The sequence below is a fragment of the Sorex fumeus genome, unplaced genomic scaffold (genome assembly GCF_029834395.1).
Source record: "Sorex fumeus unplaced genomic scaffold, SorFum_2.1 ptg000008l, whole genome shotgun sequence".
Lineage (NCBI taxonomy): Eukaryota > Metazoa > Chordata > Mammalia > Eulipotyphla > Soricidae > Sorex > Sorex fumeus.
Genome location: NW_026606065.1, coordinates 80,591,089 through 80,662,477, shown reverse-complemented (window position 1 = coordinate 80,662,477; position 71,389 = coordinate 80,591,089). Strand labels below are relative to the sequence as shown.

Below are 71,389 nucleotides of genomic sequence, written 5' to 3'. Positions count from 1 at the left end.
GTTATGAATAATCCGCTATAAAATGATCCCAAAGAAACTTCCCTAGAGGAAAGTGTGTGAAGAGTGTTGTATTTCACCCAGGAACCTTTAAGACCCTGTTTAAGAGATAAGGAACATGTTCTTAAAGGCTGAGCCTTGCGTAAAGCCTGTTAACTCCAATCCTAGATGGATATGCTAATAGTTAATTCTGTGGAGACCCGGGACATTTAACAAAGAATTGATAGAAGTAGCCATTACACTGTTGCTTCAACCACTTAAAATCCCTAGCTGAATTCCGGCTTAAGAAAGAGAAGATGCACAAGGAAAGGCTTTGTCCCTCCCTGTCGTGGTTGGCTGTGGCTCAGCGACCGTGCCTTCGCCCGTCCTGCAGAGGGCGCCGGCGCCCGCAGTGCACCTCCAGGCGCGCGCGGGGGCGCTCTGACAGGGCCTCTCTTCCCCGCCGCCTCGGTGACCTTCCCTTCCGCCGCCGGAGCCCGCCTCGCCCTGCGCCAGTGGCCAGGATGGCGGCGTCTTCGAGCGGCGAGAAGGAGAAGGAGCGGCCGGCCGGCGGAGCCTCGGGAGCGGCGGGCGGGAACAGCACGCGGGAGCGGCTGCTGTCAGCGCTGGAAGACCTGGAGGTCTTGTCGAGGTAATGTCCGAGGGGCTAGCCGGACCCTCTGCTGCGGACACGCCGGCCTTGCGTGGGCTCCGCTCGGCGCGGCGGGCCGCGTTCCCACGGGCGCCCGCAGCTCGCGGCGGCCCACGCGGCATAAAAATGTTCTCCTGGGGAGTGGAGAACATGTTTAATAGGGACAGGGACCTGAGGGAGCCGAGGACCGTAGGTCTCCCTTCCTCCACCGGCTCTCGATGAATCGGGAACGCCCCCTTGGGTCCCCGGTACTGGGAGAACTGTCGTGAAGGGGAGTCGCTGCCCAGCTGGAGGAGCCCCGGGGAGGGCAGACGCGGGAGCTGGGACGGCGGCGCGGCGTCTGCTGGAGCCCGGGGTGGCCCGGGCGCCTGCCCCTGCTCTCGGACACATGTCGGGGTGCCTGGGAATAGGAGCTGATCGTCAGCCTTCCTTAGGCGGCTGCTAGGCGGAAGGGGCACATGCAGAGCTCTGTGCCACGTGAGGTCTCACCACCCGTAGGTGAAAGATCGTGCGGGTTTGGGAGGGCTGGAAATGCAGGGGCGGGGGGAGGGCTTTCACGGGCCCGTCTGTCAAATCGGAACCGCCCTTAGCTCCCTGGAGTGCCACTCTGGCGTTGGATCCCACCAAACGGTGCTCGGATTTGACTCCCTGTACCCATTTCGCACTGCACCGGTGAGAAGACAGTCGGCCTTCCTTCGTGCCTCTGCATGTACATCATTTCACATGAACCAGGAACAGGGCCGTCTTTTCAAAAGCTTCTTATCATTTTCCCGGCTTCGAAATATTTGGGAGGGGTCCACTTGCCCGCTGAGATCGTGTGTTAACTCAGCTTCTTACTGCCTGACAAGTACGGCCCAGTGAAACTTGTCTGCCAGGTAGCCGTCTCAAAAGTCTCAAAGTTCCAATGAATGAAAGCGCTTTTGGGGGGGGGGGGTGTCTTTTTTTGATTTTGTGGTTTGTATTGGAGAGCTGCTCTGTTTCCTTTTGCTAATCCTGTGAACCAGTTTGTTCTTAGTCTAAAGAAAGCTGGTTGGACTGAAGTGCAACTTGCAAAGTTAGGTTTGATGAGGAACAACACTGTGAATGGTTTGAGCACAGCAGGTCTGTCTTGAACGCGTCCCTCGGCTTTGGGTGGGATCCTGAAACCTAAGTGAAGAGATGCTGAGATGCTGTAGGGCACTATTCCGGAGCACTCACATGCTATACGTTCCATGAGCCCCCAGGACAGGTAGAAACAGGTTGAGAGAGCTCAGTTGTGTTTGCTTTGCAATGGTTTCTTTTTCCCTTCCTTTTTCTAGAGAACTTATTGAAATGCTGGCAATATCAAGAAACCAAAAGTTGTTACAGCCTGGAGAAGAAAACCAAGTAAGTAGTTTCTGTGTTAATTAAAATTAAGCATAACTAATGCAGCTTTCTTGTTTATTTTGTATGACATCTGGATGATTAAGATTCTTTCAAGTTAACAATGGAAACTGTAGGGAGGAGGGAGCTCCCCAATGGTTCTCATTATGCTGAGGAATCTAACTGATGGTCCTTGTCCAACCTAGCTCAAAGTCCCCAAGGATGTGGTGCTGTTTGGATCCTTTCAGTTGTCTGTTTTGATTATTATTTGACAGGTGCTAGAGTTGTTAATTCATAGAGATGGTGAATTTCAAGAGCTGATGAAATTGGCACTTAATCAAGGGAAAATCCATCATGAAATGCAAGTTTTAGAAAAAGAAGTAGAGAAGAGAGACAATGATATTCAGCAGTTGCAAAAGCAGCTAAAGGAAGCAGAACAGATACTGGTACGTTGACAGGTTGGTTTTCAAGGTTTTAAGAAAAGGATATTGTTTAATATATTTATGAAAAAAAATCTATTCAAGTGGTTGATATGTTGGGAAACTTTCCAGATCCAAAAGTGAATCAATTTGATTCCTAAAATGTCATGCTCAGGGGCTAGAGCAATAGCACAGTGGGTAGGGCTTGCACCCGGCCAACCCGGGTTCGATTCCTGGTATCCCATATGGTCCCCTGAGTACCGCCAGGGGTAACTCCTGAGTGCAGAGCCAGGAATAACCCCTGTGCATGTCCAGGTGTGACCCCCAAAAAGCAAAAAAAAAAAAAAGAGAGAGAGAGAGAAATGTCATGCTCATTCTGTCTTTATAGTTTGTATTACTTTGAAACTGCATTTTCAGTAAAACATTCACATGAAAGCATTCGCATGATTGAATTATAGAAATGGGAAGTTTCAGTTTTCTTCTGTCCTGATACATTTTAGTTGTTAATAGTCTGAATCTTTCATTTAGATACTTGGCCTTCATAGGTTTGACTGCAGATTCACTTGTACTTGGAATTTCTTTTAAACATGGCATAAGCTTGGTAAATGCCAAAAAAGGCATTATAGATGTATTTCTCTTAACCTTTTGTTGAAAACACTTTTCTTCGGTTTTATTGTACCAATACAGTATATGGTACATGTAATATCCAGCAAATGTTACATTCTTTTGTTATAGTTCTTTTCAGTTTGACATTTAACCAGCCATAGGCTATTAAAGTTTTAGGGGGAGTCAGAAGTTACAAGTGGGTTTCAGCAGCACAGAAATGAGTGCCCCTCTTCCTGCATTAATCAAGGTTCCACTGTATTAAAATATTTCATATTTAAAATAATAAAATAGTTAATATTTAAATTAAAACCCTGAGCAGTATAGTATTTAACCCCTCCTGCTGAAAAAAATTACAAATGCTTTCTTCCACAAAAATTACTCATACAATTTATTTTGACTACTAAAGTAATGGGTTGGAGCAATAGCACAGCAGGTAGGGCGTTTGCTTTGCACATGGCCGACCTGGGTTCGATTCCTCCGTCCCTTTTAGAGAGCCCGGCAAACTACTGAGAGTATTCTGCCCGCACAGCAAAGCCTGGCAAGCTCCCCTTGGCATGTTCAATATGCCACAAACAGTAACAACAAGTCTTGTAATGGAGATGTTACTGGTGCCTGCTCGAGCAAATCTATGAACAGTGAGCAAATCGATGAACGGGAGGACAGTGCTACAGTGTTACTAAAGTAATACTTATTTGTCAGAATATATTAAGGAAATAGAGGAAAATAGAAAGAAGAAAAGTAACCTGTCTCATCTCAAAATTTGTCCCTGTTATTTGCATTCTGGTATGATTCTTTCTGCCTCTTGCAGTCAGCAGAATACTGTGACATTTTATTGCTATTTACTAAGAAACTTTTTTCACATGATTACAGAATTTTTAAGTTCCAACTTTCTATTACAAATCATGCTCTGATGAATATTCTTTTAGAACTTCCTTTTGGGGGTACCAGTAAGATAAACTGGGTGGGGTGTTTGCCTCATACACGGATGACCCAAGTTCAGTCCCACGCGTTGTTTATGATCCTCCAGCACTGCCACGAGTGATCCCTGGGTGCAGAGCCAGTAATAAGCCCTGAGCACAGCCTGTACATCCCTAACCCATTCCCCAACTCCTTTTTTAAGTGATTAGATAAGCAAGCAAGCAGAACTTATTTTAATTGGATTATATTCTTCAGATTAGGTTTCTGAAAATTTAATTGTTGATTTAAAGATAATAGGGGCTGGACCTATAGACCAGTGGGTAGGGCATTTGCCCTGAATGCGGCCGACCCAGGTTTGATCCTCAGCATCCGTATGATCCCCCAAGTTACCCAAGCACCACAGGAGTGACTCATTCCTGAGGGCAGAGCCAGGAGTAACCCCTGAACACCACTGGGTATGATTCAAAAAGCCAAAAAAAAATAAAAAAGATAATAAATAGATGGCCTATAAAGGAATGACTGATTCAGATATAGCTGACATTGATACTTGTATATCAGGCCCTTTGCTTTTAACTAGATGCATATTATCTCAGTCTTCATAATAGTTGTATGAGGTCAGTACTGTTATTCCATTTTATAGATAAACCAGGATTCTGAATGAATCTTGTCCACCAAGAGTAGACATTAGAGATGAAATTTAAGTTTTTTGTTTTGTTTTTTCACGACTTCTGGCAATGCTCGGGGCTTTTTCTTGACTCTGCACTCAGGGATCTCGGGGGGCGGGGCAGGGGGCAGTGTTGGGATTAGAAGGGATGCATATAGAGTGCTTGGAATCAAACCCTGGTCAGCTGACTACAAGACAAGTACCCTGCTCCCTGGAGTATCTCTCCTGCCCGAGATGAAATTTAATCCTTAAATGGTTTTGACTCTTAACTCAGCTTGTGAATACATATACTAGATAAAGCTCATTTTACTTTTTAGTTTACCTTATTGTGGGAGAGGGGACAGTGGGGTTCTTTATAATAATTGTCAAATATGAGTTTAATGATAACATAAATTTAAGATTAGCATTTTAACAATATATTCCATGAACTATTAAATAATTTTGCTCTTTTAGATGCAAGTACTAGATTCTTGGTGGGGGGTATTGTACCTGGTCTGGTTGTCTTCTGCAGCAGCTATAAAGAAAAACAGTAACTGATCCAGTATAGGTTTGATACAGTGAAAATTAAACCTTGTTTCTTTTTTTAATGTTGTTTAAATTAGGCAACAGCTGTTTACCAAGCAAAAGAAAAACTCAAATCAATAGATAAAGCAAGAAAAGGTTAGTTCCATTAGAATATTATATTTCTGAAAAATACTATATTGCTGAAACAATCCAAGTTTTTATTTCAGGGAAGTGAATGAAAATATTTTTGGTGACCATTTGTTGCTCTTGACAGGGTTCCAGTAAAAATATATATAAAATGTCTACTGAGTGTTAGCACTGTGCTACATATTACTAAGAACTATCATGCCTTTTTTCAGGTTATAACAAGCAATATACCATCACAAGTTGACTGTACCCAGATGTGCAATAAATACAGTGGGCTTCTAAAATTGCTAGGAAAACGAAAGAAAGCTGTGAAGTGGAAGTGGAATTTTAAGTTCGAGTTTGAAAAATAGTGTACAGAATGATGAAAGGAGAACATCCATTGATCAACTGGAGTGGGGCTTAGCATGTTAAGCAGTGGGAATTTGATATGGCCTTGGGATGCTCTCACATCTGGAGTTTAGCGAGACCCAATCTGCCTGTCTGTCTCCTGGAAAAGGCTTCCTTTTTTGAATGTTTTAGTTTATGTACTAAAGACAGAATTGTAAGAATTTTAGCTACTTCGCTTTTTAACATGATTTACTTATGTTCTTTCCCTTTAGATAACTGAATATTTGGTCTTATTATATAACAAGAGTAATGTAAATCCTTACATGTACACATACACATATTCTGAAACAATAACATTTTGGGGGACTGAAGTGATAGTACAGCGGGTAGTCCTCCTGCTTTTCATGAGGCCAACCCTGGGTCAATCCTGGCATCCCATATGGAGCCCTGAGCACACAGCGGAAATAAGCCTGAGCATGGCTAAATAACATTCCTGTTCTTTGGGACTCCCAAAAAGTCTTCAGGAGACCCTGGGTTCACTCTCACCGATGCTCAGCCAACCAAGCCAGTGGTTCAGTGCTAGGGCCTGAGGGATATGCTGCTGTTCAAGCCATGCATTGCTGAGGGCCTCTGTGGCTTCCAGGGCTACATTCCCAGCAGTGTTCAGAAAGCCTTGTGGCCCCCAAGATCAAACCTGTGTTGGGCATGTGCCTTGCATACACCCTAACCCCTATACTACTTCCCCAGGCCCACTAATGAGGGTTTTGGTTTTGTTTTTTTGTTTTGGCCTCACCTGGTGTGCTCAGGGGTTAACTCCTGGCTCTGCGCTCAGGAGTTACACTTGGTGGTGCTTGGGAGACCATATGGGATACCAGGGATCAAACCATGGTCAGCTGCTTGCAAGGCAAACACCCTGCCTGCTGTACTATCTCTGCCTTCCCCCGCCAAACATTCTTGTTTGTTTGGGGGCCACCACAGCCCATTGTGCTTAGGGACCATGCAGTACAGAGATTGAAACTAGGGCTCCTATATGCAAAACATGTGCTTCAGCCCTTGAGTCATCTCCCTAGCCCTTGAAAGTAAACTATAAGGCCCTGCTATATATGTATTATGTAGGAGCTTTATTTTTTAAAACCTAGTGAATATATTGTGTGTATCTTTCTAGTACTTAAGTCTATGTAACAGCTTTATGTCAACGTAAATACCTGAGTAGTATAGTATGAACTTCCTTGGTTTAACAGTTTGGCTATATTAGGAGATGAAACTTTTGTGTTCGTTGTTGCTTTCAGAATAATAATAGTATTTAATGTTAGTTAATAATTGAGATTATTGAGTGTTATACTTGTCTTCCAAGCTTTATGTAAGATGATTTCCTGAATTGTGATTTCCCTCTAACTTGGGAATATATATGATTTATGATAGCAGGGGTTAACTAGCTTAGATTACCATCCAGGTCATTTAAGTATGATGTGCAACTATGATATAGGATTGTATAAATTTGATTATTTACTAAACTGTGAAATTTGCCTCTTGATTCAGGTGCTATTTCCTCTGAAGAAATAATTAAGTATGCACATAGGATTAGTGCAAGTAATGCTGTATGTGCCCCACTGACCTGGGTTCCAGGTAATACCTCTCTTCTAATTTATGTGTGTGTTTAAATTTCTTATGACCATAACCCCAAAAACAGGGGGATTGAATATACAATTATTTTACCTTGTTCACCTGCTACCTGTAAGAATAGAAATCATGGGCTTGATCAATTTGGAGTTGTGTGAAGCTATTGCTAATAAGGATTATGTTTCTTTTCTTTGTTAAATGTATAATTTTTATTTTGCTTGATTTATTTGGTTTTGGGTCTACATCCAGCAGTACTTCTGACTCTGTGCTCAGGAATCATTACTGGTGGGGCTTGAGGTACATCTGTGTGCAAGCACTTCTTACCCACTGTACTATCTCTTAGCCTGAATGTGTAATTTTTTTAAAAATACAAGATATGAGATGATTCTAAAGCTGTAGATAATATATGCCTGTAAAATCCAGGCTGAGCAGAGGCCGTTTCTTTACATTATGATTTCCACAAAGATCACAGCCGATGAAATAGAGTCAGTTCTTAGGTGTTAAATATGAAGCACTGAGCGCTGGAAAGGAATGGAGTAGCTAAAGTCAGCAGTTATAGTAGTAGTCTGCACTTACATTGGCACTGGATAACATAAGCAGAGAGAGATCCAAGGTAAAATGACCTAGAGTCTTTGGGGGAGGAGTGGGAGTTGGTTATTTCAACTTTGATAACTCCTTTGGTGTTTATAATAAAATTCAACCCTGAAGGGTTGAATGGAGAGAAAGTGCAGGGGTGAAGGTGCTTACCCGTCAGGTGACCAGCCCATATTCAATCCCCTGTACAATATATGTTCACGAAGCACACCAGGTGTGGCCCCCCAAAAACACCAAGCAGGCAGCTACATCTTTTTAGGGTATGAGAATCTGGCACTGGTGAGAAATATTAGCAAGAAGTTGCTCAAAATCTAGCCATCTTTTTATCAACCCCAAACTGCTGTTTATTACATTTTTATGATTCTAAAGGAACGTTATTGACTCCTGATAACTCCACTGGAAAATTACAGTAATAACAATCAAAGAAGCTGGTTAGATGATAGTTCTGAAACAATCCGGTGTTTTTCAGTCTTTCTGTCTTTTAAAGTGTACCTGCAGGAGCTAGAGTGATAGTACAGTGTGTAGGGTTTTGGCCTTGCACGCCACCAATCCAGATTTAATTCCTGGCATCCTATATGGTCCCCTGAGCACCGCCAGGTGTGATTGCAGTGAGTGTAGAGCCAGGAGTAATCTGTAAGCATTGCTAGGTGTGGCCCCAAAACAATGCACCCATCCCCCCAAATAAAGTGTGGGGCTTGCACGTGGCCGACCTAGGTTCGAGCCCTAGCACCCGAGCCTGCCAGGAATGGTCCCTGAGTGCAGAAGTCAAAGTAAGTCACTCCTGACTTTTTTTTCTTTTTTTAATTAAGTGACTGTGAGATAAACAGTTACAAAGTTGCTCATGATTGGGTTCAGTCAGACAGTTCAACACTGGTCTCTGTACAAGTGCATATTTCCCACCATCATTGTCCCCTGTCTGCCTGTCTGTCTTTTTCTCTCTTGTCTCTCTCCTCTCCTCTGTCTGTCTCTCTCTCTCTCTGTCTCTCCTTTCTCTTTCCTCTCTCCTCTTTCCCCTTCCCACCCCCCACCTTTGGACATCATGGTTTGCAATACAGGTACTGAAAGGTTATCATGTATGTCCCTTTCAAGAGGCCCAAATTTTATCCCCTGCACTGCATGATCCCCCCAGGCAATCCCTGAATTTGGAGTCAGGAGTAGCCTGTAAGCCAGGCCACTGTGACCTCCCCAGCCCCGTGGCGCCCCCCCCCCCCACACACACACAAAGGTACAATCATCCTTCAGAGTATACATTATTCCTCTTTTCTTACTAGAAAGAAGAATCAGTATCTTTTGTCATTTGGAATTTTGCTAAAATGTTATTTTTGCCCATTTATAAAACAGTATGGAGTTTATGAATACTCAGAATGCATATAATTTTAAATAAGTTCCTGAAAACAACTGATAAGACGGTCTCTCCTTTCAAACTTTAAAATATAGCTGGAAGGCTTCAAAAGTGATACAGTATGTGAGTGTATCAACCATTTGTCATTGTTTACTATTTGTGATGTCAGGAATCAGCCCAGGTCCTTAACATGCAAGACATTTGCCCAAATTCTTGTATTGGATATCAAAGTTATTTTTGTTTGTTTGTTTTAAATAAGGGGACCCACGGAGACCATACCCAACTGACTTAGAGATGAGAAGCGGGTTATTGGGTCAAATGAACAACCCTTCTTCTAATGGTGTGAACGGTCACCTACCAGGAGATGCACTTGCAGCGGGCAGATTGCCAGGTAATGTTCCTCAGAAGGATGTTTTCAAACTAGCTAGTGTTTGCCGGATCCAACTCAGGATAGTGGTAGTTAAGTTCTCTACATGGGATTACTCTGTGCCTCCTCCTCACCACCACCACCCCCCCACGCACACAAACAGGAGTTTTTATGCTACTTTTGCTTATGTTAAAGTCTGTTCTAGGCGGAAGTAATGAAAATTGAGTTCTCTGCCATGCTAAATACCATTTTTCTGTATAAAGGCGATTGCATACCTTTTTAAAAGTCATTGCTCTAAGTACACTTTTTAAAAATTGTTAATCATACTGTGTAAATTGTAAGATGGTATCTATGTTCGGTTTAAAAACTAAAGTGAACATACTCTGAAGAACTTGCAAGAAAAAAATAGCACTGTAGCAGTCCTCCCGTTGTTCATCGATTTGCTCGAGCGGGCCCAGTAACGTCTCCATTTTGAGACTTGTTACTGTGTTTGGCATATTGAATAGTCACGGATAGCTTGCCAGGCTTTGCCATGCGAGCGAGATACTCTCGGTAGCTTGCTGAGCTCTTGAGAGGGGTGGAGGAATCGAACCCGGTTCAGCCGGGCCAGCTGTGTGCAAGGCAAATGTCCTACCTCTGTGCCATCGCTCCAGCCCAAGAAAAAAATAAAGCTTTTTAAATCAGTTTTAAATATAATCATTATTTACTGTGAGCTTTCTTCAAGTTCTGCAGGTATGCTGTTCTTATTTTATTGCTACCATATTTTATCTTTTAAAGGTGACTTGTTTTGATTTGTAAAACATTTTTAAAGTTTAAGAACAGTGTAACACAGGAAAAAATAGGCTCCTTGAACACTTGCTTCAGTTCCGGTCTGGTTTTTAGGTTGAAGTTAGAAACATTTAAGTACCTTTTGGGGGGCTTAGCATTTTATTGCAGAAATTTTGGTTACTGGGGCTAGAAATGGTACAGCAGGTCAAGCACTTGCCTTGTATGCTGCTGATCGTGTTCAGTCCCTGGCACCCAATATGGTCCCCCAAGCCTTCCAGGAATATGGTTCCCTGAGTACAGAGCCAGAAGTAAATCCTGGGCACCACTGGGTGTGGCCCAAAAACAAGTCCAAAAAATGCTGTAAACATCATTTTGGTTACGTCCTGGGAATTCCCTATTTATTAGTTTCCCAGGCCATCTCATTGTTCTCATTGTGATTGCCCTGTCACATGCAGACCACGGTCCAATTAGGAGTTGGGAACCACACCAACAATGTAAGCGAGGAAAATTTAAAACTTTTCTAGTAACTAACAAGGTAGTGGTAAAAGACACAGGAATAACAAATACAGGAAGCAGTGACTTGACCTAAGACCAAGGCAGGGTGTACCACCACTACCACCACCTCCCCCTGTGGAGACTGATAAATGAGTCTCCTCTTCAGCCAAGCCCAAGGTTGGCACATATCTTGATGCCCTCATTGTGGGTCTATTGCTTGACCCACTGGATAGCAGAGCAGTTAGGTGAGGTGTCACAGGCCAGAACTGGCAAGTAGAAAATTACCTATTCTGATGCCTGAGACTTACTCTTTGGAGTAAAGGTGAAACGTAAGTGGAACACCACCTTCTGAGATCAAGCTGAAATTTGTTAAAGAGTGAAGATGATCAAATACACCAAAACCACCAGATACCAGAAGAATGAGGAAACAGCAGAATTCAGAAAGATAAGCTATTCCTCCCATAAAGGCACTTGAGTGCCCCCTACTGACAAAACTGTATGTTGACAAAGGAGAAATGTTTTCAGGGTCCAGGGAGAAGAGTGGGTTTGAGGATTAAGAGGCATTTGGTAACTGGCCATCTTTTAGCCAATTATAGGACTCTTTTAGCTCTTTTAAAATCTTAGACTTGATCTACACTGGCTTACGGCCTATATCCCCTTTCTTTAGGAATAGATTCTGAAAACCCCACCCCCTGAATGCAAAGCTAGTGCTATGCTCTGCGCTGCATCCCCACTCCTGAAGGAGATGTTTGATTTGTTGCTATCGATGTCTTACAGGTGAAAAAATGTCATTCGACTTTATCTAAAGAGTTTCTTAAAGGAAAGTCAGTTTTAAACAAGTTCTAGCTACTAAAGTATCATTCACAGTTTAATCTTAGCCACATGTGTATTTTTATTCCAGCCTTTAAAATGTTTTACTTCATGAACAGCAAAAGAAAAATTAATCCGTGGTAGAAATGTTCTTACACATGCTTCTTCTTTTCTCCAGATGTCCTTGCTCCTCAGTACCCATGGCAATCAAATGATATGTCAATTAATATGCTTCCACCAAGTCACAGTAGTGACTTTTTACTGGAACCTCCAGGACATAATAAAGAAAATGAAGATGATGTAGAAGTTATGTCAACAGACTCCTCCAGCAGTAGTAGTGACTCTGATTAAAAATCATTGACAAGAAACTGAATAATAAAAAACTCAGTTTCTTAAAGATAGGCAGGTAATGTTGGATACAATGCAGTTGTGCAGTTTTGTTTTCTTTTTTAATGTAGGAGTACTGCTATTTATTCAGCCACTGATTAGCTGATTGAATTGGGCATGAACTCCACATGGACTTTTCTTTTTAAAGCCATAAATCATGGCTTCAGTTCTAAACCACTAGAGAAAAATTTACTGTTGGAAAAGCTTATTCTGGTCAGTGCTATCTGACCCTCTGACCCTGTTCTATTCCAGTTGTGTTGGACTTGTACATAGTAGTTATTTAAATAAAATTTGAGGGACATGACTTATGTACATATCACTAATATAGTCTTGGAAATACATAGAAAACCTAAAAAAATAAAAGAGGACAGTGCTGATTGTATACCATAATCTCAAAATCCAAACCTCATTTGAAAGTAAAGGCTGTTATCTTCTGTCACAGTAACAGGAGAAATTCTCTGTATTATATGTACCTATTGTAATTATTGTAAATAAATCACTTTAGTTTGTATTTTTTATTTTAAAATATTCCTTCACTGTAAGAAATTATTTGTTGCATTTTATACACTTAATTCTGGGGGTTTTATTTGTTGGGGCCACACCTGGTGGTAGGTGCTCTGGGGTCACTCCTGGTGGTGCTTGGGAGGGCCTGTGTGTGGGGTTGGAGATGGAACCGGAATTTGCTACTTGCAAAGCAAGCACCTTAGCCCCTCTCCCCCCTTCAGCTTAATCTCTAGCCCAAGGCAAGTATTTTTGTCTCCATGATCTTTATACTATCAGTTTCAACTTCTGCTGTTAAAGACGCCACAAGCTGAGTGGCTTAAAATAAACACATGACACAGGTCTCTTATGACATAGAACCCAGAGTTCGTGTAGTCTTTAGACAAAACCAAGAAAAGTCATACTTTTAAGATCGCTTTTTTCTGTGGTGAAAAGTTCCTTTTGATCTTGGAGTACTAAAAGAGGCATCTAAGTCAACACATCTGACATCCTTTGATACTCGTGTACAGCAAGCGTGAGGATAGAAAGTAACTGAACTGGGGGGAAAAAACCACACTGCTGTAATTCATAGACAAAGCACTTATTATTTTTCTAATGCAGGTAGGCTTTCTATAACAGAATATTGTGTCTTGGTGATATAACAATACGATTTCATTTTGATGACATACAAATAGTAATGCTGCCATCAAGCTGGATTTATAATGACAGAATTGCACTCCAATGACCAAGGTTTTAAAGAACATGCTTTCGTATCCAAGAGTTAGAAAAAGCACCCCCTCATCAGCAAAGGACTTGCGCAAAATACAATCATCATGTTGTTTACTTTTTGGGAGGGCACACCTGGCAGTGCTCAAGGGACCATCTGGGGTGCCAGCGATTGAACATGCAGGGCAAATTGCATTGTCTCTGCAACTCCATAAATGGTTGCATTTTAAAACCTCTTTAGGGGCTGGTACAGCAGGTAGGGTATTTGCCGTGCACGTGGCCAACCCAGCAGCAAACCCCAGAATTTAATATAGCCCCCCATGTACCACAAGGAGTAATTCCTGAGTGCAGAGACGGGAGTAACCCTAAGCATCGCTGGATGTGACCCAAAAAGCAAAAATTTAAAAAAAAAAAAAAAACCCTTTTAAAGTTGCCAGTCACCCAGCTGTTAGAGGCAGGATATAAGAACCGGTTCCTTACCTGTGGTTCCTTATCTGCCATGGCCAGTCTGAATGCCAGCACCCCACAGCCTTTAAGGTTCCTCATCACTGCCACTTTCTGCAAGAATTTGAGCACCTCTTCAGTTCAAAGTTTTTCATTTAAAAACCAAGAGAGGGGCTGGAGAGATAGCACAGTGGGTAGGATGTTTGCCTTGCATGCGGCCGACCCGGGTTTGATTCCCAGCATCCCATATGGTCCCCTGAGCACCGCCAGGAGTAACTCCTGAGTGCAGAGCCAAGAGTAACCCCTGTGCATCGCCAGATGTGACCCAAAAAGAAAAAAAAAAAAGAGAACCAGAGAGAGTATAGGGGTTAGTGTTTGTATGCTGCCAGTCCTAGTTCAATTTTTAGTTCCAAATACTGTTTACCCAAGCACCACTGCTGTGACCCCAAAGCAAAAACCACTATAAAGAACATGTAACAAATCAGCCACAGAAAGACAAGGTCTTTGGATAAAGGAACTTTCTTGTAAGGAGACAATACAGTATAGCAGGTCATCAAGTAAGATGGCCTCGAGTAACTAATAGAAATAGCTTTTGTCACAGTGTATTAAAAAATTTTTTAAAAAATGAATGAGGTGTATTCTCTGTCTTGATGATTTGCCTTCATCTCCAGAGATATGCTCAGCTTTCATCTTTACTCTGGGAGGCGGGGGGGCTTTTGGGTCTCACTGGGGGATGGGGTGCTCTGCTTACTCTTGGTTCTGTGCTTGAAGGGCACTTCTGGTGATGCTTCGGGGGCCATATGTAGTACCAGGGATCAAACAGTGCATAAGCATCTTAACACCCGTACTCTCTCCTACCCTAAATAAAATGATTTTACTTTACTTTCCAAAAGAGGGCAGACAAGAGAGAGAAGAAAAGCACCTGCCATAGAGGCAAACTGGGGGATGGGGGGGGGGGGGGATGATGGGAGGGAAACTGGGGACACTGGTACTGGGAAATGTACACTGGTGGAGGGATGGGTGTTGGAATGCTGTATGGCTGAAATCATGATTTAAAAGTTTAAACCATGAAAAAAGGATAAGAGCACAGCTTGCAGAGCGTTTGCTTTTCACACAACTGACCCGGGTTCAATTTCCAACACCACATATGATCCTCCAAGCCTGCCAGGACTGACCCCTGAGCACAGAGCCAGGAATAATCCCTGAGTGCTGCCAGGTGTGGCCCAAAAATGCAATATAGAAAACCTTTATGAAAAAACTTCGAAATGATATTTATTCCTGGAAAAAAAATCTATTCTTTCACTCTTTTTTTTTTTTTAAGTTTTTCTGTATACCTAGTGGTGCTCAGGGCTTATTCCTGGCTCTATGCTCTGGGATTACTCCTGGTGTTTGGGAGACCATATATGGTACCAGGGGCTGGAGCGATAGCACAATAGTAGGGCTTTTGCCTTGCAAGTGGCCAACATGGCCAACCCGAGTTTGATTCCTCCGCCCCTCTCAGAGAGCCTGGCAAGCTACCGAGAGTATCTCGCCTGCACGGCAAAGCCTGCCAAGCTACCCTTGGCGTACGTGTTCGATATGCCAAACACAGTAACAATTATCACAATGAAGACGTTACTGGGCCCGCTCGAGCAAATTGATGAATAACGGGAGGACAGTGATGGTACCAGGGATCCAACCAAAGTTGACCTTTTACAAGGCAAGTGCCTTAACCTCAGTACTGTACTATCTTTCTAACCCTGTATCATTCTTTGTTTTGGATTTTGGGCCACACCCAGAGGTGCTCAGGGCTTACTTAAGGTTCTGTGCTCAGGACTCACTCCTAGTCATGCTCAGAGCACCATATACAGTGCAAGAGACTGAGATGGGATCAGCTGTTTGCAAGTTAAATGCCTAACCCCTATACTTCTCTTTGGCCCCTGTGAGGAAGAAGGGTAGGTGGGGGGGTGGGAGGGGGATTTGTAGCATATATGCCAAGAAATACTGAACTGAGTGCTGAAAGGAGGTAAAGTGATATGCATGATACTCTTTCAGTAACAATATTGCAAACTACAGTGCCTGAAGGAAAAGGAAATGTGGTTGCCACAGAGGCAGGCTGCGGGGTAGGAGGGAAATGGGGGACGTTGGTGGAAAGAAGGGGACTCTGGTGAAGGGTCTGGTGCTCAATCATGGTGATTCAATAAAAAAAATAAGTTTTAAAATACTCCAGTCTTTTGGAAGAAAAATGCCCCAGTTCAGCTAGCTCTAGAAGCACAGGATTTCACAGATTTGAATTAAGGGTCTAAATCAGCAGGTTTTTTTTTTTTTTTTTTTTAACATTTTGGTTTTACAGCCCTTTTTGTTCCGAAGTTAAAGGGCCTCAAGGAGTTTTTACTTTTGTAGAGTTTTATCTACTCATGTAATAGGAATTTTAAAAGAGAAATTTTAATATTTTTATTAATTTATTTGAAGTGTTTTATGTTTTTTTTTGTTGTTTTGTTTTTTTGTATGGAGGTCACACCCAGTGATGCTCAGGGGTTACTCCTGGCTCAGCACTCAGGAATTATTTGTGCTGGTGCTGGGGATAAGGAATGCTGGAAATCGAAACTGGGTTTGCTTTGTACAAGGTACAGACCTTGCTGGCTGTACTATCTCCAACTTGAAAAAAATTACATGTTAATATAAATAACTTTGATGAAAAAGTAACTTTTCTAAAAAAGGAAAGGAGGATGAAGAGGACTAGTGATTGCAATTTATGTGAATTTCTTTAGCTTAACAAAGAGAGCTGGATTCACAAGTCTACTTTTATATTTTGTCAGCAGGCTGTTAAAGAGTATCATCTTGTAGCCTCTGGAAAGCTCCTCTCTACACTCAACAAGAGTGAAAAAGGCAAATAATGTCATGGTACGACCAGACACAGCTTTGACCTTACAAACTCTTAAGGGGGTCCCAAGGACCTCCCCAGGGGTTTGAGAACCAAGGCCCCAGTTTGATCTCATTTCATATATAAGGATGTTCGATCTCACAGAGATTGAGAAGTCCAAGATCACTGATAAGAAATAGATCCTAGTCTTGGTTCTCCATCAGAAACCTGGAAAATATGCTTATGGGTCACTCCTATTTGCTCCAATCACAGTACTTTTATAGCACTTACCAAAACAAAATTTGTTTTAAATAAAACAAGGGGAAAAATCAACATACACCATTAACTCTACAACAAGCACATTGTATTCACAGTTGGATTAGGTTGTCCGTTTGAACTGAAACACTATAGCAAATCTCACTGCACCTTTCCTTATGCTAGCTGGTATCAGTGCAACACAGTAAATATCACCGAGAAACACCGAACAGTTAACCAAGATGTGATCATTGTTGATCATGCTGTGTCTGAAATGCAGATTCTTAGAGAATCCCAGAAAGTTTCCATAAATATTCACAGAAAGAATGATGGTTATATTAGGAAAACTGCAAATAAACTGTTAATCATCTGAAACTTCTTAGGATAAATAGACTTCTGAAACGTAAGTATTTTTCCTTTCTCTAAGATCTTCTTTTAAAAAAAAGAATTCAGGGATGTTTTTTCTTGTTCACTTATCAGTGATTGCCCTTGTATCCTTTCAGGTGATCCATATCTTCTTTAAATGGATCATAGCCTTGTTCCTTTAAACAACGGAGTGCCCAGAAAAGCTGGTCCAATGGAGGAAATTCTTCCCATGGAACCCATTCCCAGCCTAAAATAGAAAGACATCAATTTCAGTTTGACAGTTTATTGATAAAAATAAGGAAATGGGGCTAGAATGTGGCTCAGTATTTCATGCTTTGTGTCTATAAGATTCTAAGTACTATCCCTAACAATGCAAAAATATTAAAATTTAGAATCCAGTTAAAAATAATATTAATCTATGCTCATATGAATAAACTACATTTCAAAACTAAAATCCAGGGGCCAGAGAGATAAAACAGCGGGCAGAATGCTTGCCTTGAAAACTGCCAACCCAGGTTTGTTCCCCGGCACCACATATGATCCCCAAAGCACTGCCAAGAGAGATCCCTGTGTGCAGAGCCAGAAGTAAGTCTTGAGCATAGCCTGGTGAGGCCCAGCAAAAAAATAAGATAGTATAAAGGATGCCTGGCCGGAGTTCGATCCCCGGCATCAATGGCTTCCCAAGCACTACTGGATATAGTCCTGGTGGCCCAAGCAGCACTGCATCCCCAGGCTCTGCCCCCCCTCCCCCCACCAGCTGGGAGCCAGGTCAGTCAAGTGGTCCCTGGAGCACCACTTGGAGCACCACTTGGAGACCCCAAGAGAGAAAAAAAAAAAAACCTGAACCGGTAGTTTCTCCTCAAGGAAAATAGCATTATTATAAATAATTCCCTTACTTTCATTTTTTTCAGGTTCCACATTCTTTGGTTCTGAATCATGAACCATGTCTACTTCTCCTTTCATTAATATGGTAACATAATGGTAATTCTCTTTCTCAGCAAAAGAATTCACAACAGAAGCAAAGCGAACATTTTTCAGGTGAAGAGCTGCTTCTTCCCAGGTTTCCCTTTGAGCACATTCTTCCCAGCTTTCTCTGAAAAACAGAAACACACCATTGGATTCAATTCTTTTTAGGTAACTTTTTTTTCCCGTTAATTCTTGGCTAGTGGGGCTGGAGAGATAGCACAGCGGGTAGGGCGTTTGCCTTGAACGCAGCCAACCCGGGTTCGATTCCCAGCATCCCATATGGTCCCGAGCACCGCCAGGAGTAACTCCTGAGTGCAGAGCCAGGAGGAACCCCTGTGCATCGCCGGGTGTGACCCAAAAAGCAAAAAAAAAAAAATTCTTGGCTAGAAAAATCTAACATATATTTGGTTCATGCTTTAGAACAACAAACCAATTTTAAATTTAAAGCAAATAAATTGTGCTTTTGACATATTGTACATTTATACCTACATATCTGAAGACCAAAAGAACTTCTTATTGGACAAATGATGAACATTTAGCTAATCTTAGCAGGACTTCACAAGTCTGGATGTGGTATGCAAGCTAACCATTTTCTCAAGAAAATAGTGCAGTGTAGGTAAGGCGTTTGCCATGAACGTGGCGCACCCAGATTCAATCACCGGCATCCCATGTGTTCCCCCAAGCATACCAGGAGTGATCCCTAAACACAGACTAAGCCCTGAGCACCACCAGGTGTGAACCAAAAACTGAAAAAAAGAAAGAAAAAGAAAAGACATTTGTTCTCCTATGTTCACTGCAGCATCATTTGCAACTAAGATCTGGAAACAACCCAAGTGCCCAAGAACTAGAAGTTGGCCCAGTCTCATAAGAAAAAGCATGAAGATAATATTAAAAACCGATCTACCATATGATCCATCAATTCCATTCCTAGGTATCTAGCCAAAGAACACAGAACATTCAAAGAGATATATATGTGTACCAATATTCATTGTATGCTTTTTTTTAATTTATTTTTTTAATTAATTCAGTGTGAGGTAAAGTAACAAAAATTTCATGTTTGAACTTCGATCACAGTCATCAAACACCCATCCCTTCCCAGTGCATGTTTTTCACCACCAGAATCCCCAGTATCCCCTCCCCACACACCCCATTCCACACTTCCCCCTGCCTGCGTGGCAGAGAATTTGCAAAATACTCTTTCTCTACTTTAGTTACCTTCGATATTTCGAGACCAGTCCTACCACCCCTCATCACTGTCATTGTCACTGTCCTCCCGTTGTTCATCGATTTGCTCGAGCGGGCCCAGTAACATTGTGAGACTTGATACTGTGTTTGGCATATCAAATACGTCACGGGGAGCTTGCCAGGCTTTGCCATGCGGGTGAGATACCTGCCGAAAATGCAATGCTAAACAGTGTGTTTTGTATTGATTGTTATGGATATAATAATAGCAGCCGTGCGCTCTAGAAATTCTAAGATTTTAATAATTAGATCTGAAGAAATGCCTGCCACAAGTTGCTCAGGTCCAAGATTCCTTTGTGTGTCTCTGAATCGTGCTGTGCGGGATCTTAAGTAGACAGTGGGCAGATGTGGCGTCATCTCAGAATCTCATCGGGGGTGGAGGGCAGGAGATGTAATGCTATTTTTAAAACAGCGAAGGTATAGAAAGAAACCACCTATGTACCCAAGAACAGAAGAGTGTATATGTACATAATGAAAGAGTACTCACACCTATAAGAAATGAGGAAATACTGCCTTTTGCTACAACACAGATGAAACTGGACAGATGAGTGGAATAAGTCAGAAGAAAAATACTCTATGATCTCACTCCTACTGTAGAAATTCTCACCTTGAGCCTCAGGCTCTGAGAGTTGACAGAACTCAGGAATTTTACGCCAGGGACCCAGCAGAGCTTGACTGAAAGACTTGGCTCGAACAAAGGTGAGAGTATCCAACTATAGAATATCTGACCCGGGATACGGCATTTGCAGGCAGCTGCTGGGAAAGTATAGAAGAAATTCCTAAGCATGCTATCTGCAAAACCAAGGCAAGACCATCTCGAGGGCATGGGGACACTGAGAGTCCATTTCCCCCTTACAATGCAAGACTATGACCCTCTCCAGGACGTCCCGAACACATTCCATGGCTACATCATGTCACCCACATTCGGCAGCCTCTGGGCAGCAACTCTTTGCTGTTAACCACTTTGAAATGTGTACAAGGGTTTTATTTTCCTCATCAATGTAAAGAAACAAAGCAAAGGAAGACAGGAAGTCCAATCAAGACAAACTCTCTGGCAACAAAAGTGAGGTTATCTAAGGGTGTGGAAGTAGGCTGCAAGATTTCTGTGGGCAGTGGTAAGAGGACTGGGCAATTGGGTGATTGTATAATATCTCAGGGGGCGGCCACGGGGAGGCCCTGATGCTCTTCCCCTAGCCTTCCAGGGTTCTGGGGGATCCCCGGGCTGCTCACCCCGATCACGGGGTGGCCCAGGTCATGGGGCAGACGGTGGACGAAACGAGGGCCAAGCAAGTTGATCAGATGCCATTTATTCCATTCTTCCCACGCGCCTGCCCCAGTCTCTCTGAGCCCCCCATTCTAGTCTCACACTGCCCCTCATTCCCATCTCCTCCGGTCTCTCCCCACTCATCTCTCCGTGCTCCATCTCGCAGCCTGGGCTCTCTCTCCATGCACCTGCTCCTGTATTCTTCTTCTCCATCCTCCTCTCTCTGTCCCTCTTCTAGTCTCTCCACACTCCATCTTGCTGCCATGCTCTTTCTCTCATCTCTCTCACTCTCTTCCTCTCTCCAGCTCTCTTGTCACTCCAACTCCCCAGCACTCTGAGCTGACAAAGCACCAAGTCCCTTAGCAAAATCAACATAAGAAAGACCTTCCAGACTGCCAGGCTCAAGGGAGGAAACATCACCTAGGAAACATTCCAAAGCCCTTCCTGACTGCCCAAGGGCAAAATACCTCTTTAGGTGTTTTTCTCCTTTCCTCAGTCCAATAACTATCAACATCTTAATACTAGTTATTTTTGTATGGACACAGTAAGAGATACATTGAGGCTTGTAGAGCAGCTCACCTGGGAACATCTTGCCACAGACTCAGACTACAGAGTTCAGGCCAGATTAATCATTCCTAACCCTAGCAGGGTCCGAATCTAGTTATTACTTTTTGGATCATGACAGCTTTGTCCATGACCAAGGTCTTAACATTAAATTAAAATTAAGCATCATGGCACTTTGGCAAGGCCCATCTCAATCCAGGGTGGCACATAGCTTACCACTTGCCCTTGTTCCATCCAGTCCCTTGTCGGGACCCTGCTTTTAGGGGCACTAGGAAGTAAGGACAGCTGAGGCTTAAGTCCAGAGAACAGATGCCCAGGAGGAAAATATCACTGAGAGTCATGTTACAAAAGCACAGCATGGTACCCTGAGCACCACCAGGAGTGATTCCTGAGTGCAGAGACAGGAGTAACCCCTGAGCATCACCAGATGTAACCCAAATAGCAAAAAAAAAAAAAAGGAAAAAAGAGTATCTACTGCTGACTTCAGCTCACTATCCACAATTTAGCACAACTCTAGATTTTCGTCAACTTTGTGTAGACCTCTTAGCTGTCCAGGTTTGCCCATCTTACACATCAAATCCCAGAACGCCAAAATAGAGAAAAGTATGTTTAAAAGAGTACTTCGCCCGACCCCCCATTTTAAAGATGAAAAGACCTAGGAAGGATTTTCAGTGCGCAGCAGGCCTTTGTCTCGCCTGGGTGATGCTGCGGGGTGAGCCCACCACCGCCAGAAAACAACAAAATAAAATAAAAAGCATAAGGGAGGCGGCGAGAGTTTTCCGTGCCCATCTGCTCCGACAGTAATGGTACGCACAGTTATTTATCAGTTGTGTACGTGTAAATCACAGGCAGTTCGTTCACGTACACAGAAGGACGTCTGGATGCTGAGAGTCAATTTCCGTTTTTTACGGTGCCTCTAAGTTTTTCCAAACCTCCCACAGACCAAGTCCCAGTAGGCGAGGCAGTGACCGGGCTGCCCCACCGCCCAGCCCAGGGAAGTTCCGAGATGCTCCGCAGCCGGCCCGCAGGTCCGCGGGGAGCCGGGGAGCGGCGCGTGCGCACGCACGTGTGGACAGGTCACTCGCGTGCACGGTCAGCGTCCTAGGGGCTCACCCTACCGTGGCTCACCCGAACTCCAAATGACCGCCGGGAAGCTGGAACATGCCAGCGCCGAATGATCCTTTCCGCTTGCCGAGGAGCACGCACCGAGGGTGCCGGCTGCTGGTCACCACCACTCCGATTCCGACTCCCGGACGCGGCCGCTGCGGCCCCGCGCCGGCCATCCTAACGCGGCGGGCTCTAGGACCGCGCCAGGAAGTGACGCTCGCCCCGCGCTGGGCCGCCAACCAATCGCTGCGCTGGGACGGCCGGGAGCTTTCGCACCGCTACCCGCGGGCCTTTGCCTGCGCCGCAGCCCTCGGCACGCTGCAGTTACCTTCCGCCGGGTTTCACCTGGTGGAAGCGTGACCAGGTGTCAGGGCTTGAGTGTTTGGATCTGGCCGCCCGTGCTTGCGCTTTCATTCATTACTTAGACCCTCTCAGATTTCCCGAAGCGTCCCATTTCCAGCCGCCACCTGCTTTCAGAAATCAGACTCGTGCCCTTGCACCGCTGGTGTCTTAGAGCCTCTCCACTTCTCACTGTAGCTCAGATTAGTGTGCAGGAGCAGATATTTGTAGTCACATTCTTGTATAAATCACCTTATTTACAAGTCATGGGAAAATATTAAGGACTAACCAGAAAGTCTGTTACTTAACTATTTGAGAAGGAAAACAGATGCTCTTGTTCGTTGTTTGTACACCATGTGCCAACAAAAACAAAATCCCAGCAGAATAGGGAACCTAACACACAAAAAACAAGAAGTCACTAGTTTCTAGGTGAAGATTTCTTTTACTATTGTAAATTTTGATTTACACTAAAATGATGCAAATTGAAGAAGTCAAATGATACAAAAACTGCCAAGAACCTTGCTTCATGTTATACCCTTCGAAATATTTCTAAAGTTTGGCTACATATCTTGAAATAATCTGCCTATTCTGTGGATCACTCCAGATGGGACTCTGGGAACATTATTGTGTAGTTCTGGAGACTAAACCCTGGTCGGTCACATGCAAGGTAAGTGCCCTACCCAATCTCTAAAAAATAAAGCTTTTTTACAGCTTTGCCCCCTCCATTCACAAACATTCTCTGTGTTCTCCACCCTATGTAAGTATTCTATAATATCTCTCCAAATAAAAGTTGGCAAAATACCATGACATATAGTGTCTGAATCTGTTTAATCGTAGCTATGCACTGTTGGCTTAGTATTTGAGACATCGGTGTAATTCATCATGTGAGTAGAAGGGAAAGGATATACGTAATCATTTCAACAGATGTAGACGGAAATGGACAAAATTCAGTACTTGTTCATGATTTTTTAAAGTTTTAGGAAACTAGAAATAAGTTGTTTAATAACCTACCAAAACTTCCAGCTAACATTTTAATTATTTGGGGGGTGCTGAATCATGTCCTCTTCAGATTCATATGTTGAAGCCCTAACTGCCAGAACGTCAGAATGTGACTGTGTATAAAGACTGGGTATATCAAGATGTAACTGAATAAAATGAGGGAGGGCATAATCTGTGATATTGATCACTGATGTACTTCATAAAAAGAGACAGACAGAGAAGTCTAAGTGAACATACAGGGAGAAGACTGCTAGCTACAACTTGGGGAAAGAGGGCCTAGGGAAAACAGAATCCCCACTGACACCTCGGGCTTAGATTTCTACCTTCTAGGCCATGAAAAAATGAATTTGTGTTGTCTAAGTCACCTAGTCTATGATAAAATGGTATGACAGCTCAAACTACTTTCAGTGGTGAAATACTATGTTTGAGATATTATAAAATTCATCTAAAAATCTAATTGACTTGATTCAACCACCTATAAATCAGGAAGCATTCCATCTTGTAAGTCAAGAGGTGCTTCAAGAAAATTGAAACATTTTTTATTATCAGAAAATTAACCAAAGTTACAGTAAAGAAGAGAGTATTATTTTTGGAAAAGCCACCTTCCTTAGGGAAGGCAGTTGGAGAAGGAGATTTTTAGTGAGTGAAGGGGGTTTGTGTGCAAGCTTGGGCTTTACTGTGTAGTGCTTGGAGACTATTCCTGGCTCAGTGCTCTGGAGTGAGCTCTGATGGTACCAGGGACTGAACCATGGGTCGGCAATGCAAGGCAAGCATTTTACCCCTTATTCTATATCACTGATGTGGGTGATATAGAGGTGGGTGATATAGCAAGAGGATTATTATCATGTATATAATCTCACTTGTATGAACTTGGAAATTCCAGACAGAATGGTTTGAAATTCCACTTTGGGGAGAGGCTGAAATAGTAGATTAGGTATTAAATCTTAGGAGGTCTTAGATAAACTGCTCCATTTGAGATCCGTTGTTTTGTTCCTTTTAATACAAACAAACACGTATATCTACCCTCAGGTCTAGTTATTGTAACCAATGAAATTAAGAAAATTAACAAAAAGTTAAATTGGAAGTAGTTTTTTATTCACACACCATCCTAAAAAGTCTATGAAGAAAAAAAACCTGCTAGAAGGATAAGTAGAAATAATAAGTTCTATCTGTTCTCTATCATAGGACTATCTATTCTATCAGAAGACTCTAACATAGCTCTATCATGGGACTCTCTATCTGTTCTCAAATTCTTCAGAATGGAAATCAATTATATTAAATATAATTGATATTGTCACTGTCCTCCAGATGTTCATCAATTTGTTTGAGTGGGCCCAGTAACATCTCCATTTTGAGACTTGTTGTTACTGTGTTTGGCATATTGAATCCAGGCTTTGCCGTGGGGGCGAGATACTCTCTGTAGCTTGTTGGGCTCCCCGAGAGGGGCGGAAGAATCAAACCCGGCTTGGCCAGGCTGGCTGGCTGAGCACAAGGCAAATGCCCTACTGCTGTGCTGTCACTCCATAATTAAATAAAATATAAACCAATTATATTTCTTTATATTAGTAATGAATAGACAGTTGACTTTTTAAAAGGTGAAAACAAAATATTTGGGGGTAAATATATACCCTGGACACTGAGCTGAAGTGGATAAACAGATAATGCAGTAGCTAAAGATATGCAAAATTTGGGGCTGGAGCAATAGCACAGTGGGTAAGGCGTTTGCCTTGCATGCAACAAACCCAGGTTCAATTCCCAGCATCCTATATGGTTCCCCAAGCACCGTCAGGAGTCATACCTGAGTAATTCCTGACTCTGTCAGGAGTAATTCCTGAGTGCAGAGCCAGGAGTAACCCCTGAGCATCACCAGGTGTGACCCAGAAAGAAAAAAAAAATGCAAAATTTGTACACTGAAAACAATTAAGGGAAATTAAAGTTTTTTAAGTGGAATTTTAAATAAAAATAAATTTTATATTTAAAATAAAAGATTTAGGCGCAGATGCTGCCCGAGCCCATGTGTGCTTATGCCCATGTGGCTGAGCACATGTGGTGCCCGCATCTCCCCTCTTGAGATGTGTACTTTCATGCTTTTGCCTCTTTCTCTCTCTCTCTCTCTCTCTCTCTCTCTCACACACACACACACTCTCTCTCTCTCTCTCTCTCTCTCTCTCTCTCTCTCTCTCTCTCTCTCTCTCTCTCCCTCCGCGCCTAAAAATCCTCCAAATAAAATCTATTTGTTTCACTGCTTGTCTACTCCTGAAATTCCTTTCTGCGAGGCGAGACAAGAACGCAGTAACCCTGGGTCCTGGGTGGCAGAGGCGGGTGGGGAGAAAGTAACCGTCTTTCTCCTCCCTGCTTTACATAAGTCACCCGTGAGGCCCACCGACATCAGATGGCGACCACGAAGGGACAGGCAGTGAAGAAGTCCACGAGGAAGGAGATAATCTTTAGAAAAATCTGCTGTGGAGATAACTTCAGGAACCCAAGCAATTCATTGCTGAGGGCCACTAAAAAGATGAAGTAGCATGAGATTTCACCCCTTGTGTAGGCAGGGCCAGCGCCCCATTGTCAGCATGAAGCAGCTCCAGACCTGGAACAAAGGAAGGGCGCGCATATGCTGCCTGAGCCCATGTCTGCTTACGTCCACGTGGCTGAGCACTTGTGGTGCCCCAGCACATGTGTCGCCCGCATCTCCCCTCTTGAGATGTGTACTTTCATGTTTGCGTGTCTAATGCTAGGATGTGTGTAGGGGCTCTCTCCACCCTCGGAGAAGCACGCGTTACTCTCTCTCTCTTACTCTCCATTCCCCCGCTTATCTGCTTATCCTTTCTCTCCCTCTCCAAAAATCCTCCGAATAAAATCTATTTGTTTCAAAAATAAAATAAAATAAAAGATTTAAGTAAGTGAATATGTAAATCAATTTAAATATTTAAGTAAAATATTTTGGCAAAATCTAATATAATGGATTAGAGCATTCCATGTTGTTCATATGCTAGCTAATTCTGTTCAACTTCGTTTCTATAAATTCAGTGAAATACAACCAGACTACGAAGTTATTTTTTTTCTGTCAGTAGAAACTAGATAGGTTGATTCCAAAAATTATATGGAAAAGAAAAATACTAGAATAATAAAATGCTATAGTGGATTTAGTCACAATCATAACAAGCTAAATAGAGCATGCAAGCTGTGACTTGGGTATATTTGAGGTCTGTGTTCAGTTCAGAATGCTCCCCCTCTTTGGCACCTAAGAACTTACAACAAACAAAATTGGAAACAAGTCAAATGTTCTTTAGTTGGTGAATGGACAAACAACTTGTAGTACATTCACATAATGGAAAATTATTCAGAAATATAAAGTAACACTACTTTTATAGTCAGTAGCATTGAATACATTTTATTTTATTTGTATTTATTTATGTTTTGGGGGGCCACAGCTGTGAATAGGACTTTCTCTTGGCTCTGTGCTCAAGGATCACTTCTGGCAGGCTTCCAGGAACCATAAAGGGTGCCCAGGGTCAAATATGAGTCAGCTGTGTGCAAGACAAGCGTTTAATCCATTGTACTATCTCTTTGCTCGACACCTCCCTCTCCCTGCCCCATCTGCTTTATTTCACGTAGCACAGTAGAATTAAAATTCATCCATGTTGGACTGGTCAGTGGTTGGAAACTTGCCACAAGTATGTTGGGAGGCAAAGGGCAGTTAAGATAGAGAATAGAACAATATGATAATAATAGCTAGAAATGATCACTCCGGACAAGAACTGAGTGTTAAAGTAGGTAATGGGATATATATGATAAACTTTCAGTATCTGTATTGAGGTGGAGTGAGGGAGGGAAACTGGGGACATACATTAGTGGCAAAAAATGTACACTGGTGAAGGGAGAGGTGTGGAACATCATATATATATACATATGTATATATGCACACATATATATGACTGACTGTGACCCAATCATGAACAACTTTGTAACTATGTGTCTCACTGTGATTCAATTAAAAAAAATTTAAAAAATGAAAAAAATAAAATTTATTCATGCTGGGCAGGAGAAATAGTACAATGGGTAAAGTGCTTGCCTTGCACACAGCTGACCCAGGTTTGATCCCCAGCACCCTATATGGTCCCTTGATCACCATCAGAAATGATTCCTGAGTGCAAGGCCAGGAATAACCCTGAACATATCTGGGTGTGAGAAAGAGAGGAAAGGAAGAAAGAAGGAAGGAAGGAAGGAAGGAAGGAAGGAAGGAAGGAAGGAAGGAAGGAAAGAAGGAAGCAAGCAAGCAAGCAAAGCTACCCGTTGGGCTGGAGAGAGCCCACCAGGCTGAGCACATGCTTTGCCTGCTGGAGGTTTCAGCTTGTTTCCCCAGTCCCACCACCATACATTCCCTCCAGGACTGGTAGGAATGACTCCTGAGCCCTGAACTGGGAGTGGCCAGTCGGTTCTCTGGGTGTGTGTGGCCCCAAAATCCAAACAAAACAGAACACAGTTACTTGCTGTATCTTTTATTTATCTGACCTTCTGGCATACATAAAACTAGACTCAGTATACAGGTTAGATTTTTCTGGGGCTGAGGGTATAAGAAGGTTGACAACCCAAATAAATTTGATTATAAAAAGTCATGAGGAAAAATGCAATGTGGACTTGCAGGAAGGAAAAGTCAAGATACATTTCAGAAGTGAAAAGAGAAGTTCAAACCAAGTAGAGTTCAGTTGCTTTACTTAACAATGTCAAAAATTGCCTCCTTGTGGGTGGAGTAATGTCTGTAGATCGTGATCTTTCCTTTCTATCAGTTAGTAGGCTGGAGGTGGAGGAGAACCAACTTCCTTCTCTGACTGGGTCTTAGGGGACCTGTACTGCTTGAGCTGTGTGATCTGGAGAAAGATTCTCAGAGTCACAGATAGTCTGTTAAGGATAGTGGATTACCCGGGAACAAGAGATGGCTGGGGTGCAAAAAGGGTCCGTGGTTTGAAAAGGAAGAGTCACATTAATTTAAAGAGCTCCTTCATTGCTTTGTAGCTCTAGTTCACTATACTGAAGCTGTCAATAAAACCTGGTTATACATTATAGTCCGGTCTCAAATGTGTTTGAAAGAACTCTTGTGGACCTGGCCTTACTTTGAATAAATGAGTGGAAATGAGATCAGCCCAGTGTATCACTAAGGCCCACGAGAAGTCTCTGATCTGTTAACTAAACTATGACTTCTGCCTAGGGTAAAGAAAGAAAATAAATGTTATCTTTCAAAGTTTAAGCTAAGGTTTATCTAGAAGCAGAAGCCAACACAGAGTTCTGATCAGCTGTTTCCCCACTCCATCCTAGGGTTCCAACTTCTATGCTTATAAAGCAGATGGGGTTACTCCAACAAGTTTATCTTACAACAGTCATTAAAATAACAATACATGTATCTTTGACAGGGATATGACAATTTCAAACATTCAGACTGAATAACAAAAATGCATATTGTTGAATTCTGGGGACTGTTATCTCTGAGAGAGAAATCATTCCTAGTGTGATGAAAGGCAGATTTAAGCATGTAAGACTTGTTTTTGTTTTTTGTTTTGGGGACACACAATTGCTGGTATACATGTAAGGGCTCCTTATGCGGTGCTGGGGACCAGCCCAGGCCAGCTCCATGAAAGACAAGCACCTGATTCTCTGTTCTCTCTCTTCAGCCCTTGTAAGATTTTAATTTTTTTTTTAATTCCTGTGCATGTTGGCTCTGGTCTTTGCAACTACTGGGCTTCTCACAGAATCTCAGCAGGAGGCTGGATTGACAGTGAGCTGGTGTCATACACAGCTGACTGGAAAACATCTGTAAAGTCGGCTTCTCTGTGCCTGGCTTTCCTCTCACAGACCTCTGAGGACCCAGGGCGCAGGTTAGTGTCTGCTGCATGCCTCCTGGTGGGAGAGCTTCTCTCCTTACTAGAGGCATACCAGAAGAGTTCCAGTGAACTCAGGAAACTAGAAAACTTGCATTTCCCCAAATCTTCAAGGTGGCATGATTCACATGTAATACAAGAGAAAAACAGTACCAAGCTGATATTTTGTTTTATTTTTAAATTGATTTATTTTACTTTTTTATTGGGCTGGAGCGATAGCATTTGCCTTCCATGTGGCCGATCTGAGTTTGATTCCTCTGCCCCTCTAGGAGACCTCGGCAAGCTACCGAGAGTATCTCACCAGCACAGCAAAGCCTGGCAAGCTACCCGTGATGTATTCAATATGCCAAAAACAGTAACAAGTCTCACAATTTGTTGTGAGACGTTACTGGTGCCCGCTGGAGCAAATCGATGAACAACGGGAAGACAGTGCTACATTGCTACTTTTTTATTGAATCCCTGTGAGAAAGACCCTTACAAAGGTATTCATGACTGGATTTTAGTCATCCAATATTCTAACACCCATCCCTCCAGCAGTGTACATTTCCCAACACCAGTGTCCCCAGGTTCCCTCCCATCCCCCCATCCCCAACCCCCTGCCTGCCTCTATGGCAGGCACTTCTCTCTCTCTCTCTCTCTCTCTCTCTCTCTCTCTCTCTCTCTCTCTCTCTTTCTCCTTTTGGGCATTGTAGTTTGCATTATCGATACTGAAAGGTTATCAAGAATATACTTTACCTACTTTTAACACTCAGATCTTGTCCAAACTGATTTTTATAATGCAAGAGAAGAATAACTCAACCCACTTAGATGTTGCTTACTGTAATTAGAGGATCCACATATCAAAATCCCCTTCTGCAGGATTCCAGACTTGCCTGACAAGTTGGACCAGTTGCTACTGTAACATTAGAAACAGACAGTGTTCCTTATTGCCAAACCTACTTGCTTGTTTATCCAGATTCCTGGATAAAGGAGTGGCACCCACCCAGAGGATCCCTCCCTAGCCCAATTCCAGGGCTTCAGCAGGAGAACACAATTCTCTTTTTTCCCATCCATAGAAATATTGTACGCTCAGACTGGAGGGTGCTGGACTTCCTCCCAAACTGGTTATTTTGTCCAGCTCCAGTATATCCTTATTAGCGTTAAAACTTATGGCCCACACCTTCTTTTAACTGTACAGTTGCTATCAACTTTTTAGTAGAAGGTTATCTGAAATTGCTTCACAATTTACACTAAAGCTAGAAAAATCCTAGCAACCAGTTATGATTCAGACCCTCACTTATTTTTTCTAAAAGTTCAAAAGAAAATTTACCCTTTAGAGTCAGATTGCAAGATGTAATGAAACTTTTAAGTTAACAATATCTGATTGCCTTTTCCTTCATCCCTAACTCCCCTCTCTTGGGGGTTGATTTAGGAGTGAGTGTGTACTGTAGCTGGATTCCTTTTTTCCCCTCCTGCCCTGGGAAGTCTGTGCCCATTGGATGAGCTCTGGCCTTCCTCCACACCAAAACCTCTGCTTTGAATTCACATAGTCTTGGTTTCTTCTTTCTTTCCAGCTGGTCCCTGTGTTTGAGTTTGAAACTGAATGTAACTCAAGAACCCACCTTGTGGTTTTATGTAGTCCAGTCTAGGATGTATAGAAACAGTCTCAAATTTAACTCATAATGCAGTTAGATGTGCAAATTAATTTTTCTCCCTTCTTTCCCCTTTTCTCCCTGTAAAAAGTCTAATTTTTTTTGTATGTGTGCAAATCTGTCACTGGTTGTGGTTGGGATATGGGTCTGTGCAGAATTCATTAAACATTCTATCTGATTCCAGACATTCCAGTCTACTACTTTGGTCTTTGTGGGCTTCATGAGAATGATTTTTACTACCTTGCTGTTGAGGGCATAATTCTCTGAGTAGTGTAATTTACATACAGCTTTGGAAGCCCATAAATATCAAAGACCCTTGATTTATAAATAGCTCTCATGGCTGAATGACACACTTTTTTAATAGCTTTGTCCTTGGGCAAACACACCTGGCACAGATGATGGTGCAGTGAATTGACTGCATGTGGTAAGGGCCCTTTTTAGCTCTCCCATTGTTCTTTTGTTTTTTTTTTTCCTGGTCATCTTGGAAGTCAAGACACAAAAGGACACGTATGATTCTTAGACTCAGCTTGCCTCTGTGGGTCTCTCCCATGTATTGGTTGTCCAGTGGTGCTTTGGTCACTTGATCTTACCTGGCATCACTCACTTGTGTCTGGAGGTTGCTGGCTGTTTGGTGGGAACAATATGGGTAATTCACATTGCTCTCATTCAGAAAAGTAACCTGAAATTAATCTCATGGTAACATAACTCAAGAGTAGCAAAAGGACAAGCCTAGTGAGAAAACACTTTTTTATTTTATTTGTTAATATCTCATTGACCAAAAGGTCCTTTCGAGGCACTCAGATTTAGGACTGGAGAAACAGACTCCCCTTCTTGACAAGATGATGTGCTAAGTTACATGGCAAAATATGGATTTTGGAAGGAAAATAATCTGTGACCATTTTACAGTCCATCAGATATCCTGACTGACCTCAGTTTTTCTTAAATTACATCATAGTGATGCATAGTGATAATATGTTAGGGTATTGACTTAAATTTAAAAATAAAAAAGACCCAAATGAAATGCCATGAATAAAATACCAGTACACTATGATAGTTATCCACTAAGTTCCAAAAGATATAATCTAGTTTTCTATCCTTCTTGAAATTTCCCAGCGATTATCACCATAGTAATTGTGCAGTAAATAAATTAGTGATACATCATTATTTCAAAAATTTGTCTTTTATGACACAGCCACAGAGAAGAAAAGCCCCTGGGGGGTTCCACAGCTCCCGGAGAATGCACCAGGTTCCAAAAAGAGCCGAGATCACTGGGAAGTCCCAGATGGGGTAGGTGCCGCATCCCACCTCCTCCAGATGGAACCCTGGTGACCAGGAGCCTCTACAAGCATAGCTCAAGTATGCGGGAACCAGGACTTTTCCTCCAAACCATGCGGCCGCTTATGCATCCGCGCGACATCTCCCTATGTACAAAATGATCAGTGGAAAGTAAATTATCCAACGTTTCTCCCTGAAAACCAGGCTTAACTCTTATACAAACCACAGTACCCAATAGGAGAGAGAGAACAAAAGGGAATGCCCTGCCACAGAGACAGGGTGTGTTGGGGGTGGGGTGGGGTGTGGGAGGGATACTGGGATCTGCGGTGGTGGGAAATGGTCACTGGTGGAGGGATGGGTATTCAAAATAAATAAATAAATTTAAATAAAAAATTTGTCTTTTATAAAATTATAGAATATGCCTACCGATGTGTGGCTTGCAGTATTTCACTTGAGGAGTCCCTGCTGTATCATTTAACAGTCAGAGAGAGAGGAAGAGAGAGAGAGAGAGAGGAGTTCTCAGTTTAACAAAAACTGCCATAATTTCACTTAGCATTTTCTTTTTTTTTTCTTTTTGGGTCACACCTGGCGACGCACAGGGTTCACTCCTTGCTCTGCACTCAGGAATTACTTCTGGCGGTGCTCAGGGGACCATATGAGATGCTGGGAATCGAACCTGGCTGGGCACGTGCAAGGCAAATGCCCTACCTGCTGTGCTATCGCTCCAGCCCCACACTTAACATTTTCTATGACCATGAGAATGTCATGTCCAGAGTGAGACTATTTGTCCTTTAACCTGGGTCTTAGGATAAGAAGAAACATGGAATAGAAATGCAGCCAATCTTTAGTTCCTTGCATGTGACATGAGTGAGAAACAAATCAGTGCTGTATTGAGCTCTGGAAGTGGTTTGTAACTGCCGAGTCATACATGTTTCTAGTTTTTAATATAGGATAATATCCTTGAAAATACTCCAAACAAGAAAGAATTCTCTTTAATTTTTTCTCATCTAATACGAATAGTATCACTCTGAGATGATTTGGCAGTAATAGTTCTTTCTACCCTCAGAGCTTGTCTTGCTGATTTTCTAAAATGCATCTCTTTCTCCCCTTATAGGTAACAAGCTTTCATGCAGTCTTGAATTTTCCTTTTATATACTGTGGCTGGTATTTCATGACAAATATCAACAGTAAGACACACAGCTGGTGTTTTTGCATGTTGTTTGCTTTCCTAACAACTCTCCTTTTTATTAAACTTACTATGTATTGCTTCATCATAAGCACTGTAGAGCAACTGAAATTACTTTAGATAATTTCTTTTTAGGCCTTATAATTACTGTAGTCTGCACCAAATTATATACAGAACAAAAAAGATATTTTGAACTTGTGATGAATTTAGAAAAGGTAAAGTATTTTCTATAGCCAAGCAACTCTGCCTCATTTCTCAGATTGATTGCTTTTCTGTGCTCTATGATGATATCTTCAAGCACTCTTTGGTCTCATCAGCTCTCTTTCTCTCACCTTCTATCTTATTTCCAGAAGATATTTTTGACTTCTCACCCTCATAGAAGATCCAAATTTCTGGGATCTTCTATTATCAATTTTTTGGTAAAAAAATATGCCACCAACATATTTCTCAATTTTCTATCTGTGGCCTCACAAATGTACCTTTTCTCATTGAAGATAGGTCTCTTCATGAGGGAGGGTTAAATTCTCTTTGTCGTCTAGAGAAGAAACTTTGTTAGTTCTTTCTCCCATCCCCAACGCATATAGATGTCTCATTTTCTAAAGTCTGTATTATATACCACTTTACATCTATGAGAGATATACTTACTAACCCTATTTTGCCAAATGAAAGAAATCTAAGAAGGAGTTTTACATTTTCTGCAAAAAGAGAATAAAATTACCTTCAGTGTTTGTTTTGCAGAGCTAGCCATAGAGTCAGTGCACATCCAGAATAGGGAAAATTCCACTGACAAACTTCTCCACCAGAAACTACTTTATGTTGACTATATATATATATATCACATGCCATCCCGTTGTTCATTGATTTGCTGGAGTGCACGCCAGTAATGTCTCCATCGTCTCCATTCGTCCCAGCCCTGAGATTTTAGAATCCTCTCCTTACTTGTCATTCCCAACGCTGCCGTATTGGAGGCTCTTTCAGGGTCAGGGGAATGAGGCCCAATATTGTTACTGTTTTTGGCATATCGAATATGCCACGGTTAGCTTATCAGGCTCTGTCTTGCGGGAGGGATACTCTTGGTAGCTTGCCAGGCTCTCCGAGAGGGATATATATATATATATATATATATATATATATATATATATGTAGCACTGTCCTGTGGTTCATCAATTTGTTCAAGCGGGCACCAGTAGCATCTCCATTGTGAGACTTGTTACTGTTTCTGGCATAGCAAATACACCATGGGTAGCTTGCCAGGCTCTGCTGTGCGGGTGGGATACTCTCAGTAGTTTGTTGGGCTCTCCGAGAGGGAGGGAGGAATCGAACCCAGGTTGGCCGCTTGCAAGGCAAACGCCCTACCCGCTGTGCTATCACTCCAGCCCATATATATATGTACACACATGTATAAATATATAGCATCATTCCTGTTTTTACTATATGTTGCTGTTATTTTATTTATTTATTTTTAATTTTTTTTTTTTTTTACTAGTGAAACACAGTTAAAGACTTACAAATTTTTGTGCTTGGGTTTCAGTTATACAATGATCAAGTACCCATTCTGGCATATCGAATACGCCACGGGTAGGGATACCCTCGGTAGCTTGCCAGGCTCTCCTAGAGGGACAGATATATATACCCCCGCTCGAGCAAATCGACGATCAACGGGAGGGCCTTCACCTTCACCTTCACCTTCATATATATGTGTAGCACTGTACTGTTGTTCATCTGTTGTTCACCAGCGCCCATCCTCCACCACCACAGGTCCCAGCATCCCTCCCCCCCCATCCCCCCCATCCCACCCTGCCTTTGTGGCAGGGCATTCCCTTTTGTTCTCTCTCCTTTTGGGTTCTGTGGTTTGCAAGAGTGGCATTGAGTGGCAATCATGTTTGGTCTATAGTCTACTTTCAGCATTCTTCTCCCATCCTGTAAGGATCCTCCCAACACCCTTTATTTGGTGTTCCCTTCTCTATCTGAGCTCCCTTTTCCCCTAGCACGTGTGGCTGGTCTCCAAGTCATGGAGCAAAATTCCTGGTACTAGTCTCGGCCACTTCTGGGTGTTAGTCTCTCATTTTGTTACTTTATGTTCCCCAGATGAATGCAATCTTTCTGTGTCTATCCCGCTCTTTCTGACTCATTTCGCTTAACATGATACTTTCCATGTAGTACCACTTGAATGTAAATTTCATGAATTCATCTTTTCTAAGAGCTACATAATACTCCATTGTGTAAATGTACCAAAGTTTCTTTAACCAGTCATCTGTTCTCGGTGTTGCTGTTATTTTAGATTGCTATTTGGAATGATTTGGTTGGCTATTTTTTTAGAGATGGGGGAAAAATGACATAAAACTTCACTGGGAATATGGTTTTCAGTATTGTAATGAAAAGTGATTAATTGTTAGAGAGAGCCCCACTATACAGTCTCCACTAACCAGGACTGGAGAGATAACACAGCGGGTAGGGCGTTAACCTTGTACGCAGCCAACCCAGGTTCAATTCCCAGCATCCCATATGGTCCCCCGAGTACCACCAGGAGTAATTACTGAGTGCTGAGAGCCAACAGTAATCCCTATGCATTGCTGGGTGTGACCAAAAAGCAAAACAAAAACAAACAAACAAAACACCCAATAAACCAGTATGTTCTAGTCAGAGGCATGGAGTTCTTTTTTATTTTATTTTTTTATCATTTCTTTTTTAAAATTAAAAAAAATTTTTTTTAATTTAAATAGCACAGCGGTAGGGCGTTTGCCTTGCATGCAGCCAACATGGCTGACCCGAGTTCGATTCCTCCACCCCTCTCAGAGAGCCTGGCAAGCTACTGAGAGTATCTCGCCCGCACGGCAGAGCCTGGCAAGCTCCCCGTGATGTATTTGATATGCCAAACACAGTAACAACAAAATCTCCAATGGAGACGTTACTGGGCCTGCTCGAGCAAATCGATGAACAATGGGAGGACACTGACAGTGACAGTAGAACACCATGAGGTACAGTTGTAGACTTACAAATTTTTGTGCTTGGGTTTCAATTATATAATGATCAAATACCCATCCCTCCACCAGTGCCCATTTTGAGGCATGGAGTTCCTATCAGTACAAAAGAATTCCTTTTAAGGGCCTCACCTGGCTGTACTCAAGAGTTACTCCTGGCTCTGTGCTCAGGGATCACTCCAGAGGTGTCAAGGGACTATATGTTGTGTTAAAGTTTTGAACCAGGGTCAGTCGTTAGCAGGCACCTTACCTCATGTACTATTCTCCCTGTGGATATTCTTAAGATTTTATTTTGGCTCCAAGTCAAAAGAATATAACAAAATAGCTTCTCCGATGGAGAAGTTGCCACACCCTTCAAGCCGCAAGTCTCAAGTCAACTAGCTTTCTGAACCACCCAGACACCTCTAAGTTATTGGGGGCATTGGGTGGGTGCGGTAGGAAAGACACAAAATTGAAAATAGTTTTAATTATTGAATTACAATGGCAATATCAGCTCTTCTGGGGAGTTCCAATTTGGTGCAAATTATAAATTTGCCTGCCTCCATAATGAAATGATTTATACATTGAAATGGAACTCTCCTTTTTCTATATGTCCTCTTTTTCTGGACAGTTTTTTTCTGGACAATTCTTTCAATAATTGATATCTACTGTTATTGCCACTTCTAGCTCTATTTAAGACCATGAATATACATCAATAGTTAATTCCAAAGGGAAGAAAACTCTTTTTTAAATCATTTTATTTAATTTTGCTTTTTAGGTCACACCCAGTGATGCACAGGGGTTACTCCTGGCTCTGCACTCAGAAATCACTCCTGGCAGTGTTCGGGGACCATATGGGAAGCTGGCGATGGAACCCGGGTCGACTGTGCGCAAGGCAAACGCCCTGCCCGCTGTACTATCGCTCTGGCCCCAAACTCTATTTTGTATATTTTAACTTTCCTTTGGTAGAGAAAAAGTTGATTCACATTATTTTAAATGTGTTTATTGACAGCTTCTTTAAGGCGAAGCCAGCACCATTCCAAGTCTATACAGTTCCTCATATGAATTAGGAAGGGAAGGGATTCCATGCAAAAAGCACTTTACTCCTGGGGGGCTAGACTGACAGTACAGTGGGTAGGGTGTGTGCCTTGGTTGTGACCAATCTTGCTTCCATTCCCTTCCGGCATCCCATGTAGTCCTCTGAACACCGCCTGGAGAGGTTCCTGAGTGGAAAGCTGGGAGTAAACCCTGAGCACCCCCGGGTTCAGAACGAGTAATCCCTGACATCCCACAGTGTCTTCCCCTTATGGGAAAATACATACAAATCAAGCCTACTTGGAATATTGTATTTTTCCACGAGAAGGCCATCCCGTATGGTCCCCCGAACACCACCAGGGGTGATTCCTGAGTTTGGGAGACCATCATTGGCAGAGATTGAATCCGGGGCCCTGGATTATGCGAGCAGATGAAGGGCTTCACATCAGGGGAAGCCGTCAGGGTTGGTAATTTAGTGGCAGCCGCCCATCTTCTCCTCGAAAGCGAAACCTTTGACTTCTTCCCGCGGTATCCCAAGGAAACAATGCAATCCAGAACAAGCGTTCTGCACGAACTCCATCTCACGGAGGAGGGAACTGCGGCTTGGGTGAAGCTCAGCAACACCCGTTTCCCGTCACAAGTCACTAGAAAGGGCCCAGGTGGCTTGCAGGGCGCAGTCCGAACTGTCAAGGTTACGCTCCCAAGTTTTAAAGGTCAAAGTTTGCATGCCCTGCCCCTGCCCAGCCCAGCCCAGCTTCGCGTCAGCTGGAAAGCTCCAGCCTTTGCCCCGCTGGGGGGGGGGGGCGGGCGGGCGGCGTCAGCAGCGTTTCCCCGAGGCCCCGCCCGGACGGGTGGGGCCGGGGCCAGCGAGCGCGGTGGGAGCCGCAGCGTCGGGCCGCGTGTCTGCGCCTGCGCGGGGCGCCCAGGGGACGGGGTCGGACACAGAAATGGCGGCGTCCATGTTCTACAGCCGGCTGCTGGCCGGGACCACCCTCCGGAGCCACCGGCCCCAGACGGCGCTGCGGGCGGCCGCGCAGGTAACTGCGGCCCCGTCCGCGGGCGCCTTCTGAGGGCGGCGAGCCGACTCGGGTGGGCGAGGCGCGTGGGGACTCGGGGCGGGGGTCGCTCTGCGGTCCGGTGACCCCGCGCGACCTCGGGGCGCCTCCGCGGGTCGGCAGGGGCGGCGGGCCCGGGAAGTGCCCAGCGAGGGGGCGAGGTGCCCGCGCGCTCGCCGCTGTCTGTGGGGAGTGTGGCGGGGGGGGGGGGGGCGCACAGGAGCGCGGGGGGCGGCGGCGGGGGAGGGGGCGGCGTCGGTGTCTGAGCGCAGGGGGAGGGAGCCGGGGGGCACTTCTGGGGCGTGCCCCCACCGAGGGGGAGTGGGCGACGCTGCCGCAGCCCTGGTTTGGGGAGTGGGGAGCAATGCCCTTCAGACGTACTCTCACTCCCTCGGGAGCCCGGGCGGGGGGGGGGGGCGGGTGAGGCGAGTTCACTGGACCAAGCGGTGCTCGCTGACCGGCCTTTTCTGCCGTCTCCCCCCACCCCCACCCCCCACGACGGAGTTGTGTAACGCTGGTGGTGGTGGTTCATAGTAGCAACACAGCGATGGTTCCCATTCTCCCACTTGGACAAGTGAGAAAACCGGGATCGCTTCGTTGCCCCCCCACCCCCCCCCCCCCACGAGACTTGGGCTGCGCCGTCGCCGTGTTTGTCGGGTGAGGGGAGCGGGTGCCCCGCGCGCGGCTCCGAATGAGTTTTTCCTGTGCGGGATCCCTCTGCAGCCCCACGAGCCCCACGGAAGCGGGGGCTGCACCCCACAGCTGTCGGGGTGAAGGGAATCAAGAAGTGGGGGTGCACCGTGCACCTGCCTGCCGCTGTCAGGAAAAGGGCGAGGGTGTGCAGTGCCCGACTTTGGGGATGGAAACGGAGTGCTCCGTGTTCGGATGAAGATGGGATGGTCTCGCTTGTCTGTGGGATTTAAACAGAACAAGGGCTTAGCCTGTAGGAGCAGTGACAAATCCTTGGCCCTGGGTTACAAAGCGGACAGGACCCAGCAGGGAGAGGTGAGGAGGTCAGACTAGAAGTGACACAGGTTCGTGGTGAAGGGTTGACTTAGGTGCTTCGGTGCTTCAGTGCTGGTGGAGTGCAGTAATTATGGACATCAATGCCATTAACCTTGACACTATTGTAGCCATATTACTTAAACAGTAACTGATATAGATTCCACAACTGTTTCCAAAACCTATGTGCTTGAAATTGGTCTACAGTTTTTTTCCACCAGAACATAGGAATTGGCCTCTTCTTCCCAGCGTTGACACCGGAGAAAGAGCCTCATTTTTGCTTGCAATTCCAGAATTTCATTTCTGTTCTGAATAACTCAGACATGCCATAAATGAATTGATGAAGACCTATTATTCTTTTTAAAGCTATAATACTTTCAATTTAGTTCCTTGAGTTAGCCAGTAATAGGTTAAGTGATTTTTTTGCTGGGGGCATTAGGGATGGGTGGGAGCACAGCTTACTCCTGGAATCACTCCTGGAAGAAGACTTGGGGGACCATATGCAGTGCTGAAATTAGATCTGGGTTTGCTGAGCATAAGACAAGCTCCCAGTTTCTCTTGATACGTGATTTTTTTTCACCTTAAACTTACTGTGAGTGAGTCTTAAGAGGTGCTGCATTTTTAGAAGTCTACCAGATAGTTTTGTTGCAAATATTTCACATTGTCCCTTTAAGAAAAAGACGTTTTTATTCTAAGACTCATTTAAATGTTTGCTTCTTATGAACTATATTTCAGTATCCTATGTTCTCTGTAGATAATGGAGATATATAGATAACACTTTAAAAGTATGATTTCATGATCATTTTCCAAGGCTTTCAATGGCTTGATTTGTTCTTTGTATTTACTATATAAAGTCGGTAGAATTGAGGAATTTGGGAAAAAGGAGGATAGTATTTGTTATATTTTTGTTGGTTTAAGACAAGGGTGTAAATTAGCGGAGCTTTGGGACCTGTAGATGCTAGAGATCGTCCTGATGTATGTCTTTCCTTTAGCACTTCTTATTTTTATGACTTTACCACAGGAAGCTTAAAGGCCAACTTGAACACTCCTTTCCCTTTCCAATTTATTAGCTGGAAGAAGGACATCTTATTTCTATTTTCTGCTTCTTTCTTTGAAAGAGTAATTCTAATTCAGTTCTACCAAGGAACTTTTTTTTCTTAGCACTCTCTGGCATAACCTTATTATATATATATGTATATATTTGTATATACACACTATTGTCAGTTCCCTTCAAATTCAAACACAGAATTTCCTCTATCTAGTGTTAGATTAAGTGTAAGGATTTTTGTCTTATTGTTTTTATTTCCAAAATGAATGAATATTCTGTATCAGTGTTTCCCGAGGTGGGCAATACACACCTCGGAGGATGGTGGTACTGAACAGTACTCGGGAAGTAATAACCTCAGGAGCAATTGGGCGCCACTGTTTGCTTTAAGTAGATAGATTTCCAGGTTGGTTGTGGTGGGGTATGGAGTGTTGAATGATTGTTTGTGAGAAGTGGGTGATAGGCTAAGTAAGTTTGGGAACCTTTGTTCTACATAGATTGAAAAGAAGAGTTTGTTTTTGCCAATGTTTTATGGGAGCTTTTGCAGTCTGGTTTTTAAAGACAAACAACTGTTTTGTTTTTTATTTTAATTTTTAAAAATTTTTATTAGTGAATCACCATAGGGTACAGTTACAGATTTACAAACTTTTGTGTTTGCATTTCAGTCATACAGAGATCGAGTACCTATCCCTCCACCAGTGCCTATTCTCTGCCACCAATGATCCCAGTATCCCTCCATCACCCCCACCCGCACCCCGCCTCTGTGGCAAGTCCGTCCCTTTTGTTATCTCTCACCTTTTGGGCATTGTGGTTTGCAGTAGAGGTATTGAGTGGTCATCATGTTTGGTCTATAATCTACTACTTTTGGCACGCATTTCCCATCCCAAGTGGGTCCTCCAAACACCCTTTACTTGGTGTTCCCTTCTGTATCTGAGCTGTCTTTTCCCCCATCATGTGAGGTAGGCTTCCAAGTTGTGGAGCAGAACTCCTAGTACTTATCTCTACTATTCTTGGGTATTAGTCTCCCATTGTACAACTGGGTTTTTTAAGGAGGTACTAGTTAAGGAAATTATTTAGAAGGGATGCATTCAAGATGTTATCCGTGGTCCAAGTGATCTCTGGTTCAACATTTGTGGGAGAGTGACGAAATGAGAATTAAGTAGAAGTAAAAATAGTGGCGTTGCATTAGGGACTCCTGCCATTCCAGTGGGGGAAACTAGGATGGATCATTTAAGTTAAATGTAGAGTGGATCTGAAGTTGGGGTGACTCTTCATATTTTGACATACCTCCCTAACGCACATTGATCAGTCACTGGAAACTGACAATAGGAAAAAGGTGTGACTTCGGGTAGGAAGGTGACAGTGAGCGGGCTCAGCTGAACACTGTCATCAACACTCTTGGCAACTGGGACTGTGTATGCCTTGGTCCTGATGGGGGGTTTCTGGATAGCGCAGCATAATGGTCACCATTGAAGAAGCCAGAGAGTAAAGTCTTGAATGTGTGACAGGATAAAGTACCAAATTGTTCATTTACCTTATATGTAGCGTGAGGCCGTTTGTTTGATGCTGGGGGAATGGTGAAGAGAGGAAAGTTTGAAAGTTTTGCTTTGGTGGAAAAGATGAGATTGGTTTTAGAGCTGCAGAATTTAGCGTGATGGAGATATTTCATGGGCTATTAGAGTTACTGTAGGAAAAAGCCCAGTTGAAAGATATGGACTAGGGTTAGTGAGATGGCTCTAAAGGCTGGAGCACATTCTTTGCATGAAGCCTTTGTTTAATCTCTGGCATCACATGGTCCCCAGAGCACTATTAATATCAAGTCAGAGCACCCCCCCAACAAAATAAAAAAAAGAATCAATAACAAAAATGAAAGGTAAAGGCTAGAAATGATGAGGAAATAATGAAAACTATACAGCAAAATTTGATACTTAGCTTATAGCCTGTGGTTTTACGTTGTAATTTATTTAGGTATATTTAATATTATATTTTTATCTCTTGTTTATTTGGACCTTACTGACCAGTGCTCAGGGCTTACTCTTGGCTCTGTTCTCAGGGATCATTCCTGGTGGGCTTGGGGGACCTTATGGGGTGCCAGAGATCCAGATGCATCAGCCGCATACAAAGCACATGCCCCACCATAATATTGCTCCAATCCTGCATTTTCATCTTTTAATGTAGTATTTTGACTATGTTCATGGGAACCAGGAATTCTATACAAATCATTTTGAAATATTTTTAAACAAGAATAACTGTCAGATCATTGTCTTATAAACATATCCCCAATTTTTCTAGGTTCTGGGAAGTTCTGGACTATTTAACAACCATGGACTCCAAGTACAGCAGCAACAGCAAAGGAATCTCTCATTACATGAATACATGAGTATGGAATTGTTGCAAGAAGCTGGTGTCTCTGTTCCCAAAGGACAAGTGGCTAAGTCTCCAGATGAAGCTTATGCAATTGCCAAAAAATTAGGTACTAAATTAAGAAAAACTTAGGGCACTTTGACTCAGGAACTCTGATAACATGAAATCTACTTTCTGGTTTTGTAACAACTTGTAGCTTTTCTTAACAGATTTTATTTGCATAAAAGAGGAGAAAGCAGAACTTTATGACCTGACATTCTAAAATTATTATGTGATTATTAGAAGCTCTTGGTACTAATTTTCAAAATAATGTGTATTGGTTCTCGGAAGCTGAATTCCTATTTCTATTTTTATGGGGAAGGTCTCACCTGTGAGGCCTGCACTTGACCACTCAGCAGCATTCCTGGGCCAACAAAGTATGTTCTTGTCAAAGAAAGTTGTGAATAATGATTATAGTGTGGGAGTAGGATTAGTGGCTAATGAGATTCTTTGAATTAAGAAGAGCAGATACTACCTTTAAGAAGGCATTTCATATGAGGGCTGTGAGTGCATTTTGTCTTTTTTTGTGGGGCACTCCCAGTGGTGCTCAGGAAGTCCAGGATCTCCACCAGCATTATTGACCAATTCAACTGGTGGTTCACTGCAAGAGCCCGAGGATGCTGTGCTGCCCAGGCCCTGTGTTGTCTGTGATACCTTGGCGGTCTTGGGGATCCCCAGGGCCAGAACTGGTGGTTCTCTGGGAAGCCAGTGCTTGAGGGGCTATGTGGTGCCAGGGATTGAATCCTGGTCAACTGCTGTACCATCCCACCCCCTATTTGTCTTGCAACAAGTAAATAAGTACCAGAAGATTATGATTATGGGACAGAATTTTACAAGATACAGAATGAAGGCCCTTAGGAATATAATAGAATCGTTATATTTCTGGTTCTAGCCATCTACTAGTATTTTCCAATTTTCTTTCTTTTGGTGGTTTTGGCTTCTTTATATTATTGCAAAGTTCACAAAAAGCTAATTTCCATTTATTAAATCCTCTTACCTCTCTGACAGTATGAGAAAATAAATGCATTGCAGGTGGTGTAATCCATTGCTTCCCTTAGTCGTCTGGGTAGCAGGTGAAGCTGAGTTCCAACATGTGATTCTTTTTTTTTTTTTTTTTTTTTTTTGCTTTTTGGGTCACACCCGGCGATGCACAGGGGTTCCTCCTGGCTCTGCACTCAGGAATTACTCCTGGCGGTGCTCAGGGGACCATATGGGATGCTGGGGATCGAACCCGGGTAGGCCGCGTGCAGGGCAAACGCCCTACGGGCTGTGCTATCACTCCAGCCCTGACTGCTGATTCTTAAAGCTGGTGATTCCTGGAACGAATTCTAGCCTCTTTCCACAGTTTGGTCTATAAACTAAATCATATTCTTTGTGTCATGATGTCCACAAGGTTGGGAAGGTTTTACATGTGAATATTTGAAGTTAGAGGCAGGTTTTACATGTGAATATTTGAATTTGGAAAAGAAAAAATAGAAGGGACAAAATTTAATTCTATTGTTTTTAGAATTACATGAATTCACAAAATGAATATTGTTGAGTTTGAACATTTTCTGAAGTGGATTTTGAAAGGGTGGTTGTGAAAGAAAGTCAATAATTTAGGGTCTGTTCTAAGGGGCCATTGCCTTCTCTTTACTAAGCGAGCTAAATTTTCAAAAAAATTGATTATAGTAAGGTATTTGGCAGATTTACAATTTTTCTATTGACTGGAAATGTTGACTTAGGATTTTAGCATAATTTATATACATTTAAGCATATAATCAGTTTAATTTTAGTATAATTAAGGGAGAATTTCTATTTGATTGAAGATATATGTTAAAGATCGTGTTTATTGACTACCCTTAATCTAAAAGGAGATTTCTAATAGTATACACATCCATTAGGGTCTGCTTTATTTTTTTGTTTCCCTTATTTTATTAGATGAGCTTTGAAGGCTTAACACATTTATTAGTATCTAAAGGTTATAAGAGTAGTGAGTATATGCTGATGTAAATCTCTTGGGAATTCATTGAAGATCCTCTCTGACTAGAATAAAGTGTAAAACCTACAAAGACTGTAAGCTGTGTAAGGTCAGAATAAGTATCTTTTACACATTATTGTATCTACAATTTTAACACAGTAACTCGTATGTAGATGTAACTGTTGAAAAAGTTAAGGAATTGAATATCTTTGTTTCAGTCAGTGTCCTGAGACTTCTGTTCCTCCTCATCTTGATGGTCAAAGAGATTGTCATTAATTGGTATATGTGTGACATTTGTCGTGAAGGCTTTCCTAGAAATCATGTCTTTTGAAGATTGATTTCTGCCGTTGAAGAGTTTATATTCCTAAAGAGGAAAGAATCTGCTGCTTTGTAAAATATTTTTACAAATATTTGAAGGTGTACAACTTCATTACTTAATATGCAAGTATTCTGAGTACCAATGTTGGTGAATAAGATTTTTAATTTAGCTATACAGAGCACTAGTTTTAAGTACTGATCATTTTCATATTATATTGGCACTATATATATATATATTTTTTTATGTATTGCTATTTATTCAACCATTTATTAGGCTGATTGAATTGGGCATGAACTCCACCTTAACTTTTTTTTTTTCTTTTTTATAATTTTATTTATTGAATCACCGTGAGAGCAGTTACAAAGCTTTTGGGTTTAAGTTTCAGTCATACAGTGAAACACCTGTACCTTCACCAGTGCCCATTCTCCACCACCAAAGACCCCAATATGACCCCATTCCACACCCTCCCCCTACCAGTGGGGAAGATGATTTCCACATTACTCTCTCTACTTTGATTACATTCAATACTTCGACACCAAACCCACCATTGTTATTTGGGATTTTACCCCAACATTCAGATCTGCTGAAAAGGCAACAGTAGACAATTTGTTTTCTATTGCTGGTTATGAGTAACATATGATGTTGCGAGGCCGCAGTAGTGAGCATGCGATTTTGAAATTCCGAAATTTTAACAATTAAATCTCGAGGGATTTCTACCAAAACCTGCTGGGTTCTGAGATTTGTTCCTGAGTCTCTGGGATCATGGCCATTAAGCAGCTAGATCAGGAGCCAGAGAGACTGTTCATGGTTGGCGACTCGGGGTCTCTCAGGGAGGAAAGGGCCGGCTCCATCCCCATCCTGTGAGGCCCTGTGTGTCTTATCACTGTGGGCTCAATCCTGTCCAGTGACCTCTGGAGGATGGCGGCCACCGAGTCGGGGAGGGGGAGCATGCGGAGGAACAGCACCCTTTCCCCCTGGGGTGGCCCGGTGATAGTATGCTACTGAGGGGTCTGGATGCATTTCTGCCAAAAGCTGCTGGGTTTCATGATTTGTTTCTGAGTCTTTGGGATCCTGGCCATTAAGCAGCTTGATCAGGAGCCAGAGAGACCATTTGTGGGTGACGACTCAGGGTCTTGTTGGGGTGGGGAGGAAAGGGCCGGCTCCACCCCCATTCTGTGAGGCCCCATGTGTCTTGTCACTGTGGGCCCAAACCTGACTGTCCCGTGGCCTCTGGAGCATGGCAGCCACCGAGCCACTAGGGGGAACAGGCCAAAGCATGAAACGTATTCCCACCTGGGGTGGTCCGGCGCCAGTAACCTGCTGCAAGGACCGGATTCATTTCTGCCAAAAGCCGCTGGGTTCCGAGATTTGTTTCTGAGTCTCTGGGATCATGCTATTCAGCAGTTTGATCAGGAACCAGAGAGGCCTTCCCTCCAATTATATAGCTAAACCAGAGGTGGTTTGTTGGTGTGTCTCTCACATCCTTAACTTTTGGCCGTTTACTTTCTTGGTAAACTTTGCCCCAAGTTTTTGGAGTCTGGCCAAAGGCACAGCAGCAATTTTCGGGTATCTGGAAGTCTGAAGGTACCATCAGGCTGCTGGTGCACTCGCCTCATAGGTACAGATTGACCTGCAGGTGGCACCATACCCCCGGCACTATTTAGATATTAATGAATATTTTTAAAGTTCAGGAAAACTATTTTAGCAGGGAGTCAGAAATAGATAAAATTATTGGCGACTGCATCTCTTTGTTTAGATATATTCTCTCTTATTTGCCATAGCCCTTGGGCTGCCTGTTGTTGTCTCAGTAAGAAGCTTGTTGTTAGTTTAGAGGAAATTTCTAAGTTCTCTCTAACCTTCATCTAATTTTTTTGAGGGGGGTGTGGGGCGTGGGGGAGAAGCCCACAGTGCTCAGGCCTTACTCCTGGCTTTGCACTCAGGGATCATTCCTGTCCGTGGTTAGGGGACTATATGGGATGCCAGCAGTCAAACCCAGGTCACATGCAAGGCAAATGCCTTACCCTCTTTACTATTTCTCTGGCCCCTAATATTTGTTTTTATACTTGGGAATGGTGGGGACTATAGCAAATTAAAAGGGGGCCTATGTAAACAGGGTGTGTCTAATCAGTTCTGTTTGAGGACCAGATAATGAATTTTTTTAAGAATAGCGGAAAATCTAAATTTGAAATAATTTTTTATTAAAAGGATTTATTTTCAACATTCAGAAAAACATCATATGTTAGGAACCCTCTCAGTATGTAACCATTATTAGGTAGCCTTTAAAACAAACATCTTACATAAATATTTTACCCTCCTGGAGCCTATGTTTGAATGGAGAAGTAAAACAAAAGATAAGCATGAGGAAATGAAGCAGAATGTTGGAAGATTGTTATTTCTACAGAAACAAATGAAGCAGATAAGTGAAATTGGTCAGAGGTAGGCAGGCTATAGTAGGAGGGTGATAGGCTTCATGGATGATGTGAGATTTAATTATAAACTTGAATGGGGAGGTTTTATACTTTAAGTAGAAACTTTTCTTATGTGGATGAATGCATGGAAGCATTCCAGTCAGGGGGAGCATTAGAGCCACAGCTTGAAGGTAGCAACATACCCAGCAACAGTGGAGACTAGAATAAATGGAATGCGGAGTAAGAAGGAGGGCATAGGATGTATAAAAGATGAGAGCATGATAAGAGCTTTGACATTGAGTATGGCCGTTCACTGTAAGGTTTTTTTAAGTAGAGGAATGAAATGTTCACTTTGCGGTTTTGGTAATATTCTTTTGTTGTTGTTCTTTTTTTTTTTTTTTTTTTTGAGTCACGTCCAGCAGTGCTCAGGGCCGTTACTCCTGGCTCTGCACTAAGGAATTATTCTTGGTGGTGCTTGGGGTACCATATGGGATGCAGGCAGTCAAACCCGGTCAGCAGCATGCAGGGCAAACTCCATACCCACTGTACTGTCACGCAGGCCCATGCTTTGGGAATATTCTGCTGGGTGACAAAGGGTAATCTAGATGGAATATAATGGTGCCTGGGGCCAGAGTCCAAACTGGAGGTGATGTTGTGTTCTGGATAAATTTTGAAGATAAAACTCGTATAATATCCTCATGGAGTATATGTGGTGTATGAGAAACCTTTTAATAAACATTTCAGATTTCTTCCTGGTAGTACTCCATACAACAAAACAGCTCAAGAATGTTTATTAACAGGTTTTTCTATGGTGGGATGATGTAAATCGGTATCAGTACTAGCACCTACCCCATAAGTCAGTATATTTCTTCTCAAAGTAGCATTTATTACTCAAATTTTCACAGATAGCAGATTCACATGTCAATGGCTAGGGTGGGGACCCTGAGAAAGGTATTTCAGTTTAAATTTTGTGTTTTCTGTACCTTCAAAAAGCAGTAGATGTTTCCAGAGTAACATGACTCCAGTGTTCCAGAGGCACTAGATGTTTAATTTGTGAAGGAAAGATAAAATCATTTTCAGTATACTTTAATGAATGGCTTGATGTATATAATTATTTTTAAATTTTTAGATGGTGAATGTTTTGGTGTTTTAAAACTAGAAAAGACACGTATATGAAATGTTTCATGACATTGTGGGTAAATGAGAATGCAACACTTTTCAATACCATTATTTAGTATATATAACTAATAAAAAACAACCTGTCTTGCATGCTGCTCTTTACATTTTATCTAATACAGATGTTTTCATTCAGGTACGAAAGATGTTGTGATTAAGGCACAGGTTTTAGCTGGTGGCAGAGGAAAAGGAACATTTGAAAGTGGCCTCAAAGGAGGAGTGAAGATAGTTTTTTCGTAAGTCATATTTTCTTAAAGAAAACATTTTATTATTAGCGAAAAAATTGTAAAAGATGCTTCTTGGTCAGAGTAATAGTAGACATGTGTCTTGCACACGGCTGACTCGGGTTTGATTCCTGTCATCCTGTACAATCCCCTAAGTCCTCCTCAGTGATCCTTAAGCGCAGAGCCAGGAGTAAGCCCTGAGCACTGGCAGGTGTGACCTCAAAACTAAACAAAACCAACCAGCTAACCAAAGAAGCCACAGATAGATGAAAATAATTACTTAAATATGTGATATAAGATTGTGGCTGAGATTGTGTGTTTTTCTCAGTTGGAGGAGAAAAGAATTTGAATTCTTTTTCTTACTTTAGTCCAGAAGAAGCAAAAGCTGTTTCCTCACAAATGATTGGGAAAAAATTATTCACCAAGCAAACAGGAGAAAAGGGCAGAATATGCAACCAAGTATTGGTTTGTGAGCGAAGATATCCCAGGAGAGAATACTACTTTGCAATAACAATGGAGAGGACGTTTCAGGTGAGTAATTGTAGAAAGTTCAGATGAATTTATTAATTCAGTTTCAAAAGTTATTTAAAATTTTAATTTTTATGGGATAGATTTTTAAATTTTGTTCTGGAGCCACACTCAGCTACTTTTGGGGCTTACTCCTGGCTCTCTGTTCAGAGATCACTCCTGGCAGGGTTTAAGGGAACCATATCTGATGCCAGAGATCAGATCTGGGATTGACCACATATAAAGCAATCACCTTAGCTCTTGTACTAGCTCTCCAGCTTTCTATGGGAAAGACTTAAAAGATATGATCCTTGGGACTGGAGAGATAGTACAGCAGGTAAGGCTTACACTCTGCTGACCCTAGTTTGATCTCTGGCATCTCACATGGTCCTCTGAGCACCACCAGGAATGATTCCTGAATGCGGAACCAGAAGTAACCCTTGAGCATACCCAGGTGTGGCTCCCTCCCCCCAAAAAGATGATCCATGATCTGTACATATCAGAAGCACATATTTTTATGTCAATTATAAACTGCATATTAAGTGCAGGTTCTGACATCTTATCAGAACATCTTTTTATGATATCTCATTATCCCATTCCTACTCTGGACAAACTTGCAGGCTATCGAATATAGCCTGCCCACAGGGCAGAGTCTGGCAAACTCCCCGTGGCGCACCAAATATGCCAAATACCAGTAACAATGATGGGTCTCATTCTCCTAAAAAGCCTTGAATATAATCTCAGGGCTAGGATGAAAGAGACGTTACTGGGGCCTGCTCGAGGCAATCGACGATTAACAGGATGATGAATGAATGAATGAATATAAACTGCATATTAATATCTTAAGATTTGATATAACATGGTTAAAAAAATTTCTTTTTTTAAAATATAAAATTTTTAAAACAGGATTTTCAAATTGTTAATTTGCAAAGAACGATTTAACAACTTAAGCCCTCTGATTTATCTGTGAATGCTATAGACTGCGACAACAGTTTCCAATAGAGTAGAATATTCTAGTTAAAGAGAAAGTCTTGGAATCTGTTAAGGGAATGTATATTTCTGGCTTTATCTTTTTCTCCTTTTTGCCTCCTGGTAGTTTGAGAGTTTGGGGTTTATTTCAGTAAAGAGATGCACTGGTACTTAAATGAAAGGTGGTATTTAGCAGCAAACCATGTGATTTTAAGGAGTGTGACTCCTTCACTAAAGAGTTAGACATAGGTGAAGAGAAATCCTTTTCGGAGAAGGAATTGGTGATTCATTTTATACTGTAATTATCTGGCTTCTTCAGTGCACTGGTTAAGTTTTATAAGCTGAATCTATGTGTTAACTAGTATTTTTTTTTTTTAAATTAAATCACTGTGAAATACAGTTACAAAGTTGTTCATGATTGGGTTTCAGTCATACAATGTTCCAACACCTGTCCCTTCACCTCAACTAGCGTTTTTATAAGCCCTGGTATGGATTTGATGTAGAACATTAATAATTTTGCAATTTGTACTGTTGCAAAATGTTTAAGATTTGTGAAAATAGTTTTACTTAAAACAGTTTTAAGTAAAACCAAAAAACTTCTATATTGAGTTCTTTCCCTAAAGCACAGTGGTAGGGCGTTTACCTTGTGCGCAGCCAGCCCGACTGGGCCGGGTTCGATTCTTCCGCCCCTCTTGGAGAGTCTGGCAAGCTACCAAGAGTATTCAGTATGCCAAACACAGTAACAAGAAGTCTCACAATGAAGACATTACTGGGCTGCTCAAGCAAATCGATGAACAATGGGAGGACAAGAAACTCCCTATCATTATATAAATCTTTTACTTATATTTGAATGATAATTTAAACTATTTTGATATGCATTTTTGATAAGAAAATTCTTTTTTTAAATTTTTTTTATTGCTTTGGGGGCCACACTTAGCTGTGTACAGGGATTACTCCTGCCTCAGTACTCAGGAATTGCTGCTGGTATTGCTCAGAGAACCATATGGAATGACAGAGATTGAACCTATAATGTCCTCGTGCAAGGCAAGCACCTGATTTACTGCACTATCTCTCTGGCCCCTCTTTTTTGTTTCATTTTACATTTTATTTTTGGGGGCCTTCAAAACATTGGACAGGAGGTACAGGTTCCTCACCAGCAATTCTTGATCAGCTGTGCTTGACCAACTGAAGTTCAGTGCAAGGTCTAGAAGGTCTAGCAATGCTCAGACCATGAGTTGCTGGAAATCTGACCCAGGTCTGGGGCCTGTTAAGCAAGCATGAGCTTCAACTGCTGTACTGTTTCCCATCTCTTGTGTTTTATTTTTTTGTTTGTTTGTTTTTCGGTCCACATCCAGTGGTGCTCAGGGCTTAACTCTTCTTAGATCTTCAGACCAAGAAAGTATTTCTTAAGGTAAAACACTAGATGGTAGTAAAAACCCACTCAGAATATCTATGTTAAAAAACACTCTTCTTTGTGTGTGATATCTATACCTCTATATGGCAGAATTTAATCTTGTTATTTCAGAAATGGGATGACACTTACCTTTATGTGCTATTGTATTGGTAAAATTTACATTTTCATTATGTTTTCTTTCCTTTTTTTCTTGATATAGCAGAAGTTCCAGATGAATTTGGCCTAGCATTCCCTTTTCTAAAAACAAAAAAATGCTCAGCACCCCACTTTTCTTCTTTAAACAAACAGTGCTCCCTTTCCGAGTCTTTCCTATTTTGGTTATTCATGTGAAAGATTTGCTGATTTTGTTGATCTTTCCAATGTTGTTTTTTAGTAATGAGAGACCTCCCAATTTCCTATTTCTCAGTGTATTTTTAACCAACTGGGGTATTTTATGATTTCATATAAACTTTATTATTGATCATTTCTAAGTTCTTGAAGAATGTGATTGATTTTGGTTAGGGATTTTATTAAATCTGTATAATAATTTAGGTATCGTGGTCATTTTTAAAATCCATGCAGTATTTTTCCATTTCCTAAGGTCTTTGTCTCTTACATGACTGAGTTTTCATGGTATAAATCTCATATCTTTTGTTAAGTTGATTCCTAGGTATTTGATGTTTTTTGATACTTCTCTTTGGTTTGCTTTTTGCATTTGGGCCACATCCAGTGGTAGTCAGGGCTTCCTCATGGCCTTGTATTCAGGGATCACCCCTAGCAGGCATGAGGGCATCATATGGGGTGCTCAGGATGGAACCTGGATTGGCTGTGTGCTGGGCAAGCACCCTACCTGCTGTATTATTACTTTGGCTCCTTTTGAATAGAGTATACCACAGGTTTTTTTTTTCTTTTTTTAAAAGAACTGTGATTTGCAAGGTTATTGATGTTGAATTTTAGGCATATGATATTTCAACGCCACCAGTGTCAACTTCCTTCCAGTGTTCCCATATTCTCTCCATACCCCAAACCCTGCCCCTTCCCTACCTGTCAACTTGACAGGCACATGGATGCAGCTTGGATCTCATGTTTTTAGTATGGAGTATATGTTTTGGATAAGCAGCTATACACTCACCCATATCACCAGTATAACTGAAGCCCTGATACCTGATCACCCATTATTTCTTGTTCTCTCCTTCTTCCTTTGATTTCTTTCCTTTTCTTTCCTTCTCCTCAGTAAACACTGGGATCAAGGGGAAAGATTTAGGCATCCCCTCTTTACTACAGTATATTTCTTCATCAGTGTTCTGTATACCACAGATAAGTGAGATCATCCTGCATATGTCTCTCTCCTGAGAGACATCACTCCATGTTGAGATATCACTCACCATGATATCTTCCAGTTCCAACCAGCTTGCAGCAAATTACATAGTTTCATCATTCCTTGTAGCTACATAGTATTCCATTGTGTATGTATTGCATATCCATATAATCCATTCATCTGTCCTGGGACACCTACATTGATTCCCTCTCTTAGCTATTGTACTGAGTGCAGCAGTGAATAATAATGTGTGCATATGTCCTTTTGAGGGAGTATTTTTATGTCCTGTGGGTAGATGCCAAAAGTACCGCAGTTTCTTTATCCAGGCCCTCTTACAGTTTTTGCATGTTAAGATTTTTGCTTGTCTTTGGTGGGAATTCCCACTAGTCCAGCCTTTCTGGAAAACAATATGGACAGTCCTGCAAAAACTAGAAATTGAGCTTCCATATGACCTCGCAATACCACTTCTGGGAATATATCCCGAGGATGCAAAAGCACAGTAGAAATGACATCTGTACCTATATGTTCATTGCACCACTGTTCAGAATAGCCAAAATCTGGAAATAACCCAAGTGCCCTAGAGAACAGATGACTGGTTAAAGAAACTTTGATATATCTACACAATGAAATATTATGCAGCTGTCAGGAGAGATGAAGTCATGAACTTTGCTTATAAATGGATAGACATGGGAGTATCATGCTAAGTGAAATGCGTCAGAATGAGAGGGACAGACATAGACGGACTGTACTCATGTGGAGTATAAAACAACATGAGACTGACACTTAAGGATAGTAGATACATGGGACAAGAAGATTGCTCCATAGCTGGAAGCCTGCCTCATGAGCAAAGGGGAGAAGGCAGCTGGAATAGAGACGGGGTCACTAAGAAAATGATGGCTTGAGGAACCGAGCAGAATGGGAGACACGTGCAGAAAGTAGATAAAGGACCAAACATGATAACCTCTCAGTGTCTGTATTGCAGACCATAATGCCCAAAAGTAGAGAGAGAGAGTATGGGGAATATTGTCTGCCATGGAGGCAGAGGGAGGGTGGGAAAGGGGGGGTATACTGGGGATATTGGTGGTAGGAATGTGCACTGGTGGAGGGATGGGTGTTTGATCATTGTGTGATTGTAACCCAAACATGAAAGCTTGTAACTATCTCACAGTGATTCAATAAAATTAAGGAAAAAAAAAAGGTTAAAAAAAAAAAGATTTTTACTTGTTTTATACTAAATTAGAAAACTATAATTTATACGCATAAATTAGAAAACTATAATTTTGCTATTTTTTTTACTGATACTAAAGGACATAACTTGGGACTAAATTTAATAACATGTACATGATATATGGTTTTTTTTTTTGTTTCTGTGTGGGGAAGGGTAGCATACTTGGGAGTGCTCAGGGCTTACTCCTTCCCGGCTCTGTACTCTTGGCAGCCTTTGGGGTCTATATGGGGTGCCAGGGATCGAGCCCAGGTTGGCTGCGTGTATGACAAGCTCCGTACCTGTTGTACTATCACTCTGACCCCCATATATATGTTTTATCTTATTTTATTTATGATAATCGTCAGTTTTTTTAGCAGCTCTTTGTATATTCACTTGCAATAGTAATGCCCTTTCAGCTATCTATAATCTATTTTAATTACCTTATGATGCTTTTAAAATAGTAATTTCCCTTCAGTTTTATGAAACTGCGTAAATTATATTTTATTACGTATTTTAGTGATTATTTGGTCTAAGTTTTTCTTTTTTTTAAATTTATTTTTAATCATTTTCCCTTATAGGCAGGCTATTGTTTTCCTTTTCCTTTTTCCTCTTTTTTTTTTTTGTTGTTTAACCTGAATATTTAAAAGGGAGCATTATGTAGAAGATGCAAGGATACATTCTCAAGAAGATTTTAATATAGAAATGGGGATCTATTGGTGTACCAGCCTGATTATATTCACAAACAGATTTTAGAATTTTACTGTGAGTTCACATAAAACTTAGGTGTTATGTCTGTTCCTGGACAGGGTCCTGTACTAATAGGAAGTTCTCAAGGTGGTGTCAACATTGAAGATGTTGCTGCTGAGACTCCAGAGGCCATTGTTAAGGAACCTATTGATATTGTAGAAGGAATCAAAAAGGAACAAGCTGTCCGGGTATGTTGAATTCTAAAACATGTTTAGCTTTTGATTGAATTGTACCAGTGAAATGGTTGACAAAACCAGCTTTATTTTGGTCTTCCATTGTTAATGTATTGTTTCACACTGAAACTTTAAGCATCTACAACATTTTCCTCTATTCTCCATAAATATTTTATTTTATTGTTTTTTTGGGCCACAGGTAGTAGTTCTCAGGGCTTATTATTGTCTCCTGTTGGTGCTCAGCGGGCCATCTGGTGTGTTAGGGAGCCAACCAAGCTGCCTATCTTAGTATCGCTCTGAATCTTAAAGCTGTCTTTTCAAATAGTCACTATATCATATCATACCTAATAAAATTAATGATTCATTTCTTCTTATTACTCACATAGTCATTTAGATAGATCCCTGTTTTAAATTTTTTCTTTTATAATTAATTTGAATCTGGATCCTTATAAGGTCCTTCATTACTATTGGTTAATGTATTTCATGACTATTTTCTAACCTGTAGATTTTTCTTTTTATATTTCATCTGCTGAAAAGAACTGGTGATTATCCTTTGTTTTTTTCTCTTAGTATGGATTTTACATCCAATGATGGCATTTCACACATTCATGCCATTCGTTTATTTGCTGTATGTTTTATGGAACCATAGGGCTACTGTTATTTAGTTTGGATATTGAACACAAGTAACCCCTCTAAAATGAAAATTTGAAAGGATTTAGAGTTGTGGTTCAATAATAGAGCACTTACCTCGCAACATGTGAGACTCTGGATTTAGTACCTTCATACACACACAAAAAGTTAAGAATAAAACCCCCAAACCAATAAATACGAAACTTGAATGAAGTTAATAACAGTGGGGAAGTTGTGTTAAAGTTAGTTTATGATACTAAAATATAGTGGGATTTAAGGGAAATGAGTTAGAGAAGTTATTCTGATAAAGATCACAGCAGATCTGTAAAGGCAAATGACTGGAATAAATGGTTAAAAAGGACAAGGGTTTGATTCTTTAGGTCGTTAAGTGAGAGTGATGAAAGAAAAACTCAGTTGAGAAAAGAAATATTTGGTTTATTTGTCACTTATCGTGGTGCCTTGTGGACTTTGCAGTGCTGGGAGTTGAACTGAGTGCTAGGGCTTACACATGCAAAGTATGCTCTCCAGGTCTCTGAGTCTTTTACTAACCCGGAAAATGCTTGATTTATGAGAATAGTTGAAGAAATAATATGCTAGGGTTATGGCATTTAGAGTGATTAACATATATAATATCGACTCCAGTGCATGGCAAATTAATAGCATATTGGGTTGATAAAATTGCACAATTCTCAAATATTCCATTTTAAATAGTGGGTTTGAAAATCTTTTAAGTGAAAATTTCTCCTAATGAGAGGCTCGAGAGATACCAGGTAGGGTGCTTGTCTTACACACTGCTGACCTGGATTCAATCCTCAGTATCCCTTATGGTCCACCAGGAGGGTTCCTTAGCCCAGAGCCAGAAGTAAGCCCTGAGCACTGCTGGGTGTGGCTCCAAAGAACCAAAAGAGAGAGGAGGTGGGGAAGAAAGAAAATAAATATTTCCTAATGATATACCACTTTATCTTTTCTTACTCTTTGTTTGAAATGTTTAAACCAAAAAATGACATTTTTTAACTTGATCATCTAAGAAATTAGAAATTTTACCTGTATCTTATGAATCTACCTTATATTAGGTGCTCATGTTTGGTGTTCCTTTGACTAGATGTGTCTTCATTGTTTAGTTGACACTCTCCATCAGTTGCCTAAAGTATAGTTAAATAAGGAGGTTTAAATATTTTGGCCATCATTTGGACCATTGCAGTCCATCTTTAATTTGCAGTTTTAATAAAATATGAGCCTCTTTTTTCAGTTTAGGTTGGCCAAAAGGCTTAGAGGCAGTATGAAGGCTATGGAATAAACACTGGAACTGGAATCTAGGTGAATGGCAAGTCACTTGACTTCTCTGTATCTCTTTCTTATTTGTAAAATTGGCATATTGCCTGCCTTGTGGATATTTTGAATTCAGTTTTGTTTAACTATTTAGTAATAATAGCTGCTATTTCAGTGACTACTGTTTGAAAATAAATGACACTTAACAGTTAAATATACATGGGTTTTCAAGATAATTTAGTGTTAATTCAACATCTGCAACATACCTGTAATAAAGAGACAAATTGCTTTCAGCTTGCACAGAAGATGGGATTTCCAGCTAACACTGTGGATTCTGCGGCAGATAACATGGTCAAGCTTTACAACCTTTTTCTAAAATACGATGCAACCATGGTAGAAATAAACCCAATGGTAGAGGATTCAGATGGCGCTGGTAAAGTATCTACTTTTTTCAAACACTAATTATGTATTTGTGTATTGTGTATTTGTCTGTCATTTTTAAAAATTAAAATTCATAAGGAAGTGAATCCTTGTGAAGCTTAATTTATAATTTAATGAATGTGGAAAAATAAAGAGACCCACTAAAACAGATACCTTAAGTTTGTTTATTAAGTATCCACACAGAGTGATTAAAGTTCAGTGTGATAGCCACCAGCCACATGTGACAATAAAAGTTAATGAGAATGATAAAAGGTTAAAGTTTTTAATTTCTCAGTAGCAACATATAGTTGTCATATTGAACAACACACATAGAACATTTCTGTTACTGCAAAAGGTTTTGCTGTGCGGGATTAGCATGTCCTTTGTGAAAATGCAAAATAGCTGTAGTTTTGGAGCCATCTTAGTCTCCACCAGTTTTCAGACTTCAGAGACAACACAAATCTTTATTGTATAAATCTATCTGCTGGTATGATATCACTTCTAATATTTTTAGCCATTAGAGAAATAGAATTAGATTCAAAAGTAGCATTACAGATAAATATTTGAAAGGAATTGACAGTGCCCCATGAAAATAAACAGATATTGACAATGGAATTGAGGTACCAAGAGGTGGGTAAAGGGACCTTTGTATTATGTTGGAAGGATATTGACACTTCTATGGTTGGGGTGGTGCACTAGCACTTTAAGCATAAGCTAATAATGATAATAAACTATTGTAAGGCAGGATACCTGAAAATACTAGACTCTACTAGGGCAGTTCATTCACGATTAGACTATGCCCCAGGAATAGCAGTTGGAAATACTTGCTCTCTGTGCGAATCTCACTCTCAAGAGATGAAAAGATTGCACTGAATTCTGCATGTCTAGCTTTGTCATATCTAGATTTACAGATAATTTGCTACCTCTCCTCTGGGAGCGAGTAAAGAGGGTGTAATAATAAGATATTATTCTTAGTGAATCCTTTGTATGTGTAAGGAAATATCAAGAGTGGGGAAGCGGGGAAGTTTTGCATCTCTGTCTACGTTCCTCAGTATTAACTCATTGAACTTACCCATTCAGCTTCTGCTCTCACAGGCTGACTTGGAGGAGATACTAGCTTTCCGTTTTTCTTTTGAGTCTGCCATCCTAATTCACCTGCTCTTTTGAATGTCCTATAAGTATTTGTATGTAGTTCAGAGTTTCACCTCGTGAACTTTCCAAATGGGTTAAAATATGCTAATTTATCTGTTAGGAGGTGAGTTGAGATACAGGGGTAAAGTTCATGCCTTGCATACAATGGACTCTAGGATCCAAGAAGGGATTAGTTATGAATATAGCTAGGTAATTCTTGTTAATAAAAACCTTAAAAAAATCGAGGCCAGAGAGATACTACAGCTGGTAAGGCACCTGCCTTGCATGAAACTGACCTGACTTTGATTCCCCATCATCCCATGTAATACCCCGGGCATCACCAGGAGTAATTCCTGTGTGCAGTGCCAGGAATAACCCCTGAGTACCACTGGATGTGACACACACACACACACACACACACACGATAAAAACAACCAGAAAATTTAAAAATTGTTTTTGAGGTCTGCTTTAAATTTTTTTTCGATGGTATGTGTGGGGTGTGTCTTTTTAGTATCTATTATTTAGGATGGGCTGGAGTGATAGCACAGCGGGTAGGGTGTTTGCCTTGCACGCAGCTGACCTGGGTTCAATTCCTCCACCCCTCCTGGAGAGCCCAGCAAGCTACCGAGAGTATCCCACCCACACAGCTGAACCTGGCAAGCTCCCCATGGCGTATTCAATATGCCAAAAACAGCAACAAGTCTCACAATGGAGACGTTACTGGTGCTCACTTGAGCAAATTGATGAACAATGGGAGGACAGTGCTACAGTGCTACTTAGGATAAATTAGAGCCTCTGACTTTAGAGTAGTTTTATCTTCTTCTTTCTTTCTTTCTTTCTTTCTTTCTTTCTTTCTTTCTTTCTTTCTTTCTTATTAGTGAGATATCATGAGGTACAGTTGTAGACTTACAAATTTTTGTGCTTGGGTTGTCCACCAATAGTGTTCCCAGTATCACTCCCGCCACCATGCCCCCCCCCCCCCCTTCCCTCTCTGCCTCTGTGGCAGGCACATTCCCTTTTTCTCTCTCTCTCTCTCTCTCTCTCTCTCTCTCTCTCTCTCTCTCTCTCCTTTGGGTGTTATGGTTTGCAATACAGGTACTAAGTGGTCATCATGTCCAGTCCATATTCTACTTTCAGCACACGTCAATGGAGTCATTTTAATTCCCAAATTGTCTTTTATAAAAACAAAGCAAAACAAAAAAACAGATTGAATTGTGAACATAAATGAAAGTACTTTCTATACGTAGTAAAATACATATCTCCCTTAAAGAATGCTTGATTAAAGATGATTTCTCTCTCTTGAATTTAATATCACTTTCGTCTTTTTTCTTCAAAGTGCTATGTATGGATGCAAAGATCAATTTTGATTCTAATTCAGCATATCGCCAGAAGAAAATCTTTGATCTGCAGGACTGGACCCAGGAAGATGAAAGGGATAAAGATGCAGCTAAGGCAGATTTGAACTACATTGGCCTAGATGGAAATATAGGCTGTCTAGGTACTGCATCATTTTATGTTAGAGTTGGATTGGCCAAGATTAATATATCTTCTTTGTGTTAGTTGTTTATACAAACTATTTTTCCTTCTTGATAGTAAATGGTGCTGGTTTGGCTATGGCCACAATGGATATAATAAAACTTCATGGAGGGACTCCAGCCAACTTTCTTGATGTTGGCGGTGGTGCCACAGTTCATCAAGTAACAGAAGCATTTAAACTCATCACTTCAGATAAAAATGTAAGATCGGGGCCTTTGTTGTAAAATTTGAATGGGAGTAACTTGATTAATTAAACAGTGGTCTAATAATTAGACTTTTCTTTCTGACCACCTGGGCTTTTCAGTTGATTCCAGGGCCTGAGGATGCAGTGTGTTTCTTGGGTTTTGTGGTTCCGGGAACTAGTACTAGATTCTCACTCAGTGGTGCTTTGGGATCTCCAGTACAATATCCTATCGTGGTGTATGGTTTGGGAGTCATGTGCTACTGGACATAGGTTGTAAGGCCTGTACCCTAACCCTTGTTCTATCTTCCTAATTCCAAACCTGAATAATTTTTAAGGCCTAGCTTATGAGAGAAGATGGTTCAGTTGATAGGAATAAATGAAGAAATGATCTAAATCTAGAAAAGGTCACAATTAAAGATCTTGCCAGTTTGTGATATTGTGACATACCCTTTTTTTTTTAAAATTTTTATTAGTGAGATACCATGAGGTACAGTTGTAGACTTACAAGTTTTGTGCTTGGGTTTCAGTTATACAATGATTAAATACCCATCCCTCTACCAGTGCCCATTTCCCACCACCACGGATCCCAGTATTCCCCCGACCCCCAATCCCCCCCATCCCACCCTGCCTCTGTGGCAGGGCATTCCCCTTTGTTTTCTCTTTCCTTTTGGGTGTTGTGGTTTGCAAAAGAGTCAAGCCTGATTTTCAGGGAGAAATGTTGGATGATTTACTTTCCATTGATCATTTTGCATTTAAGGAAATGTCGTGCGGCTGCATAAGCAGCCGTGTGGTTCGGAAAAAAGTGACATACCCTTTTTAAAAAATTTTTTTTATGCCCAAGATCAAACTATCTGTAAGACATGTGTTCTACTTTTGAGTTGGGCCCTTGAAATTATAACTTGATGAGGGCTGATGTTGATGAGGACTGAGTTTAGTAGGAAATAAATAGAGAAATTGGGATGACTTGTTTATATGGGAATGGAATTGGAGAGAAGTATTTAAGCCAGGTGTTGAAATCACTCAAGGAGGGGAAAATAAATTCTGGTGGGTGGTTGACTGAATAGACTTAATGTGGTCTAAAACCCTTTCATGGAATTTTTATCCTAAGGCACAGATGCTAGTATTTTTTTGGGGAAGGACAAATACTCACCCTTTAACATCTATTTTATTAGGTACTGTCTATTTTGGTCAACATTTTTGGAGGAATCATGCGGTGTGATGTTATTGCACAGGGTATAGTTATGGCAGTAAAGGATCTGGACATTAAAATACCTATTGTGGTACGGTTACAAGGTGAGTGTAAATGATATCTTGCATGACTGTTCCATAAATTCTTATTATTTATAAATTCATAATTCCCAGGAGTTCAGTTTAAATAAGTAGTGTTTTCAAATTACTTCTATTTCATTTATTGATATTTTTGTGAATTTGGGGGCCATACCAGAAGTGCTCAGGGACTGTTCCAGGTTTTGTGCTTTGGAGTGACCTCTGATGGTGGTCAGAGGACCATGCATGGTGCTGGAAATTCAAACCAGGAATGACCACATACAGTGAAAGAGCCTTACCTCCTATACTGTGTCTCTGGCCCATAACTATATTTGTCAAATGAAAGTATATAAAAGAAGAAATGTTAATAATGTGGGTTTTAAAAATATTTCTAACACTGAGTAAAATTGATCATTGATTTAGTTGGTGTTATTTGATACATTTGTATTTGTTATGCTTTGTCATGAATTCTCTCTCCTGACTTAGTTTCAGGGATATTGTAAGGCAAAATACTTGTATCAAGTAATTTTAATTTTTTTTTTTACTTTTTGGGTCACACCCAGCAATGCACAGGGGTTACTCCTGGCTGTGCACTCAGGAATTACTCTTGGCGGTGCTCAGGGGACTGTATGGGATGCTGGGAATCGAACCTGGGTTGGCCACGTACAAGGCAAACGCCCTACCTTTTGTGCTATCTTTCCAGTCCCTCAAGTAATTTTATATATGTCTTAAGTAACTTTTTATAAGCCCAGAGTTCTTTTTGATTTAGAAGCATTAATTTAAGAAACTAAATGTTGGAATTTCATGCTTGTAGTATATTGTGAAACATTTAAAATAATTTTGTGTAAATATTTAATATATATATTTATATTTTCATTAACCATTTCCAGGTACACGAGTTGATGATGCTAAGGCACTGATAGCAGACAGTGGACTGAAAATTCTTGCTTGTGATGACTTGGATGAGGCTGCTAAAATGGTAAGCTGATCTAAGGAAAATTTTGCAAAGTGTTTCAAAGATTTATAAACACATTGGGGCTGGAGCAATAGTACAGTGGGTAGGGCCTTGTACACAGTTGACCCAGGTGAGATTTCCGGTATCCTATATGGTTTCCTGGGCCTGCCAGGAGTGATCCCTGAACACAGACAGTAACCCCATTGCCAGGTATGGCCCCCTAAACAAAACAAAACAAGAAAGGTTTATGAGCACATAAATTCTAAAACAAGCCAGCTAATCTTGCTAATAAGTGTTTCTGCTAAATTATTTATTTTCTTACCTATGATATGCCAAACACAGTTAACAACAACAGGTCTCACTCCCCTGACCCTGAAAGAGCCTCCAGTACATTGGGAAAGATGAGTAAGGACAGGCTGCTAAAATCTCAGAGCTGGGACAAATGGAGACATTACTGGCGCCTGTTCGAGAAAATTGATGAACAGGATGACAGTGACAGTGATGATTATTTGATGTATTTTTTATAGGTGCTATACCTGGCAGTGCTCGGGGCCTTTGGCTACTTCTGGCAGAGCTTAGCATGGAAGGGTGGATAGTCCTTTGACAAAGCTATTGGGGCCACGTGGGATATGCCTGACAGTGCTTAGGGATTATGTGGTACTAGATCAAAATCAAGACCTTGTCCAAACAACTGCTGTATCACACTAAGAAATTTCTCCAGTCCCACCTAAGATTATTTTGAAGAAAATCTAAAGTGATATCATTTTATATATGTTATCATTTGTTAGTCATACATACATATATACACACACATATATACATGTAGTCTTATTAGAATCAAATGTATATTAAAATCTCTCTGAATGTATGGGCTGGAGCGAAAGCACAGTGGGTAGGGCGTTTGCCTTGCATGCGGCCTACTCGGGTTCAATTCCTCAGTCCGTCTCGGAGAGCCCGGCAAGCTATCGAGAGTTTCTCACCCACGTGGCAAAGCCTGGCAAGCTACCTGCGATGTATTCGCTATGCCAAAAAACAGTAACAAGTCTCACAGTTTGTTGTGAGATGTTACTGGTGCCCGCTTGAACAAATCAGTGAACAACGGGAGGACAGTGCCGCAGTGCTATGAATAAATATGTGTAAATAATCAAGGTATTGAATATATGTATCACGGTCATGGTCCTCCCGTTATTCATTGATTTGATCGAGCGGTCCCAGTAACATCTCCATCGTGAGACTTGTTGTTACTATGTTTGGCATATCAGATACGACACGGGTAGCTTGCCAGGCTTTGCCGTGTGGGCGAGATACTCTCGGTAGCTTGCCAGGCTCTCCGAGAGGGGCGGAGGAATCGAACCCGGCTTGGCCGGGCTGGCTGCACCAAACGCCCTACCGCTGTGATATATATGTAGACAAGGTATTAGACATAGATACATATGTAGACTATGTCTTGTTATATACCTTACAATGCAAAGCATTTTCTTTTCTTTCCTTTCTTTTCTTTTTTTTTTTTTTTTTAAGTTTTTGGGCCACACCTGACTCAGTAGTTACTTCTACTCTGTACTTAGGAATCTTTCCTCGTGTGCTCAGGGGACTATATGGGATGCTCCTTATGACTGTACTAGCTTTCCATCCCCAATGCATACAAAATCTTTAAATGAGATTTTAATTTAGAAATGCTGAAAAAAAAATGCTGAAAAAAGGGTTTTCAGGGGTGAAGCAATTGTATAGAAGGTAGGGTGTTTGCCTTGCATGTAGCTGACCCAGGTTCAATCTCCACCACTCCATATGGTCCCCTAAGCTCTCCAGGAGTGGTCCCTGAGCACCGCTAGATGTGGCCCAAGAATAGCAACAACAACAACAACAAAATATGTATATATGTATATATATACATATATACACACACACACATATATATACACACATGTATATATAAAAAATACAATCTTGAGTTAATACCTTCTGTAACTTATAATGTATATAAGTATATATTACGTATATTAAGTTTATGTGTTTTTTAAGGTACTGTCTTAGTATAATATCTAGAGAGTCAGATTTTAGTATATTTTGATAAATTCTTACGAGACTGCGTAGTGATTTATAACAGTGCCAACATTGTCCAGATATTTGATTTATTTAAAATTACTGTTTTGATTAAAATATTTTTACAGTAGTACAATATTATTATTTTCAGTTGCATTGTGGCAATAACCATGTTCACTCAGAGTGTCAGGATCCCTCCACCATTGTGTCACGGACTCCTCTACCTCCCAGTTCAGTAGTTTTAAATGAGTAAATATTAGATATACATTAACTTCATGTTGACTAGTAGTTCTTTTTTTGTTTGTGAGAATACAGAGATTTTTTTGTTTCCTTTTAGGTTGTGAAGCTTTCTGAAATAGTGACCTTAGCCAAGCAAGCCCAGGTAGACGTGAAATTTCAGCTGCCAATCTGATTGGAGAAATTGATCTATAGTTGAAGGAGTAAAATGTGCTTCAATTGTTCAGATACTGTGTTCTGTATTATTATTGTTCTTTTCCCCCTTAATATGTGGAGATTGTATTCCTCTTAGGCACAAAGCCTTTTTAAAGCATTTCATCTGCATTTAATTTTGATGTCCAAAACAGACTGTTTATATAAAAATTATGTATGGCAGATATCTGCTTTCTTTTATTCCAGCTTTCTTTTTCACTTCTACAGAATGTCACTTGCAATATGCAATTTATTGTTGTTGGATACAGCATTCTTCATTGATGAATACTATGAATAAAATAATGAAGATAAATAAAATAAGATAAAGCATTATTCTTCAGTGCTAGTAACACATCTGGTAACGAGCTTCATTAGTAGAGCAATGTACTACAGTGTTTTATGTAAGAAGTGTTTATTCTGAACATCAAATGCCTAATTAAATATGTCAGTCACTATTTATGAGCAGCTTTCAACACTCCCTAGATTTTTTTTAAGTATTTAAGTGATGTTATTTGTTAATTATTTAAACATTGTTTTAATTATGACAAAACACTGATTACTCCAAGTCATCATGATCCTGTGGTATTAAGAAGAGCCTGTAGGTTGCATCAAATAAAGTTGTATTTACCAGCAACTTAGCAAACAGAATTAATAGTCATTTTTAAGTTAATAAAAATCTCCCAATGTGATCTGGATTAGTTGTTTTTTAAAATGTTTTAAGTAAGCACAGGGAAAGTAATATTTTCACCACTTAGGGAATTGACCATTATATCATATACAGGGGCATGACATTAAATAATAAGATGTTAACTACAGTTTTTCACTTGAATTTTGCTTATTTATGTGCCAAGTGATAATTCTCTTAAAATTTTTTTGTCCAAATATGAATATGCATGTATGTATAATTAATCTTTTGTTCACTACATAGGCCAACATTGGTATTAATTATTAATAGTGTTCATAACATGCTATTAATAGCCTAAACACCAAAAAGGAAATAAAATACAAGCCATAAACTATGTAACCATATGTAAATTTGAGAATTACTACCTAGTTTGATGTTCTTAAATTATTGTTGGGTATATATTTTATGAGGAAGCATAGCATAGTGACAAGATTTGAAAGTAGACACTGAGGTTTGAGTCTTGGGTCTCTTACTTTCTACTTAAATGAAAACTTTGGATAGGTTTCTAAGTTTTAGTGTACCTCAGTTTCCTTGGGCTGCAGCGATAACACAGTGGGTAGGGCGTTTGCTTTGCATGCAGCCAACCCGGGCAACTTGGGTTTGATTTCTCCATCCCTTTCAGAGAGCCTGGCAAGCTACCGAGAGTATCTCACCCGCATGGCAAGAGCCTGGCAAACTACCCGTGATGTATTCGATATGTCAGACCCAGTAACAAGAAGTCTCACAATGGAGACATTACTGGGACCTCTCGAGCAAATCAATGAACAGTGGGAGGACAGTGACAGTGACCTCAATTTCCTTAGTTTCCTTTATCATCAGTAGAGAGGAAGAGAGTAGAGATAGGGAATAAGGAAATTTTTTCATTTTCCTTGCCTATACAGTAAAAGAATTGATGTCATTCAGCAATTTAAAATTGTGATAGTTACAATTAAAATTCACAACTCTAGTTTTCAATTTTAAAAAATTCACATGGAATGCCAGTCAATGATTAATGTCAGAAAGTTTGGCGTTCATAATTAATTGGAATCTAGTTAGGAATTAGAAATAATGTTTGCTATTTTGGGAATATCTGGCTATTAGTAATGCTAGTGTTTTAGTTACACATTACACTTGATCTTAGCCAAAAGGCCAAGAACCTCAGGCATGAAGGAACCGACAGAGGAACCCAGGTATGCAGAACCTGTGGCTGAGTTATCCAACCCTGCTTGGATCAGGACTGGGCCTCCTCCACCCAGATCCCCTGTTTTCCAGTAGCTTGGCAGTCACACCCACAAACTCTCCCCAGCGCCATGTAATCTCATCAGTGGCCAAGATCCAGAGACTACACAACAAAGCTCCTGGAAGAGAGTGATGCAGTTTTTCCTGGAGCCTCTGTCCCCCTCGGAGAACCCGGCAAGCTACTGAGGGTATCCTGCCCACATGGTAGAGCCTGGCAAGCTACCTGTGGTGCATATTCGATATGCCAAAACCATTAACAATAACAGGCCTCATTTCCCTGACCCTGAAAGAGCCTCCAGTGTCGCAGCGTTGGGAAGGATGAGTAAGGAGAGGCTGCTAAAAGCTCACGGCTGGGATGAATGGAGATGTTACTGGTGCCTGCTCGAGCAAATCGATGAACAATGGGATGACAGTGACAGTGTTTTAGTTATTCTTGCTTAATAGTTTACCCCAAACTGATTTTCAAGCAACAGGTGCCACAGACTTTTGGAGTCAGAGGCTCACTTTCGTCATGGCTTATTCACATGACTGGCAGCCAAAGGCTTTGACTTCTTTTCATGTGCACCTCTCTGCAGGGTGACTTGAGTGTCCTTGTGACAAGTTAGTCTCCTAGGGAAAACTATCAAAGGAAGTCATGAGGTTTTTACTAATCTCAGATTATTTCTGTTCTCAGCCCACTTACTTTTGCTACACTTTTTTGATTAGAAATGAGTTACAAAGGGCTGGAGCTATAGAACAGTGGGTAGAGCATTTGCCTTGTATGTGGCTGACCCAGCTTTGATCCGGCACATTCCAAATGATCCCCTGAACACTGCCAGGAGTAACCCCTGAGAATTGCGAGGTGTGGCTTAAACCTCCTCCCCCCTGAAAAAGAAAGGGGGGAAACTGAGTTACAAAGTTCAGTCCACAAGAAGAGCAGAATTCATTTTTGGAGGGTGAGGATAAGGAGGAAGAAATATTTATGGGAAAAAAAGTAACAAAAATTCCCACAAGTATGTAGAATGGGGGGTCCAAGGGGAATGCCCACAACTCTTCTGTTTTGGAGGTGTCATTCCAAGCATTGCTCAGGAGACTTTGTGAGACCCTCGTGGGGATTCTCAGCCACTGCAGTGCTGCTCTGATTCAGTGGTTTTGGGGATTCCCTTGTTCATCCCAGTGGTGCTCTGGGACCTTCAGACCTGAACTCAGGGACACGGAGGGTACACCATGTTGCCTTGGATACAACTTGGTTGATGTCAGTTATATACAACACATGTCCCTTGACTCTCTCTCTCAGGCCACAACAGCTTCATTCTGTTTTCTTTATTTTTGGACGACATTTAGCATTGCTCAGGTACTAACCCTGACTCTGTGCTCAGGTATGTCCCCAGTCAGTGCTTGTGGGGGTTGCACATGTGGTGTCAGGGATTTGAACTGAGGTTGGTGGGATGTGAGGTAAGCACCTTAACATCTTTACTATCTTTTTGCCCCACCAACAGGTTCGTTCTTGGAGATACGCAACGTATTATGTCAACATGAAAAAATTCTCTTCATAACTTCCTAGGGAAAGCAAATCAAAGCAGCAATGAGATAACATCTCACACTAGTTAGATTGGCATTATCAATAAGAGTAGAAACAGCCAGTGCTAGTGGTGTGTGTGACCACCTTTGGTGGGAATGTCATCCTCTATGGGAAACAATATGGAGACTTCTCAAAAAGTTACAAAGTGGGTTTCCATAAGACCAATGATTATGCTTTTTGGTATATGCCCCAACAGCCCAAAACCATTTATCAGAGAAGATGTTTGCCCTTACATGTTCATTGCAACACTATTCATAATAGCCAGCATCTGGTAATAATCCAAGTGCTTACAAACAGATGGTAAGTAGAGAAAAGATGTTATTTAAACATGGAAATAGCTATAAGAAAAGATAAAATTCTGCAGTTTACTACTATGTGCATGGAACTGGAGATTATGCTGAGTGAAGTCAGTCAAAGAAGACAGTTACAGAATGGTCTTTCTAATGTAGAATATAAAGAAAAATAGTAAGGGAATAACAAGCAAAAATAACAGAGCTGGTGAGTTCACTTAGTTTGCTGAGGTGTGGGTGGGTGGGGAGAGGAGACCTAGAGATAGTGATGGAGAGACACTGACATTCTGGTAAGGGGTGGGTGTAGCATGATTATATGCCTGAAAATTCCTATTAATAATATTGTAAATCATAGTGCCTAAGTGAAAAAGAACAAGATTGATTGCAATATCATGTTAGGGGAAAGTGAGATTGTAGAGAATGGAAAGTTGTAATCGCTGCCCCGAAGCTACTTACTTACCTGATCTTCCAGTCATACACTGAATATACAGTGTATGTGTGTGTGTGTGTGTGTGTGTGTGTGTGTGTGTGTGTATATACACACATGTATATACTTATATACAGTGTATGTATATACATATGTATATACATATCTCCTTGTATGTATATCCTATTCTTTATATAGACTTGATACTTCCCTACCCAAGTACCTGATTTGTGTGAAAAGGAAACGTACTTTAACATTCAAATTACCTAAGTTATGTGTAAATAAAGTGTATAACCAACCCCAGTTTCTACAGAGATTATAACCAATTATGATTATTATGTCAACTTTTTCAACTATCAACAGTTTATGGATGCCAAACTCAATAGTTCTTTATAGCAGGTGATATTTGAACAATCCACACATATTAAGTGGGGAAAACAAGCAAACCCAAAGAAGAGAAATTAACACTTAGTCTCACAAAGATACTGAAACTTCATATTTTGATGAGTTGTTTCTCTTGGTCTGGAATAAATTCTGTTTAAAGAAATTTTAAAATTATGGGTGTATATGTTTAGCAGATGGGTCAGGTGTTCAAGTCAATAATTAGAATTACACTTTTTTTTTCTGATGAAACAGGTTAAGAAAAGACCTGTGGTAAAAATCACTTTTCAGATTTACATACTTTAATGTGTGGTGATAAAAAAGCTGAAATAAGATTTAGAGGTTTGCAATATAATTTGAGGAAAGGTAATAGATCGGCACATCAGTTTTTCCTCCCTTTGGTTTAGAGTTTGAATAAAGTGAAGGGAGTTAAGGGTTAAAATAATGATTTAAAAGTTGATGTCCAGGTGGTTCTGTCACACAATGCATAGCACATTGGGCTTCTAAAAGTTGATGCTCAAAGTAACTCTCTGAAGAGGGGAAGACTGGGAAAGTATTGTCCCCACAGAAGTGACTTGATATTGAAAAGTGTCAGGATTTGATCTATTGTCTGAATATTCTTGAATTGAGTTAATGGCAGTGTTTGTTCTTCTCTAGAAGCTAGCTTTGTCAGTGGGAAAACACTTAGAAGAAATTTAAGAGCTTTTGTTATTCATGACTTTGATTCACAAAGAGCTAAGACTGAACCATTTATTGCCTCACAAATGTCTAACTTTTTTCTGGCTTTCATGTCTTTGAGTCCTGTGGGGTTTGTTTTCCATTTTTCAATATTGCTTCTCTTGTATTTCATGCAGAGGGCACTTTACCCCGCATGCCACTGCCTCTTGCCTGCCTTCACTTGCTATTCTTAGCAGGCTGCAGCAAGCTCCCTCAGCAGCCTTCCTGGGAAATACCACTGGAAGACCTGGCCTGTCAGTTACTGGACATGCAGTCCACTTTACCTCTACTGTCATTGCATCAAGGCCTTCTTTTGCTTTAGGCTTTTTTATCCTTTCATGAAGGAACTAAGAAGTAAGGACTCCTGAACTTTACTTCACCCTGTCTGTCATAAGCATAATACTAGCTCTTTGACAGTTGAGCATATTTTGATCCCTGGAACCTGTACATTTCATTTCATGACAAAAGGGACTTTGCAGATTGATTTAGACTATAGACCTCCAAAGCGGTAGGTTGTCTCTGAGTAATCCTGTGGACCTATTTCAGTATAACAAAGCACTGTGGAATGGGTTGTTGATAGGCAACAAATTATTTCTCAGTTCTGGGGGTTGAGAAGTCACCAATTATCTGATGAGAGCCTGTTTCCTGCCTGATAGATGGTGGTTTTCTGTATCCTTTTGTAGTGGAAGGGGCAAGAGTGCTGAATGGTGTCTCTTTTATAAGATCACTGGTTTCATTTGTGAGGGTTCCACCCTCATGAGTCAGTCATCTCCCGAAGGTGCCATATCCCAGTATTGTTATGGTGGGCATTAGGTTTCAATGTAAGAAGTTTTGGAGGATGTAAATGAAT

The 71,389-nt window shown here is 41.3% G+C and overlaps 3 protein-coding genes across 3 annotated transcripts; 2 read left to right on the top strand and 1 right to left on the bottom strand.

Moving 5' to 3' along the window:
- Positions 1–472: 472 nt before the first annotated feature.
- On the top strand, positions 473–12,448 carry MED4 (mediator complex subunit 4). The gene is made up of 7 exons (XM_056109807.1): positions 473–628; positions 1,927–1,993; positions 2,245–2,415; positions 5,179–5,236; positions 7,094–7,180; positions 9,370–9,501; positions 11,729–12,448. Exons 1-7 carry the CDS (start codon positions 501–503, stop codon positions 11,899–11,901), a joined length of 816 nt encoding a protein of 271 aa, XP_055965782.1. The 5' UTR covers positions 473–500; the 3' UTR covers positions 11,902–12,448.
- A 4,507-nt stretch (positions 12,449–16,955) lies between these two features.
- On the bottom strand, positions 16,956–22,398 carry NUDT15 (nudix hydrolase 15). Its single transcript, XM_056109912.1, has 3 exons — positions 22,215–22,398; positions 17,947–18,143; positions 16,956–17,297 (listed from the first exon to the last, which is right to left on the bottom strand). The coding sequence occupies exons 1-3, from the start codon at positions 22,367–22,369 to the stop codon at positions 17,161–17,163; spliced, it is 489 nt and encodes a 162-aa protein (XP_055965887.1). The 5' UTR covers positions 22,370–22,398; the 3' UTR covers positions 16,956–17,160.
- A 15,971-nt stretch (positions 22,399–38,369) lies between these two features.
- Positions 38,370–65,955, top strand: SUCLA2 (succinate-CoA ligase ADP-forming subunit beta). The gene is made up of 11 exons (XM_056109892.1): positions 38,370–38,531; positions 42,889–43,069; positions 48,999–49,098; positions 49,455–49,617; positions 55,287–55,415; positions 57,594–57,732; positions 60,187–60,348; positions 60,444–60,586; positions 61,743–61,863; positions 62,727–62,815; positions 65,169–65,955. The coding sequence occupies exons 1-11, from the start codon at positions 38,442–38,444 to the stop codon at positions 65,241–65,243; spliced, it is 1,392 nt and encodes a 463-aa protein (XP_055965867.1). The 5' UTR covers positions 38,370–38,441; the 3' UTR covers positions 65,244–65,955.
- Positions 65,956–71,389: the final 5,434 nt, after the last annotated feature.

What these genes read in the sequence shown, in the direction of transcription:
- SUCLA2 (XM_056109892.1), top strand. Translation starts at nt 38,442, where the DNA reads ATGGCGGCGTCCATGTTCTACAGCCGGCTGCTGGCCGGGACCACCCTC. An exon ending in TGGAAATATAGGCTGTCTAG is followed by an intron (nt 60,349 to 60,443) that starts GTACTGCATCAT and finishes CCTTCTTGATAG; the next exon opens with TAAATGGTGCTGGTTTGGCT. An exon ending in TCATCACTTCAGATAAAAAT is followed by an intron (nt 60,587 to 61,742) that starts GTAAGATCGGGG and finishes CTATTTTATTAG; the next exon opens with GTACTGTCTATTTTGGTCAA.
- NUDT15 (XM_056109912.1), bottom strand. Translation starts at nt 22,369, where the DNA reads ATGGCCGGCGCGGGGCCGCAGCGGCCGCGTCCGGGAGTCGGAATCGGA. An exon ending in GGCGGTCATTTGGAGTTCGG is followed by an intron (nt 18,144 to 22,214) that starts GTGAGCCACGGT and finishes TCTGTTTTTCAG; the next exon opens with AGAAAGCTGGGAAGAATGTG. An exon ending in GGAACCTGAAAAAAATGAAA is followed by an intron (nt 17,298 to 17,946) that starts GTAAGGGAATTA and finishes TTTCTATTTTAG; the next exon opens with GCTGGGAATGGGTTCCATGG.
- MED4 (XM_056109807.1), top strand. Translation starts at nt 501, where the DNA reads ATGGCGGCGTCTTCGAGCGGCGAGAAGGAGAAGGAGCGGCCGGCCGGC. An exon ending in GACCTGGAGGTCTTGTCGAG is followed by an intron (nt 629 to 1,926) that starts GTAATGTCCGAG and finishes TCCTTTTTCTAG; the next exon opens with AGAACTTATTGAAATGCTGG. An exon ending in CCCACTGACCTGGGTTCCAG is followed by an intron (nt 7,181 to 9,369) that starts GTAATACCTCTC and finishes GTTTTAAATAAG; the next exon opens with GGGACCCACGGAGACCATAC.